The sequence below is a fragment of the Hypanus sabinus genome, chromosome 6 (assembly GCF_030144855.1).
Source record: "Hypanus sabinus isolate sHypSab1 chromosome 6, sHypSab1.hap1, whole genome shotgun sequence".
Taxonomy (NCBI): domain Eukaryota; kingdom Metazoa; phylum Chordata; class Chondrichthyes; order Myliobatiformes; family Dasyatidae; genus Hypanus; species Hypanus sabinus.
In genome coordinates, this window is record NC_082711.1 from 156368545 (window position 1) to 156440633 (window position 72089).

General features: G+C 40.9%; 1 protein-coding gene and 1 long non-coding RNA gene across 6 annotated transcripts; both read left to right on the forward strand.

The window, feature by feature from the left end:
- The first annotated feature begins 2192 nt into the window (after window positions 1-2192).
- LOC132395101 (uncharacterized) lies at window positions 2193-22557 on the forward strand. Its single transcript, XR_009512532.1, has 4 exons — window positions 2193-2252; window positions 12911-13068; window positions 17768-17932; window positions 19834-22557. It is a non-coding gene; the product is annotated as an uncharacterized LOC132395101 (long non-coding RNA).
- A 3075-nt stretch (window positions 22558-25632) lies between these two features.
- aipl1 (aryl hydrocarbon receptor interacting protein-like 1) lies at window positions 25633-43131 on the forward strand. Of its 5 annotated transcripts, none has more exons than XM_059971409.1 (6): window positions 25633-25732; window positions 26429-26571; window positions 30103-30291; window positions 33492-33668; window positions 37541-37682; window positions 42195-43131. In XM_059971409.1, the coding sequence occupies exons 1-6, from the start codon at window positions 25633-25635 to the stop codon at window positions 42398-42400; spliced, it is 957 nt and encodes a 318-aa protein (XP_059827392.1). In that variant the 3' UTR covers window positions 42401-43131. The 5 variants fall into 5 exon arrangements, with proteins under 5 accessions (XP_059827392.1, XP_059827393.1, XP_059827391.1 ...); XM_059971410.1 differs by having other exon boundaries at window positions 26459-26571; XM_059971408.1 differs by having other exon boundaries at window positions 25633-25728; window positions 26392-26571.
- The last annotated feature ends 28958 nt before the right edge of the window (window positions 43132-72089 follow it).

The following is a 72089-nucleotide window of genomic DNA, read 5'->3' on the forward strand; positions in this document are numbered from 1 at the left end:
ATCAGCCATAATGAAATGGCGGAGCAGATTAGATGGGCCAAAATGGCCTAATTCTGCTCCTGTATCTTATGGTCTTATGGAAATGTTTAGGTGAAGTGATTTGAGACAGTGTGTCCATTTCAGGAATGTGAATTGCATCTTCCTGGTGCTTAGGCAAAGACCCTGGACTTTAAGACTTCCTTTCCGCTACATTTGCCCTATTATGTAAATACCAGGTGAAATTGGTGCATTTTTCTAGCACTAAAATACCATTTCAGATTTTCAAATTCCTGACCTTGCATTTTATTTATATAATGAAATCCATGAATTTAATGGAATTTTAAAATATTATGGATTATAATTTGTCCAGCTGATTAAGATGCATGGAGTTCATAGTGACTTGGCCACTTGGATTCAGAACTGGCTTGCCCATAGAAGATAAAGGACAGTAGTTAATGTGACTTATTCTAGTTGAAGGTCCACGACTAGAGGTGTTCTGCAGGGATTCCTACTATGACCTCTGCTGTGTGTGACATACATAATTGCCTTGGATGAAAGTGTTGGTGGGTGGGTACAGTTAGATTGTTCACAGGCAACAAAAATATATATTTATTTATTGAGATACAGTGTGGAATAGGCCCTTTTCATCCTTTGAGCATGTAATCCAGCAACCTCCTAGCCTAATCATGGGCCAATTTACAATGACCACTTGACTGACGAACCAGTACATCTTTGGACTGTGGGAGGAAACCAGAGCACCCAGAGGAATCTCACATGGTCATGGGGAGAGTGTACAAACTCCTTACAGACAGTGGCAGGAACGTTGTGTAGAAGATCGCCTAAGGATACAGCCTCAGGATACAGTTCAGTTACAGTTGTGAGCAGAGAAATGGCAGATAGTTTAATCCAGGCAAGTATGAGGTGTTACACTTTGGAAGACGAAACGTAAAGGGACAGTAAACAGTTAATGGTAGGACACTTAACAGTATTGATGAACAGATAGATTTTGGGGTCCAAGTCCATAGCTTGCTGAAGGCCATTACATAGGTTGATCAGTTGACAAAGAAAGAGAATCAAAATCAGGTTCATTATCTGATAAAATGTGTCATTAAATTTGTTAACATAGCAGCAGCAATATATGATAATATAGAATGAAAAAAGAATAAGTAAATCAATTGCAGCAAGTGTGTGTGTATGTATATATGTATGTATATTTAATATATTAAAATAGTGCAAAAACAGAAATAATAAATACTTTTTAAAAAGGGAGGTAGTGTTCATGGATTCAAGGTCCATTTAGGAATTGGATGGCAGAGGGGAAGAAATTGTTCCTGAATCACTGAGAGTGTGCCTTCAGGCTTCTGTACCTCCTTCCTGACGGTAACAATGAGAAGAGAGAATGCCCTGGGTGACGAGGGCCCTTTAATAATGCATGTTGCCTTTCTGAACCACTGCTTCTTGAAGATGTCGTGGGTGCAACATTACCCAAGATGAAGTTGACTAACTTTACACAAGCGGTCAACGTTTCGGGCCGAGACCCTTCGTCAGGACTGTTCGTTTCAACGGATGCTGCCAGACCTGCTGAGTTCATCCAGCTTGTTTGTACGTGTTAATTTGACCACAGCATCTGCAGTGTACTTTGTGTTGACTAAATTTACAACTTTCTGAAGCTCTCGGTCCTGTGTTTTAGCACCCCCCCCCCCCATACAGTGATGCAGCCAGTCAGAGTGCTCTCCACAGTACATCTATAGATGTTTTTGAGTGTTTTAGTTGACAAACCAAATCTATTCAATCTCCTAATGAAATATAGCTTCTTTATTGCTGTATCGGTTTGAAGGCATAGGGCATTCTTACCTTTATCAATCAAGGTACTGAAATCGAGAGTCAGGAAGGAATGTTGCAGCTTTATAAAATTCTCTTTGAATATGGAGTATTGCATTTGCTTCTGGTCATTCCATTAGAGGAAGGATGTGAAGGCTTTGGAGAGGATGCCAAAGAGGTTTAACAGGATGCTGTCTGGATTGGCGACCATGTGCTATAACGTGAGACAAACTTGAGTTGTTTTCTTTTGAGCGACAGAGGAGAGATCGAATAGAAGTTTAGAGGATTTTGAAGACCTGGAGAGAGTAGACAGCCAGTATCTATGTACCAGCGTCAAAATATCTAACGCTAGAGGGCATGATGAGTGTGAGAGACGCGAGTTCAAAGGGCAAGTTTATCTTACACAGAGAGAGGTGGATGCCTGCAATGTGCTGTTTGTACTGGTAATGGAGGTAAATATGATAGAAACATTTTGGAGAAGACCATGAATGTGCAGGGAATGCACGTTGTATAGACTGAAGAGATTACCGGTAGATTAGTTAGGTATTTAACTACTAGTTTGAAATGTTTGTGGGCTGAAGGGCCTGTTCCTGTGGTGTACTGTATTATGTTCTATAATTATTTCTTGCCCCTTTTTCCCTTTAGATTTCCCAATGTTCTATGCTAATTTATGAGCTGCCAACTTGCTCTGCTTATCAGAAATGCTACATGTAAATGATCCTTTCTGCTACTTCTGCAACAACAACATCAATTTACTTGCTCACGGACTATCAAACTGCCAAGATTTTCTCCACAGAATCTGCCGACGTGCATCCAGCAAAGGATTTCTAACAATCCCTGGCCACAAAACATAAGCCTAGAGCTCACAATTTCTCATTTATTACACAGAGAAAAAGAGGTTTGCAAATAACACATTACTTCAGAGGCGAGCATATAAAGAACAGATTGCCGGTAAGGGAGTTCTGGCTGTTTTTGTATGTAGGTTCAGTTAATCATTCATGCAGAATACACAGATCTCTGTGGAAAATTGAACTGTATAACCATCACCATTGGGGCAGAACCTTTGTGTGATTTAGCTGATAAACAGATTTTGGAACAGGTTCAAAGGTGAGACAGTCTTATATTATGCCCTTTGGATACTCTGGAGCTATAGCAGTGCCTTGAATGCAAGGCAGTTCTGCTAGTGATGAGGACATACAAGTATAATATTAATAACACTCAACACAAGGCTCAATCAATACTAGGTTTATGAGCTTTTCAATAAGCTCCTTATCAATCATTACTTGCACTAAAGGTAATGTTGCCTATGAGGAAACTTTAAATTCTGTGTGAATATTTAGCCTTTGGCTAAAGATCTTCACGGATCACAGACCGATGAGACTATCTGATGAAATTACTTGCCTGTCTCACAGGCTTTTTGAATGTCAGAGGTACCATGGTTTAACCTGCAGGTGACAAATCCTATTGTTCCTCTTTACAGCACGGTCCCTATGAGTCACATTGTTTAAAACCTCTCACTGTCGTAGTACAATAGAGGGAGTCTGGCTTCTTTGCATGGGTCCTCCCAGGGTCCTAATGCCTGACTTGTGCAAATGTGTACATATGAGCAAGCGTTTAGAAGACTGGCCGGGTGGATTTTCTGGCTGTTAAGGGGTTGCATGCATCTCTTGCTCTTTGTGGAAACGTGGTTTGTGGCCACATTTCCAACCTGCAAAAGCTGTTCAGGTTAGATGTGGAGGAACTGTATCTGGGGTAGTGGAAATAGAACTATGAGAATCTGACTTGGTGCCAACTGAGAGGGAGCTGTTAGTGTTCTGGGATCCCTGTGAATCCTTGACCATTGTCAACAGGCATGCTCTGAGACAGCCCAAAATAGCATAGCTGAATTGACACAGCCTCTGCTAATATTAATTAACCTAAAGCAAAATACAGCCGATACTGGAAAGCGGAAATTAAAAATAGCAATTACTGGAAATATTCCACTGGTCAGATATCGAATTTGAGGAGACAATGAAAGTTTATGACCTTTCATTAGACTTAATGAATAGTCATAAACATGAATTATTAGCTCTTGTTTTCTTTCCTGATCATGGCTATTTAAACAGGCTCATGACCAAACTCTCATCAGTGTGCATTAATGAGTCTTGCTTGACTTGATATGGATTCCGAGGAATTTTTGTACCTTCCTCCTGTAGGCAAGATTTACAGATTTACCTGAACTGCGCCCTGGAATACAGTTCCAAAACTGGAATGTGGAAGCACAAGTCCCACTGCAATTTGTATCAATTTTTTTGGACTGAGATTATTGTTTTGAAAACACATCCTCGATTTCAGGGGTGGCAAACCTATAGCGCAAAAAATTTAATTGGCGTGTGGCATGCAGTGCTGCCCCTTCATTCATTAAAATTTATCCATAATAGAAATATTTACCGCTTATGTTTATGTTTACCGCTAAATGAAGCAGAGAATGATTTTTAATTTTACAGCCAGAGAGCAGTGAAGTGTTTTCACAGGAAAAATCTCACCTTGGCTTGGCATCAGCTGGAATCATTGGTTTCCTGAGACCTTTTGAAATCCTTGCTGAACTGGTGTACACTTCAGTATTTACATAGTGATGCACCATCAATAACTCCCTGAGACGTGAGGCGAGATATTGGCTTTTATTGACTGGAAGAAAGAACAAGCAGTAGTTGACCACCATCCTACATCCTGTTGACTGAGGTCAGGGCTCAGGCCTCAATCGCCTTTATACCGGGGTCTGTGGGAGGAGCCACGGTCAGTGGGGGGGGCCACAGGAGCAGTCAGCAGGGGGAATGTCCAGACAGGTATAAGCAGTTCACCACATTCACCCCCCCTCCTTTGTTTTAAAAGAGAGTCCCCATGGGGCGAAGTTTCTTACAAGTATATTTACAGGTTAAGTCTATCAGGTGGTCAAATCTGTCGCTGCAATCTACGTAGCACCGGCTGTGATTGCACAGGTGCCGGTGGTGATTGCACCGGAGACGGTGGTTGTGCTGGTTCCGGCCTAACTGGAGGTGTCAGCCCACTAGGCGTCATTGATCCCCCCATGCATGTGTGAGGCGCCTGGTATATGCGTGTACGAGATGCCCGGTATAGGAGTGTCATGAGGAGTCTGTGTAGGGCTCGGTGTGCGCGGTGTCACCTTGGATACAGGGTTCATAGTTACCGTGGAGTGTTCGGGGTAGTGGTCTGCTACTCCTGCGGGTGCCAGGTCGTGGACGGAGACCATGTCCTCCCGCCCATCAGGTAAGACCACGTAAGCATACTGGGGGTTCTCATGTAGAAGGTGAACTCTCTCGACCAGCGGGGAGTATTTATTGCTCCTCACATGTTTCCGGAGCAGCACTGGCCCTGGGGATGTCAGCCAAGCTGGTAGGGTGGTCCCAGTGGCAGACTTCCTGGGAAAAGAGAATAGGCGCTCGTGAGGGGTGGCATTGGTGGACGTACATAACAGAGAGCGGATAGAGTGGAGTGCCTCAGGGAGGACCTCCTGCCATCGAGAGACCGGCAACCCTTTTAACTTAAGGGCTAAAAGTGTGGCCTTCCACACTGTGGCATTCTCCCTCTCCACCTGTCCATTACCCCGGGGATTATAGCTCGTGGTCCAACTAGCAGCAATGCCCCTAGCCAGCAGGTACTGGCGCAGCTCGTCACTCATAAAGGAGGACCCTCTATCACTGTGGATATAGCAGGGATATCCGAACAGAATGAAGAGCTGGCGCAGGGCATTTATGACGGACGTGGTAGTGGTGTCGGGGCAGGAGATGGCGAAGGGGAACCGCGAGCACTTGTTGATAATGTTGAGAAAGTAGACATTGTGGTCGGTGGAGGGAAGGGGGCCCTTAAAGTCAACACTCAGTCGCTCAAAGGGGTGGGTGGCCTTGATAAGTTGTGCCTTTTCAGGATGGAGAAGTGCGCTTTGCACTCAGCACAGACTTGGCAGTCCCTGGTCATCATCCTGATGTCCTCAAGGGAGTACAACAGGTTCCGGGCTTTCACGAAATGCTAAAATCGGGTGACCCCCGGGTGGCAAAGATGTGCATGGAGGGCGTATAGCTGGTCGAGCTGTGCACTGGCACACGCTCCGCGGGATAGGGCATCAGGGGGCTCATTGACCCTTCCAGGCCGATACAGGATATCATAATTGGAGGTGGAGAGTTCTATTCTCCACCGCAAAATTTTATCATCTTTGATTTTGCCCTGCTGTTGGTTGCTGAACATGAATGCAACTGAGCGCTGGTTGGTCAGCAAGGTGAACTTTTTGCCGGTGAGATAGTGCCTCCAGTGCCTAATAGCTTCCACTATGGCCTGGGCTTCTTTCTGTACCGCAGAGTGCCTAATTTCAGAGTCTTGAAAGGTACGAGAGAAGAATGCTACTGGCCTGCCTGCCTGATTGAGGGTAGCAGCCAGCGCGAAATCGGAGGCGTCACTCTCTACTTGGAAGGGAATGGTCTCATCCACCACATGCATGGTTGCTTTGGCAACGTCCCCTTTAATGCAGCTGAAGGCCGCGCAGGCCTCAGCAGAGAGGGGAAATGTGGTAGACTTGACCAGGGGATGGGCCTTGTCTGTATAGTGAGGGACCCATTGGGCGTAATAGGAAAAGAAGCCCAGGCACCGTCTGAGGGCTTTGAGGGTGGTGGGAAGAGGGAATTCTAACAGGAGGCGCATACGGTCGGGATCAAGGCCAATGACCCCGTTTTCCATGACATACCCAAGGATAGCGAGTCGGGTGCTTCCGAACACACACTTGTCCCTGTTATAAGTAAGGTTCAGGGCTTCGGCCACTTGGAAAAATCATTGGAGGTTGGCGTTGTGATCCGGCCAGTCGGGACCACAGATGGTGATGTTATCCAGATAGGGAAATGTGGCCTTCAGTTGGCACTGGTCCACCATCCGGTCCATTTCCCTCTGGAAGACTGAGACACCATTTGTGACACCGAATGGGACGCGCAGGAAGTGATAGAGACTGCTGCCCGCCTCGAAGGCGGTGTAGGGGCGGTCCTCTGGGCAGATGGGGAGCTGGTGATAAGCGGATTTCAGATCTATTGTCGAGTACACCTTGTACTGAGCTATCTGGTTGACCATATCCGCGATGCGGGGTAGGGGGTACGCGTCAAGCTGCGTGAACCTATTGATGGTTTGACTATAGTCCACGACCATCCTATTTTTCTGCCCGGTCCGAACAACAACCACCTGGGCCCTCCAAGGACTTGTGCTTGGCTCAATGATCCCCTCCCTGAGCAGCCGCTGCACCTCTGACTGAATGAAGGCCCTGTCCCCCGCGCTGTACATCCTGCTTTTAGTTGCCGCAGGTTTACAGTCGGGGGTCAGGTTGGCGAACAGTGGTGGGGGAGGGATCTTGAGGGTGGAGAGGCTGCAAGTGGTGTCAGTAGCGCAGCTGTCGGCCTGGTGCTGGGCAGGATGTGTGGTTCGGTGTGTGTGTGTGCCGTAACGGGGTATAAGGCGAAGTCCCACAAAAATGAGGATTCCTGACAGTGAGTGGTGGGAGGGGCCCGTCACATGCCATAGTCACACTTTCGAGGTGGCTCTGCAAGTCCAGCCCCAATAGCACAGGCGCGCACAGTTTAGGCATGACCAGTAGCGCAAAGTTCCGATATTCTGTGCCCTGCACCACCAATGTCGCTACACAACCCACCCGGATGTCTGTGGAATACGACCCAGAAGCCAAGGTGACCTTCTGGCTTACCGGCCGTGTCACGAGTCCGCAGTGTTGCACTGTGTCCGGGTCAATAAAACTCTCAGTGCTGCCCGTGTCAAACAGGCAGCTAGTCCTGTGCCCCTCCACCAGGATGTCCATCATTGACCTTGCAAGCTGGTGTTGGGCGCTTTGGTCGAGGGTTACGGAGGCCAGAGTTGAACTGCTGTCTTGGTGCCCGGTAAGCACCGGTGGTAGGGGGCGGGGCATGTTGGCACCGACAAAGATGGCTGCCCCTATCCGGGCATGCAAGATGGCGGCCCCCATGCCTTGCACGAGGCGGGCAGGCAAGATGGCGGCAACCAAGATGGTGGCCTCCATGCCTCACATGCAGCGCTGCCCGACCCCGCTTGTGGTAACAGTAGAATCACGACTGGCAGCGGCGTTGGCGAATTCGCTCGCGGGAACCGGTGGCGGCGGGGTCTGAGGTGTCCACAGATCCGGCGGGGGATTACGCAGCTGGACAGCGTCAGCGTTGTGCAGAGCAGCCTCCAGCGTGTCAGCTGTCTCGATCGCCGAGCATAAGGTAAGATCGGCATTTTCCAGCGGCCGCTGGCGCATGTACACTGTCCTGATACCTGTAACAAAGGCATCTTGTACGAGGAGCTCCGCATGCTGTTCCACTGTGAGAGTTTTGCAGTCGCAAGTTCGCATGAGTGTCTGTAGGGCTCGGAGAAACTCGGCGCTTGACTCTCCAACCCGCTGTCGTTGCGTAGCTAAGCGATGTCTTGCATAGACTGTGTTCACCAGCCGCAGGTACTGTTTTTTGAGTGCATCCAGTGCCCCTTGGTAGGTCGGCAGGTCCCTGATAAGTGAGTAAACTTCCGGGGTGACCCTCGAGAGTAGAATTCTGTGCATAACAGTGGTTTCAGTTGCACTAACCTCCTCCAAGTATGATTGGAAGCATGCAAGCCAGAGTTCAAAGGCAAGAGCTGCTTCAGGGGCTTGGGGGTCCAAATCCAATTTTTCCAGACGTAAAATACTTTCCATGTTTTAAAACTTCCAGTCAATAAAATTGATGCACCATCAATAACTCTCTGAGACGTGAGGCGAGATATTGGCTTTTATTGACTGGAAGAAAGAACAAGCAGTAATTGACCACCATACTACATCCTGGAGACTGAGGGCCGGGCTCAGGCCTCAATCGCCTTTATACCGGGGTCTGTGGGAGGAATCACAGTCAGTGGGAGGGGCCACAGGAGCAGTCAGCAGGGGGTGTGTGCAGACAGGTATATGTAGTTCACCACACATAGCAAAGAGATATAATAACAATACTCTTTAGAAATGATTACCATTGCGGTCTGCGAAACAGATCATTACCACTCTCCCCTCACTCTCTGCTTTCCACATGTGTTGCCCATTCTGTGATTCTCTTATCCATCCGTCCCTCCCCACTGATCTCCCTCCTGGCACTTATCCTTATCCTTGCAAATAGGAGTTTTACACCTGCCCATTCTCCTCCTTCCTTACCAGCATTCATGGCCCCAAACAGTCCTTCCAGGTGTGGCAACAGTTCACCTGCGAGTCTGTCGGGGTCACCTATCGTATGTGGTGCTCCTGGTGCAGTATCCTTTACATCGATGAGACCCAACATTGCCTGGGGGCTTTGCTTTGTCGAGCAACTTCATCCTGCCCACGGCAAGCAGGATTTCCCAGTGGCCTGATAAGAGTGAATTATTTCCTTTAAATGCACAAACTTTATTGACTGATAGGACACCATTTAAAGTTGTTACTGATAACTTCACTTATCTAGGTATAAAAATTACCAAGAAATATAAAGATTTATTTAGAATGAATTTTTTACCTATGCTCCATCAAATTCATCAACTTACTACAAGATGGTCTCCCTTGTTTTTATCATTAATTGGTCGGATTAATGCTGTCAAAATGATGATTTTACCGAAATTTTTATATTTATTTCAAGCCCTACCAGTTTTTATTCCTAAGTCTTTTTTTGATAGCATTGATTCAAAAATTTCTTCATTTGTGTGGCAAAATAAAAACCCTAGGTTAAGTAAAAAGCAATTACAAAAATCAAAAAAAGATGGTGGTTTAGCTTTACCTAATTTTAGATTTTATTATTGGGCAAATAATATTCGTAATTTATTGTATTGGAAATTGGATTTGGATTCACCACTGTGCCCACAGTGGGTAAATTTGGAATGTAATGAGGTAAAGGGATATTCTCTATTCTCTGTTCTTGGTTCTTGTCTTCCTACGGATTTAGTTAAATTTAATAAACAAATATTTAATCCTGTTATTAAACATACATTACGAATTTGGTTTCAATTTCGTAAGTTCTTTATTTTGAAAAACTTTGTTCTTGATAGCCCTATCTTATTTAATTTCTTTTTCAAACCTTCCTGGACAGATCAAGCTTTTAACATATGGAAAAGGAAAGGTATAAAATGTTTTCGTGATCTCTTTTTTGAAGATACTTTGATGTCATTTGATCAACTTTCTAATAAATTTGAATTACCTAAATCTAATTTTTTCAGATATTTACAAATTAGAAATTTTTTACATAAAGTTTTACCATCTTTTCCTAATTCAACTTTGATGGATACTACAGATTTGATCTTTATCTTAAATCCTTGTCAGAAGGGATTAGTAGCTTTTATTTATAATATGATTATGAAGATACAACCAGAAATATCAGTTAGAATTAAACAAGAATGGGAAAAAGAACTTCAATATAACATATCAACAGATAAATGGGAAAAAATTTTGCAAATGGTTAATTCTTCTTCTATATGTGCTAAACATGCTTTAATACAATTTAAAATTGTACATAGAGCTCATATGTCTAAAGATAAACTTGCTCGATTCTATTCTCATATTAACCCTCTATGTGACAGATGTCATTTAGCAGTGGCCTCATTGACCCATATGTTTTGGTCATGTCCCACTTTACATAATTATTGGAAGGATATATTTACTACTATTTCCTCAATTTGGAATATAGATTTACAACCTCATTTTATTACTGCAATTTTTGGCATACCAAATGAAGATGGCAATCAGTTTTCCCCTTCAATCAGACGAATGATTGCTTTTGTAACATTAATGGCCAGAAGGTCTATACTACAAAATTGGAAAGAAGTAAATCCTCCTACTACATTTCAGTGGCTTTCTCAAACTATTTCTTATCTGAGTTTGGAAAAAATTAGAAGCACTATTTTTGACTCATCAATTAAATTTGAAGAAACTTGGAGACCGTTTATTCGACATTTTCATATGAATTAATTTGGCCTTTTCCGGACCTTTCTGCTTATTCATGTTCAGGTATGGAGTTCCGGAGTTCTTTGACACTATCTTATACTTGTAAACTGTTGTTATTGCCTATGTTAGTTTAGTTTAGTGTTTTATTTTTTTTAACATATATTTTTTCTCACATATTTTTTAATATTTTTTTTTCTTTTTTAATGGTTATTTGTTTTTTTTTCATATAATCATGTGGACTTGATTAAGGTACTATCTTTTGCTGATGTTTAGTAGGATATTATTATCTTATTATCAATGTGATTTCAAGTCTATTGTATTTATAATTTACCTATTATTATGTTATTTTTTTTGTGTATATGTGAAAATCAATAAAAAGATTGAAAAAGAAAGGATTTCCCAGTGGCCAACCATTTTGATTCCAATTTCCGTTCCCATTGTGACATGTTGGTCCATAGCCTTCCCTGCTGGCATGGTGAGACTATCCTCAGGTTAGATGAGCAACACCCCTTATTCCATCTGGGTAGCCTCCAACTTGACAGCACAAACATCGATTTCTCTAACCTCCAGTAATTTCTCCCCCTCCCCTTCTCTCTTTGTCCATTCCCCATTCTGGTTGTCCTCTTACCTCTACTCTTCTCCCCACGTGCCTATCATAACTGTCTGCTGCCCCTCCTTCTTCCCTTTCTCCCATGGTCACTCTGCTTTCCTATCAGATTCCTCCTTCTTTAGTCCTGTACTGTACCTTTTCCACCTATCACCTTCCAGCTTCTCACTTCTTACCCCCTCCTCCATCCACCCACCTTCCCCCTCATCCAGCTGCATCTATCACCCTTCAGCTTGTACTCCTTCCGCTACCCCCACCTTCTTATTCTGACCATTAGGACTGGGAAGGAAGAGAGAAGAAGGGTTCTGGCCCAAAACATTGACTATTTATTCCTTTTCATAGATACTGCCTGAACTGCTGAGTCCATCCAGTATTTTGTGTGTGTTATTTTTCAATTGTTTTATTAATACTAATGTTTTTTAAGTGTTTCATTTATTTCAATCCATCCTTGTTATAATTTTGTTAATAGTAAAGCAATGAATGGACTTAAATAAGCAATAGGACCCATCCTTTTTCTTTAAGCAAGTCCTAACTATTGTTACTAATCCACTAATCAATGGCATGCAAGGGAATTTTCTAGAATATTATCACCAATTTGGGCACATGCTCTCAACAAGTGTTGCTACCCCTGGCCTAATGCATTAAGACCAGATCCCAATCAAATTAATTCTCCAATTCAGATATTCTGTAGTCACACACATGATGATCCTTAATCAGACTTTTGGAGGAAGTTGTTCTGTTCTGAACTCAAAGCAAATTCCAGAATGGCTTTGTAATGCCTTAGAAATCAATCAAGTTGGCTTGTCTAGTGGCGTGCATCAATGAACTGTGTAGGGTAGTTCTGAAACGCGTAGTGAGGCCTTGGACTCGGTCACAATCGAGTTAGAGGGAGAGGAAGGTGCAGCTCATGACGTCATTAACCCTGAACTGGGAAGACGGGAATCTTTACCAATGAGGTAAACCATGTATATCTGTCTGGACACGCTCCTCTGCTGACTGCTCCTGTGGCTCCTCCCACAGACCCCTGGATAAAGGTGATTGTGTCACTGCTCCTCCCACAGTCTTGGGCGGTATTCCAGCATAGACATGGTCCATTTTACTGCTAATAAAAGGCTTTCAGTACTTACTCTACTTCCAGTCTTTTGGAGTTATTAATAGTGCATCAACCAATCAGGCCCATTGTTCATAAGGAAACAGGGAGAGGGTGAATCCCTCTTCCACCTCCATCTCAGGCACTATTTTGGGATTGAGGATAATGTTTCTACTCTGTTCTTGTGAGTTCTGAGGTGAAGAATGCACACAGTGGAACCACAGATGTCTGTGCCCTCAATAGGCAGGAGAATTCTGATGGGGTTAGTGGGTGGCTGGTTTGTGATGCTGCATGCTTCTTCTGCTAATAATAAGGGGTTTCTGTGTGCTCCTGAGGTGTGGCATTGTGGTTCTCAGTACCATTATAAATGTGCCTTCTCGGAATAATGATACAAATTCTTTGAGAATAGCAGCAATTTAATGATGTAGTTTCTACGGGATTCCCTTCTCAGGAAATGGAACATGCATTATTGCTTGTCTACAAGCTGAATAACCGGCATATTGAGAGACTCTACACCTTGACAAAAGTCAATGAAGATTTCAAAGTGGATCTGAAATTATTCGTCGCTCTTGGCTGTTTGATGTCTAGAATTCTGGATAAAGAGCCAATGTAAGTACAGTGCCCTATTTGAATGAGTTGCTACTCAATGCTTCTTAAGCTAGTTCAGCATTAATTGGTTTTATATGTTCAAGAGCTGTCTAACTTGACCAGAAGGACAGAAGTCTAGACTTTCCATCTACTGTGGCCGTAGATGAAGTTTTCAGTAGAAGTACTTACTGAATTAAACATTATAAGCACAGTGTTACAAAGAAACAAAGGTTCATTTTATAATCAAAGTAACTCTTGTTACGAATGTGACGCAACTCTGAGGGGCTGAAGGGTACAAAGTCGCCCCCTCCTTTTTGAGAACGGCAAGATCGCTATTAATTCGGGTCTGAGGCAGAGATCCCGCCGGGAGCTAGTGGTAAAATTAAGGAGGAGGAAAGGCAAGACGGCAGGAGAGGTCCTGGCTTGACCTGTTTTAATTGTGGAAAGGTGGGTCATATTGCATCTAAGTGCCTTGCTCCAAGGAAGGAGGTAGGAAAAGGGAGAGCAGCAGACCCTACAGGATGTGTTGTGGTGATCAGTAAATCGATGAGAAAGCCCCAGGTAGACAGAAAACGAGAGGGAAATGTATTTGAGAAATGTATTTCAGAAGGAACTGTGTCTGTGAAAGAGGGAGACACACCAGTTCCAGTGCAGATCTGGAGAGACACGGGAGCTGAGGTGTCATTGATTCGCAGTACGGTACTAGATTTTGGTTGCGAGACTGGAGAGGTAGCTTTGAGAGGCATAGGAAAAAGGGACAGAAGTGGTGCCCTTGCATAGGATCATTATAAATTGTGAGCTGGTATCTGGACCAATTGAAATAGGGGTGCTATCAGAATTCCCAAGAACTGATGTAGACCTCCTTCTGGGTAACGATTTAGCTGGTGGTGACGTTTGGTCGGCCATGGAGCTGACAAGCCAGTGTTGAGGACCCGCCCCTAGATTCCAAGATCTATCCCACATGTGCGACCACTCGCAGCATGTCGGAAAAGACAGCTGAGAAAGAGACCAGTTTAAATCAGGCCAGTGTCGATTTGGCCGAGACGTTTTTATCGACCCTGTACCAAGAGGAGTTAGAGGGTGGTAAAATGGAGAATAGGAAAGTAAAAGAGAGTAAGGGAGAGGAGGTAGACCTGCCCTTAGCCAGGAGGAAATTTATAGAGGCACAGAGTAACAATGAGAAACAGATAAGGCTGTTAGAAGGTCCAGGGTTGGACATGAATGATCTGTCTGGTTTGACAGAACTGTTTGAAGAAGTTGAAAATCTTAAATGTGTTCCCGATAATGAAATGAGGGCAGTCCTAGATGAAAAGAATGCCATTATCTTGAAGAAGTCTGCTGGGTTGGCAGATGAGGTTGTTTCAGCCCGCAGGGTTGAGTTTACTCCAGAAGGGAGTTGCCCAGAGAGTAACTGGGAGGATCAGGGGAACTTAGAATTTGAAAAGGGTACGGGTATTGAAAGCCTGGAAGAGGCAGATGTCCCGTTTGAGTGTGTTCAAGATGTGGATGCACGTGGTACTGAACCTAGTAAGGGAACTCAGTAAAAGTCTGAGGTATTTGATTCAGTTGAAAAGGAATGCAGTCCTTGTGGATCAGATGGACTTGGTTCAGTGAAGAAAGGGTTAACCTTGGTACTAGTGGGAAGTGAGAATTCCCAGTTGTTTGTGTTCAAAGGTATGTTAAAAGTTAGTGAGGAGATAAAAGGTGGTGAGGTGAATACTATTATTGAAGGGAAAGGGAAAAGTGTAGTTCCTAAATTGAATGAAGAAAATTTAAAGTCTGGATTGATGTCAGAAGCAGCAACCAGGCTACAGACAATGGCTTGGTAACACGGTGCCTGCGATTCAATTACAGGTTGATTTGGAATGTAAAGGTGCCCCACACGCTATTGTTATTCAAGAGTGTGCTGTGAAGAGGCAGAATTTGAAATGCTGTTTGGACAAAGAGGGATTGCTTGCAGATTTTAAACTTAAAACTAATAGCATGAAGGGTCCTGAAGATAAAACTAACAACTTGTTTAAAATTAAAGAAGTGTGTGGAAATTTGGAAAATGGTCTAAGTTTGGAACACATTGTTGATAAAATAACTCCTATGAAAGGAGCATGCAAAAGCCTATTCCACACTGGTGCACAAGCTAACCACGTAGGAGTTAACTGGAAACGGGACGAGGGTTGATGGGATGCCACTTTAAATAACAGGATTCAGTTTTAAGGGATTTCGACAAAGCATGTGAACAATAAAGACAACCCCATGGAAGATTGACTGTTAAGTTTGAAAGTAAAATAAAGATTAGTATTTGCATGAACTTTTGTAATATACACGTAAGCTAAGATCACAACTCTTTAGTTTTTGTTTGCTGAAGAAAAGGAATAAAGATAGGTGGTTATTAAATTGGAGTCTGATGCTACAAGAATTTATTAAGGTACAAGATGTTAAGATATTAAAGGAAGTGACAATGTAATCATTAACTGTTTAGATGCTGAATTGAATGTATAACTGTATTACTCTGTAGTGAAAAAAAAACTTTTGTATTGTGTTAGATTCTGAAATCCTGTCAGACTCTGTATTAATTAATTTTTACCTGCTGGTAAAAATCTTAGAAGGAAGGGGGTGTTATGAATGTGACGCAACTCTGAGGGGCCGAAGGGTACAAAGTCGCCCCCTCCTTTTTGAGAATCGCAAGATCACTATTAATTCGGGTCTGGGACCCAGGAATTGAGAGCGAGACACGCAGAATCCACAAGGTTTGGAATGTGTCCTGGCCTCAGCAAAACAAAACCACTGATAATGGCTATTGTCTCTTGGAGACGGGATTGGGTATTGAGTACTGTACTATTCATTGAAGCCCCTCAGGAGATGACCAGAGTGGGCTGGTTGAGGGATTGCATCATCCCAACCTGATTGACATCTGAGACTCCGTGAGTAAGGATAAAAGAGGGTCTGGGGAACAACCCCTTTAGATGCACCAGGAGAAATGCTAGAAATCCTGTGACAGCGTTTAATAGCGACAGCCGGTGGGGGGGCTCGTGTGCGTCTTCCCTTGCCTGGGTTGGCGGGCTCACCACGGAAGAACGGCTTAGCTAAAGGAGAGGCCACAAGTGAACGGCCACACCAACGGGACTCCTGACGGATCGAAATCATAAAAGGAAAGCCGGCAAGCTTTTCTCCCAAAACTCTCTCTCACTCCAACCATTGCAACCCAGCAGTCCCCAAAGGCGGCAGCCTGCATGAACTGAGTGAACTTTATATTTCCATTGGACAATACATTATCCCCTAGACAACGATAGAGCTTATTTCTTATTGATTATTATTATCCCCGCACTTTTAGATTTAGTATTGATGACGTATTTTGTCTGTATATTTGCGTTGATATTATTTTTGTGTATTTTTACTAATAAATACTGTTAAAAGTAGTATCATCAGATTTCAACGGACCTCTCCATCTTTGCTGGTAAGTGACCCAGTTACGGGGTTCATAACACTCTGAAATTCTTCAGTTCTCCAGGAAGCCATAAAACAAAGAAAGGCAGCACAATCATCAACCCCAAAATCCCACCTCCCCATAAAAAACACAAACAAAAATGGATTAGGCACATTGAACCCCAAATCCCTCTTCCCACACAAAAACTGAGCAAAACAGCAATTGGCTCCAGTGAGCTGGGTTCAATCCTGACCTCTGGCTTTGTCTACACGGAGTTTGCATGTTGTTCTTGAGATTCAGTGTGTCTCCCTGAGTGCTCTAGTTTCAGATACTGAACATCACTGAAGTAAGGATGGGTGATAGGAATATAAAGGGGAAATTAATGAGCATGTCTGACAGAACAGGTTGTGAGGAAATAAATAAGCTAATGGGGAAGATGGGGTTGCTCTGAATGTAACCACGGATGTGATGGACCAAATGGCCTCCTCCTAGGCTGGGAGCAAACTGGAAACATGAATGCTCTGTTAATTGAAAGCTTTTGCTATGCTTTTATAACAAATACACTTTTTACTTACTTTAGGGGTGTGGTCAGTGCTAGTAAGACCCATACTTATTGGCCTGAGGAAGTGTTATTGGCTAACATGTTAGCTGCTTCAATTCCTGCACCTCAGTTGTTCTTTGAAACCTTCAGAACTTTTGGAGCAGGGAGACCCATGTCCTTATAATCTTCTTTGATTTTAGTCACCTCATGATGTTGATGATCAATGGAGAGACATTTTCTTTAAACCACCATCAGACCAGTTAACTAAATCTTCAAATTATTAGTGTCCTTTTGGGTTCTGGTCCTGAAGATCTGGAGGAGCAGAGCATCTCAACTTTTAAGTGCTTGGGTCTTCTGCTGATCGCAGTGGACAATCTGTGTTGGGTGGGTACATCTGCTTGTACAGCAATGACAGATGCTGGTTTGAGAAAGGAATATGGTGTGTTTGAATGTTACCACACATGACTTCCCAGTAACTATAGGGGCCTGTGTCTGGGATCAGCTGTGTCAGTAAATGGAAATCAATAAACCAGAGATGTCTGTAATCTGAAATAAAAACAGGAAGTGCTGCATACTCTCAACAGACCAGGTTGCAGCTTTGTATGGAGAAAATGAGTTAATGTTTTTATACAATTTCTGTCAGCTTGACTTGTGAACAGTGTGACACTTACACTTTCTCATTGGATTCTATTGTTGGAAACACTGCTGTTATTTTATTGGGTGTCAGAAGTTCATCAGTTTGTTATCTTTTACCTCAGTGATGATGCAGTCAAACCAAACATAATCATTACGAAGGATCTCCTAGAGAAAGCTGATTTCTATGCCCTAAAATGGAGAGTTTCTGATGTTGGGATTGGCAGTGATCTTTGGATTTTGCTGTCATATTTGTTCTAAGTGAAATTTTCCAACCAAGTTTCACACATGTAAGTTAAAAGAAAATTGCACATTTTACGTTTATTTATGCATTATCTGTAGACTTAATTGTTACATCGTCTTCACTCTGCTTCCAGCCTCTATACATTTGAGCTAATGGAAGGCCCCACTGTCCTATATGATGGGTGAAGTCCTATTCACCCATCACCTTCATCCTGTTGATCTTCTCTATTTGCTTCCAGTCGAACAGCACCTACATTTAAACGTAGCCGAGACTACCTGACAGCCAGCCATTTCATGGATGTGCCTGTCCACATCCTCTTCTACTAGCCAAGTGAAAGATAGCGAGACAACACTTTATGTTTACATGGGCAGTCTCTAACCTACTGGCATGAACGTCGAATTCGCAGGTTTCCACTAACTGCTCTTCCTGTCCCTTCCCCTGTTTTTCCTTTTGTTTTGCTTTCTTTTTCTCTCCCTTCTCCTGATCCAACTGCCCCCTTCCCCTTGTGTCTTTCCCCTTCCCCACCCTCGCCATTTGCCTATCGGCCACACATTCCTGACTATGTCTCTCCCCTCCCCACCTCCCTCTATACATTTCAGGCTCCACCATCCTTTCCTATCAGATTCCATCATCTTCAGTCCTTTGTGACTTCACACATCATTCCCACCCTCTAACAAGGGAGAATCTGCCGATGCTAGAAATCCAAGTGACACACACAAAATGCTGGAGGAACATGGCAGGCCAGGCAGCATCTGTGGTAAAGAGTATAGTCAATATTTCCGGCCACGATCCCACCCTCATCTGCTTATCACTTGCTAAGTCTTGCTTCACCCTTTCTCCCCCATCTGCTTTATCTTGGCCATCTCCTTTTATCTTTCTAGGCCAGATGAAGGTTACTGACATGAAACATTGACTGTTTCCCTCCATTGATGTTGACTGACCTGCTGAGTTCCTCCAGTGCTTTTTGAATTCATCTATATTTTAAGATTGTCACGTTTCTTTGAAAATTTCTCTAAGACTTTAGAACTTAGAAACTTACAGCACATTACAGGCCCTTTGGCCCACAATGTTGTGCTGACCATGTAACCTACTCTAGAGACTGCCTTGAATGCCCCTCTATTTTTCTAAGCTCCATGCACCTAAGAGTCTCTTAAAAGACCCTATTGTATTTGCTTTCACCACCACCGCCAGCAGTGCGTTCCACGCACCCACCACTCTCTGTGTGAAAAACTTACCCCTGACATACCCTCAGTACCTATTTCCAAGCACCTTAAAACAATGCCCCCTCATGATAGCCATTTCAGCCCTGAGAGAAAGCCTCTGGCTATCCACACAGTCAATGCCCCTCATCTTATATACCTTTATCAGGTCACCTTTCATCCTCTGTTGCACCAAGAAGAAAAGACCAAGTTCACTCAACCTGTTCTCATGACGTATGGTCTCCAATCCAGGCAACATCCTTGTAAGTCTCCTCTGCACTCTCTCTATAGTATCCACATCCTTCCTGTAGTGAGGTGACCAGAAATGAGCACAGTACTCCAAGTGGGGTCTGACCAAGGTCTGATATAGCTGTAACATTACCTTACGGCTCTTGAACTCAGTTCCATGGTTGATGAATGCCAATACACTATATGCCTTCTTAACAACTGCTGTCAATTTGTGCAGCAGTTTCGAGTGTCCTATGGACACGGATACCAAGACCTCTCAGATCCTCCGCACTGCCAAGATCCCGAGCATTAATATTATATTCTGTCTTCAAATTCGACCTAACAAATGAACTACTTCACACTTACCTGGGTTGAAGTCCATCTGCCACTTCTCAGCCCAGTTCTGCATCCTATTGATGTCCCACTGTAATCTCTGACAACCTTCCAGACTGTCCACAACACCCCCAACCTTTGTGACATCAGCAAACTTACTAACCCACCCTTCTACTTCTTCATCCAGGTCATTTATAAAAATCACGAAGAGGAGAGGGTCACAGAATAGATCCCTGTGGACCACCACTGGTCACCAACATCCATGTAGAATACGAACCATCTACAACCACCCTTTGCCTTCTGTGGACAAGCCAATTCTGGATCTACAAAGCAAGGTCTCCTTGGGTCCCATGCCTCCTTACTTTCTGAAGGTGCCTTGGATGCCTTGTATGGGGAACCATATCAAATGCCTTACTGAAATCCATATACACTCCATCCACTGCTCTACCTTCATTAATGTGTTTTGTTACATCCTCAAAGAATTCAATCAGGCTTGTAATGCATGACCTGCCCTTGACAAAGCCATGCTGACTATCCCTGATCAGATTATGTCTCTCCAAATGCTCATAAATCCTGTCTCTCAGGATCTTCTCCAACAACATGCCCACTACTGACGTCAGACTCAGTGGTCTACAATTTCCCGAGTTATCTCTACTCCCTTTCTTGAACAAGGAAACAACCTTTGCAAATGCCCAATCCTCCAGTACTTCTCCCAACTCTATTGAAAATCGCTGCAAGAGGCTCAGCAATCTCCTCCCTCACTTCCCACTGTAGCCTGGGATATATCTCATCCAGTCCCGGTGAGTTATCTAAGTTAATGCTTTTCAAAAGCTCCAGCACATCCTCTTTCTTAATGTCTACATGCTCAAGCATTTCAGTCCACTATAAGACATCCCCACAATTGCCAAGGTCTTTTTCCCTGGTGACGACTGATGCAAAGTATTCATTAAGTACCTCCGCTACCTCCTCCGATTCCATGCACCCACTTCCACTGCCGCACCTGATTAGTCCTATTCTCACATGGCTCATCCAGTTGCTCTTTACATACTTGTAGAATGCCTTGGAATTTTCCTTAATCCTGCTCACCAACACCTTCTCATGGCCCCTTCTGGCTCTCCTAATTCCGTTCTAAATCTCCTTTCTAGCAACCTTATAACTTTCTCTCTACCTTTCTCTGTAACCTCTTCCAATCCTATAATCTTCCTGTAACCAGTTGTTATTTTGGTTCTTTTTCAGTTCTGGGAGTGATTTTTAACCACTCCACTATATGTTGTAGCAAAAACAACCTGCTGGAGGAACTCAGAAAGTCAACCAACATTTGTGGGGGAAAGGAATTGTCAAATTTTCAGGTCAAAACCATGCATCCTACATTAGGGCGCAGGATATCCACCTGAAACATTAGCAATTCATTTCCCTTGGATGATACTGATTAGCCCATTGTGTTTTTCCAGCAGATTGTATGTTGCTCTGTACTCCACTCTCTGCAGTCTCCAGTGTCACCAGTATTACTTCATAGGATGTAAAATTCCATCCTGAGATCCTTTCACCCTCCTTTAAATCTTTAACCCGTTCCCTTTGACTAAGTGTTTGGTCATCAATCTTAACATCACTTTCCAATGGCTGTGTGTTAAATTTTGTTTGGTGATGCTCCTGTGAAACACCCTGTGACAATTTACAGTATGTAGTTGCTTTATATAAAATGTATGATGTTGATGTACTTTATTTGAGCTTTAATAGGTATTTCTAAAATTGTAGCCTGTTTGAAAGCAGATGTTACAATAAACTTTGTTTATATAAATGATGTATTGCAATTACTACAAAACGATGAACCACACAACCCAATTATACTTGAAGCTTTGGAAAGGATTGTCCTCAGTTAGCTATACTGTGTTTTCTAATAGTAAGTGAACACATTTACTGCATTTCTAAATATATTGATTTCACCATCATTTTTCTTTATTCCCAGCAATGTCCAAAATGTCCAAAGAAATATAAAAATTTGAAAAGAAAATTAGAGTCTTGATAATGAGAACTACCAAAGAAAAATCCAGAGTGGCATGGGGAGGATGGAATGTGTTGTTCATGGATATATGTACACTCAAAAGAAAATAAATGAGACATAAAATTGAAGATAAACATGATTGAACATAATTAAAGACAAATACATTTGTGCTTTTTTGTAAGATGACGATGAAAGAGTGGAAAATATGATACATATAGATAAATTAGCTCCTATGATAATATATGGCTGAGAAAGTCAGTGGCAATTTCAAAACCAGTGATAGTGGGATGTGGATATATTTAGTTGCTTTTTGGGTCTGTCATTTTTGATCGTGTTTTTACAATCTTTCACAAGTCTGTGTTCTTTCAGGCTTTACAATTCCATTTTGTTCAGCAAGTTCCCACTGTTTCTATCTGCGGAATGCTTCATTCAACAAGTGTGCAAGAATTCCATCCTGTGATAAAAGCTACTCAGCCATTAAGAAATAACTGGTTATGTCAAATCATTTTTGGGTCCTTCAGAGGAGTGGATCAGCTCCAGTGATTACCGATTGGAGTTCAATTCTCGCTGCCATCTGTAAGGTGTTTCTACATTTTCCTCTTGACCATGCCGGTTTGCTCCAGGAGCTCTGTTTTTCTCCCACGTTCCAAAGGAGTATGATTAAGGTTAACGAGTTGTTGGCTTGCTACACTTGTGATAGAAGTGTGGTGACACTTGCAGTCTGCCCATAGTACAATCCTCGGATTATTTTAATCATTGATACAGAACGATGCATTTTACTGCATGTTTCAAGGAACATGTGATAAATAAAGCTAATTTTTAATTTTCAGATAAATTAAATTCTGAAGTTTGAAAATATACAGAATGAGGAGGTTGTGTGTATTAATACTAGGCATAAAACAACTATGTAGCACGTAGATTGTAATAATTGTTATCATTATTTCTAATGTAAGTAAATGTATGGTGTATACTGCTGTTCTATTGTCATTGAATAAATTTGATTTTTAATACAATTCCAAGATGTTATCAATATTATGATGTTCTATTTCTTGCCAAGGATGGAAGAAAAAAATCCAGTGCAGATACAGGATAAATAAAAAAATAATAATTTTAAAGAAATACATAAATGCACTGGATTTTTGGCTCTGGGCCATACCTTTCAGCCCCATCTCTGCCTGTATTTTTTTGTTTGTTCCCCTGCCATCGGGCAGTAGATACAAAAGCTTGAGGGTATGTGCCACCAGGCTCAAGGGCAGCTTCTGTCTTGCCATTATCAGACCCTGAATGGACCTCCTGTACCTAAAAACTGAACGTCTGTTCTCCCGGTCTACTTCATCCTGGTCATGCCTATCTCTGTAACAGTAATAGTTCAGCATCCTGCTTTCCATTTTATTTCCACAATGTACTTACCTATGGAATGACCTGTCTGGAAAGTGCGCAAACAAAAGTTTTCCCCTGTATAAGTTAATACCAATAAGTCTCTCCGACCTCTTCAGGCCAATGGGTTTCTTTATTCCTTCTCTTACATTTGCACTTTTCAAAATATCTATCCAAAATCTAAGTCAAGTTTATTGTAATTTGCACAAGTAGATACATGCACAGAGGCAGTAAAAATTTTAACTGCACAGGATCACAGGCATATAACAATAAATACAGAGCCTTTACAATAAAATCATAAATTAACGGCACTAATTATACAAGGTTATTATGCATAGTTTTGGTGGACAGGACATGTCACACACATGAAGGATTCCTGAATCCCCAAGCTATACTATGTGGTGAGTTTTCGCTGGGCAAGAGGAATCTGGACAGGCCCCATAGAGGTTCAAAGACTGCATGAAAGCTAACATTGCACATGCTGGGCTTGTACCAAAATGGCTGGAACAGATTATGCATGACCAGAGTGGCTGGTGAGCCTTGGTGAGAACCACTCACCACAACTGGAGGAGAGATGCCGAGCAGTGCTAGTCACTGCCAGACGAAGATGGAAAACAGTACAATGGCTCCACTTCCAGATCCAGCACAGTTTCCAAGTCCTTATCGTGGATGTCTATGTTGCCCACAGCACGCACTCAGGAGCCACCTCTGGACACACAATAGAACTGCACAAATCTAATGGATAACCAGCATACAAGAAAGCACACATAATTCAATTTGATGAAAGTGGTCAGAGTGTTGCTTTTTTGAGGTCGTTGTTAGCATCATTCACATAGGTTTAAGAGCCAAATTGCCGAAGAGAAGTAGTTGTTCTTGAACTTGGTGCTTTGGGACTTCAGGTTTCTGTATTTACTACCTAATGGTAGCATCTATTTGACTCTACTCTCATAAAGAATTCCACATTTTTCTGACATTTTGTGTAAATATGTTTATTCTAAATTTCTTGTTTCATGTTTTAATGATTTTTGCAAGTCAATAGTTGTAGTTTTGCACTTGCTCATAAATTTGATCAATGAAAACCAAAGGCCTTTTCTTCATAGTCTTGGACTTCTTGTCAAGACGTTCCTGAATATCAGCAAGTTCCTCCCACACCCCACTGCTGCATTGAGTGGCAAACTTGCTGTTTCTTTAGCTTTTGTGTGTTCTACAAGGCCAGGTTGCTAGTTCAATGCTCAACCCAGCACGGATGTAAAGCGTGCAAGGAGCCGGTTGGATTCGAACCCGGGACCACTCACCCCAAAGTCTTTTGTGGATGCCACTACACCACCATCAACTAGTCCTGGATATCAGGGTCTTTGAAATTATGAGAACATCACATTGAATAAGAAAAGACCTGAAAATGTACCAGGGCATTGCACAGAACTATCCACAGCTACAGCTGGTAAAATATTATCCACACATTCTGTCACTTTATAAATTGGACTTTATGTCAAGAATGGTCCCAATAATCAATGCATGCTTGATAATTGGGAATGATTGTAGAACCAATTTTATCTATAGGCAATTTTGTGCAGATAGGGAGCAAGGTAATAAAATTTTTCACCATTTTGAGTTATGGGATCCTTCCCAAATATTCCCTCTCCTATCTCTAAGGTAAAATGGGCCGTACCTTCCAAATATCTGGACCTAACTTGCACTACCTTACTTCCCCTTTTCTATTTTCTAATTATGATTTATAATTTAAATTTTTATTATATTTACTTTGATTTGTATTTCAGGGAGCACGAAGTGCAGAATCAAATATTGCTGTGATGATTGTACGCTCTAGTATCAATTGTTTGGTGACAATAAAGTGAAATGTGGTTTAAAAGAGGGCACGAAATAGAATGGGAAGAAGAAATGAAGCAAGTAGGGGAAATCGGATGATGGAGGAAGCATTGACTGCCAGCAGCGTGATGACAATGAAGTCATTGGGTTGGATCTATGAAATATAAAATCTTTGGCAGAATGCTGTCCCTTTAATTCACACAAGATTCATTTATTTTACTTTGATGCACTGCTTGTGAACTGTGAGCTAATAATCAAGGTCTTAAGTTGGTAATTAAACAACACCAGGTGATACACACATCACTGACTTCAGGTGTGTGAGATTTTACAGGAAGTGCCTAGTCCAATTTCCATGGACAGGAACTCAACAAAAAATGTGTCCAACAAACTTCTGAGGCATAATTTACACATAAATGCGGGTTCACTTTCTAAGCAATTGTTCTTAACATGACTTGAATGTTTCCTTTGAGTTCATGTGTTCCCCGGATGTCTGTTCTTTTGAAGCAAATGCCGTAAGTAGAATCAGGATGAAAAGGAATTCTAAATATTGCCAAGAAATACAAAATCTCAGGAATTATATAATCAAATATTATTAACAATGCAGAGTACCTGATTAGCTTGGTTCTCCTTGCTTCTTTCCCCACCCCCACTCCCACTCCCAAATCCTCCCTCTGCTTAATCTAGTTTTAAAGAGAGGGATTATTAGGATCATTACCAAATGCATCAGTGATGCATTAAGTGCACACTGTAGTGTTACATTGCAGTCCTTAATAACAAGTCATGGAGGAAACATATCTTACAAATGTTGAAGGCATTAAAAAGACTATTCTTCATGGAGGAACTGGTGAGCTGCCAAAATTTCTCACAGGATCCAAAGTAGGTTCAACTATATTTAAATACTTTATGAGTAATCTGAAAATATCAATTTTCAGCATTTCCAATGTATCAAAACAAAGTAGGTAGAATGATTGGGTCGAGTGTGTCGTGAATATTTATCCTGATAATGTATTATCATTTTAAGTTATATATGCTGATTAAATTCAATTTACTTTATTTTCAGTAGATCTATTATGTTCAATCAATTTAACTTTAAATTCACTTATACATTTTAATATCCAGCCATATTTTCACTCATGTTACAAAGACAGTCAATCTTTAGCAATCAATAGACTGGAAATTACTTGCTTCTTGAGTTGAAGTGTTCTATAAATAACATAATCTTGCCTTCATTTAGAATTAATTTTATAGATTTCAAGTAAATTTTACTGATTAATTTAGCAGGAAATAAACAGAAACCTTATGGGTTTTATATCTTCCTGTGTTGCGCTAAAAACTGTGCACTTATAAATTTTTTTGCCAACTATTTTGTGTACTAATATTTTGTCATTAATTTAAGCTAAATTAAGAGCTAATATACAGTGTAATAACTAGTGCATATGCAGAGAAATTAAATAATTCATCTAGTTAAACCATTAGAATTAAAAAGCAGTATGGTTGATATGGAATTAAAAATAATATTCTTTATTTGTTATTGTCCAGGTCACATTTCATTTTCGAACTTTAAAATGTGATGGAGATCGAACAGTCATTGACGACAGTAAACAAGTTGGCAGGCCAATGGAAATAGTTATAGGCAACATGTTTAAGCTGGAAGTCTGGGAAATCCTCATTTCATCAATGAGGATTGGAGAGGTTGCTGAGTTCTGGTGTGACGTCATTGTAAGTGTTACTGGTGGAAGCAAGTTTTCAGTGGGAAATGGTGAATTATTGAGACAAAGTGTAAAGTAACTGAATCTGCCAGTGTTTTCATTAACATTAGATGCCTAATTCTGCCTATTGCAATGCTCCATAATCTGTTTTTCTCTTCAGTTAGTAATACTTATCCTTAGGGAGGATTAAGCAGGTTAAATGAAGCTGCTACCATATGGACTGCCAATAACCATAAAACGATGCCTTACAGTTACTAAATACATTTTAAAGTCCATGAGATTTTTTTAAATGGTTAAACAACTGTATCTATGTTACTTTCTCCAGTAAAAAAATGGTATTAAGTTAGCAACCTAAATCAATGTTCTTCCTTTCTGCTTAAAATAAATAAGAACTTAGTAAATGAGAATGGTGGACAATCAGTCCTTGAATTTGCTCCATCATTCAATAAGATCATAGACAATCCAGTCATGACTTCAACATCACTTCCCTACTTTTGCCCTGTACTCACTGACACAATTGTAGTTTAAAGGTCTCCTGGTCTCTGCCTTCACAGTTCTGTAACTCCAAAGCATCACTACAATAGACAATAGGTGCAGAAGTAGACCATTCGGCCCCTTGAGTCTGCACCACCATTCTGAGATCATGGCTGATCATTCACTATCAATACCCAGTCCCTGCCTTGTCCCCATATCCCTTGATTCCCCTATCCATCAGATATCTATCTAGCTCCTTCTTGAAAGCATCCAGAGAATTGGCCTCCACCGTCTTCTGAGGCAGTGCATTCCACACCTTCACAACTCTCTGGGAGAAGAAGATTTTCCTCAACTCTAAATTTTTCCTCAACTCTGTAGTTTTTCCTCAACTCTGTCACTCTGAGGAAAGATTTTTCTTCTCAACTCTGCCTTAAATAGACTACCCCTTAATTCTGAAAATATGTCACCCGGTTCATGATTATCCTACTGGGGAAAACATCCTTTCAGCATCTATCCTGCCATTTCCTCTTGGAATCTTGTAAACTTCGATCATATCACTTTTCATTCTTCTATACTCCAAAGAGAATGGGCCTAATCTGCTCAACATACATCATTTTTCATCCCAGGAATGGGGAACATTGTCCAAATATTCAATACAACAGGATCTGTGAACATAGAGGAACTGAGTACAGCTTCCAATGGCTGACTAATTGTTTGAATTAGACTCCCAGCAGCCATGCCTGATACTATGCAATTTGAACTTCATGTGGACCTTACTTGGACAAGATAATACAATAGCAGCCAATATTGAAATGTTGGGGAATGGTAACCTTACTAAGGAAGGTTCATGTTTTATCTCAGTCAAGAGTCAATACCCTAGGCTTGGAAAGAAGAAAACTGATGAAGAAAAGAGGAAAGATTTTTTTTTTACAAATTACAGAATATTCACCAAAAAAGAGGACATAAATTGAAGAAACGCACTCAAAATGCTGGAGGAACTCAGCAGGTCAGGCAGCATCCGTGAAAAGGAATAAACAATCAATGTTTTGGGCTGAAACCCTTCTTCAGGACTGAGAAGGAAGGGGCAAGATGCCAGAATAAAAAGCTAGGGGGAGGGGAAGGAGGTTAGCTGGAAAGTGATAGGTGAATTCAGCTGGGTATGAAAGGTCAAGGGCTGGAGAAGACGTAATTTGATAAGAGAGGAGGATGGACAAAAGGAGAAAGGGAAGGAGGAGGGGTCCAAGGGAAGTAACAGGCAGTAGTGAAGAAGTAAAAGATCAGAGAAAGGAATAGAGGCAGGGGCAGGGGGGAGAAATTTGTTTACTGGAAGGAAAAATTGATATTCATGCCACTAGGTTAGAGGCTACCTGGAGGGAATATAATGTGTTGTTTCTTCACCCTGACCAGTGGCCGGTACAAGAGGAGGTCGCAGATCGACATTTTGTAACAGGGATAGGAATTGGAATTAAAATGTTTGGTCACCTGATAATCCTGCTTGTGGCAGATGATGTGGAAGTGCTCGATGATGTGCACCTCCCCCGCCCAATTTATGAAGAACCTCACCAGTATAAAGGAAGTCGTATCAGGAGCACTGGACACAATAGACAACTCCAGCAGATTCGCAGGTGAACTGTTGCCTCACCTGAAAGGGTGCCCTGTTCCCTTGAATGGAGGTGAGGGAAGAGGTGCATGGGCAGGGGTAGCACTTAAGCCACTTGCAGGGGTAAGTGCCGTGAGGAAGGTTAGTGGGGAGGGATGAATGGACAAGGGAATCACAGAAGGAGCGATCCCTGTGGAAAGCAGAAGTAGGGGAAAGTAAAGGTATGTTTGGTGGTAGGATCCTCTGGAGATGGTGGAGGCTGCTGAGGATGTTGAATATGGAGGCTGATCGGGTGGTAGGTAGGGTCAAGAAGAACTCAATCGCTGTTTGGGCAGTGGGAAGATGGGGTGATTGAAGATGTATGGGAAAAGGAGGAGATGTGGGTGAGGGCAGCATTAATAGTAGAGGGAGAAAAACCCACTTTAAAGAAGAAGGACTTCTCTGATGTCCTGGAATGGAAAGGAGCTGACATCATCTTGGGACGACACCTTGTATTCTGTCTGGGTAACCTCCAACCTGACGGCATGATTATCGATTTCTCCTTCTGGTAAACAAACTCTCCCTCTTTCCCCTTCCTATATTCCCTACTTTGACCTTTTGCCTCTTCTCACTTGCCTGTTCCCTGGGTCCCTTCCTCCTTCCTATGGTCCAAGCTCCTCTCCTAACAGATTCCTTCTTCCCCTGCTCTTGATCTTTTCCACTCATCTGGCTTCACCGATTACCTTCCAGCTATCCTTCTTCCCGTCCCCCACATTTTTATTCTGGCATCTTTCCCCTTCCTTCTCAGTCCTGAAGTAGGTCTCGGCCTGAAACGTCGACTGCTTATTTATTTCCGTTGATGCTGCCTGACCTGCTGAGTTCCTTCAGCATTTCGTGTGTGTTGCTTTGGATTTCCAGCATCTATAGACTTTTTCTTGTCCATAATTTGAAGTTTTCAAAGTGAACTACAAGGTTCTATCTGACCACTACTCTTGGAGAAGAAATTTGACCCCAGTCACATATGCTAAATGGTGGCGGCTATCTACTGGTAGTCTCAGAAATTTCATTCCTTTCACATCAACCACTGCTGTAATGTGCTTTGTTATAAATGGATGAAGACAGTTGCGCAGCCCGATTCTAGACCCTTACTATTGCCTTTTTCAGTATATATAATTAATAAAATTATTATCAAAATATTTAAATTAAAATAAAATATGTTAAAAAACAAATCTATTTTACTATCTTTCCTTTCGGTTAGTCCTGACGAAGGGTCTCGGCCCGAAACGTCGGCAGCACTTCTCCCTGTAGATGCTGACGGGCCTGCTGTGTTCCACCAGCATTTTGTGTGTGTTACAATTTATATAACTTTCTGTTCCCTCCAAGATATGATGGAATGTTGACTGTTTGTATTTTGCCAGCTGTGAAAATACATTACTTGATCTTCCTTAAAAAGATTAATCCTGAGAAAATTGTTTTCTCCTCCCACAGCATACAGGCCTGTATCCAAATGTAGCCAAGAGCTTGCGCCGCATTGTCGAAGGAAAAGATCCAACAGACTGGCACATTCATACCTGTGGCCTTGCCAATATGTTTGCATACCATAGCCTGGGATACGATGACCTGGATGAGCTGCAGAAAGAACCTCAGCCGCTTATCTTTGTTATTGAACTATTAAAGGTTAAATGTGTTCTACTTCTTAAATGTAAATTGAGCTCACAGTTAGTCTTTTCAGATGGATTATTATATCTCTGAGCTGTTAGAGTTTTTACCTCATAGCTCCAGTGATGCTGGCTCATTTCTAGTCTCCAGAGCTGTCTGGGTGGAGCTTCCAGGTTTCCTCTGGTAGTCTGGGGTACACCCAAATCGCAAGGATGCCAAGATGGCACGTTGGCCACTGTAAGTTGCCCCCATTGTGTAGCAGAGTGGTAGGATCTGTGGGAGAGTCGATGGGAATGTGTAGGGAATGAAACTGGTTAAATGGGTCTTTAATAGTCAGTGCAGATTCGAGGCATCTTTGTGCCCATTGGTGTGTTATGTAACTCTACGGGTCTTCCTTTCCTTCCTTCTTTTTTTTTTCTCAGTGCTTTATTTATTCTTTCTGGGTAAAACATGGCATTTCTGTGTAATTTCAGCTCTTCCTAAAACATCACCCAGAAAAGTTAGAAAGATTGAGAGAGAACCAATCTCATCTGCTCTCTAAACCTCGGGTCTTGAAGATTAAAATATTTAATCTTCAATTCATTTCATCTGTGATCTTAATAAGACTAAAGGAATAGGTTATGAGGGGAAAAATGTGCCAAAATATGTCATTCTGAATTCTTAGTTATAATCCTCTTCATTAAATAGATAAGTTACTAAGATAGGTAAATCTTTCATAATTACCATGAAAGATTCCGTTTCAAATTCAAATTCAAACAAGAAGTTTTTTTTTCCCAGTAGCATCCGCCTGGCAGTAAGAACTAATGCAATGGTTCGGATTACTTTTAAGTTCAGGACGTAACAAGAAGTGATACCAATATAGCAACAGCTAGTGACTTCAGCCTTGAGAACAACACCCAGGCTTAGATAGTGTTAAGGAACTGCCAAAGTACTGGACGCTCTCCCTGTCAGATGGAACTTTTAATCCTTGGCCCTATCAGCACTTTGTACTTCATGTAAGAGGGTGTTTCAAGGAAGTTCAGACTGCTTATTCTGGCGATTGGCCGATACCTGCTCTTCAATTAGCATTTTCAATTGGAAAAACTGTTGGCAAATAGCAGCAAATTATTCAGGACAAATTGGCGCTTCTATTTATTACAGTAGAGCAATAACTAAATTTCCAAAATATGCCATTGATGGCAGTTTAAGACATTATGAAAGGGATGTGAATAGTCTAACTTACTTGACTGGAGCAATGTCCTCACAGCATCACTGGCCTTAGCCTATCATAGATTTTCCTATTACACATCCCTCTCTAAAACTTCTCTGCAACTTAAAACTAGCTTGATTTCCTATATTTTTGTTCCTGGTGAAGGATTTTCAATCAGAAATTTTAATTGTTTCACTTTGCATAGAGGTTGCCCGACCTACATTACGTTTTCAGCATTTCCTGTTTTTACTTCAGCTTTCGAGCATCTGCAGATTTTTTTTAGATCTCCTTGCAAATGTATCTCTATCTTCCACTTACTGGACAATCACCAGGCACTTACAATCTTTCAACATCATTTCTGTCTCTTAACCTGATACACAATACAGGATCAAACAGACCTCTCTATATAAACATGATCTGTACATATTGGTTCTGACAGGTCCTATGTCATAATTATAAAAGCCTTCAATATACTGGTTTAATAATTTAATCATTATATTAAAATAGCAACTGCCAGGATCATGTATTCCACCACAGGACTGCTGTGATTATTCAAGAAGGCAAAATCAGATGAATCTCTCACTACTGGGCCTGCAGATTCTGAACTCTCTCCACCAAACTCCATCATTAGCCAAAGTGCACTTTTTAACCATTTAATTGTCAAGATTTAGATCAATGCACACAGCCAGGAGTAAAACATTCTTCACTATATTGACCCACGTCAAATAAAAAACTGAAAAACCTATCTTTAATACCATGGATCCCAAACATTGGAGGGACAGCTACAAAATGGCAATAGACACCAAAAATTGTGGTAAAATGGTGCTAATGCATTGAGTACAGTGAGAGTCACCTCACATATTTGCAGGAGGGGTAGTCTGTCTCTCTATTAAAGTGACAAAACCCTTCCCCTCCCTCACAGCTCTTGGCTGCTCCGCTTACCTGCCTGTCCAGTCCAGACAATTCCCAGGCTTCAGTTTGATTGTGTTCTCTCCTTGCTTGTCACTGCCCAGAATCCCTTACTTCCTGGGCACCGCAGTCTCATCACGACTCAACAGTGAAGCCAAAGTGTGCATGGTTTTGATTGGCTGGCTGGGCATGATCTGACCTGATGCCTGATAGCTTTGCTTCTTCTGCCCTTGGTGCCATTTTAAGCAAAATGGTGGAATTATAGGTTTCCTGAATATATCCTGTTGTATTTGGAGGTTGTGGGGTAAAGGAAAGAGGTTGAAGAATTCTGTAGTGTCTCAGAGTTGGTTTCCAGACAGAACGTAGAACAGTACAGCACTGGAACAGGCCCTTTGGCTAGTGCCAAATACAAAGTCAAATTAAACCAAATCCCTTCTGCATGCATATGTGCCACCTTTCCATTCCCTGTGTATTCATGTATCTACTTTAAAGCACCTTGAACACTACTATCATCTCTGTTTCCTCTCCTACCCCTATTAAGCCATTCCAGCCACCTCCTACCTTTCGTGTTAAAAATAACTTGCCTTGTCTATCTCCTTTAAACTTTCTCCCTCTCACCTTAAGTGCATGTCCTCTGGGATTTGTCATTTAGATGTTAGGTTCAAGCTTGCAAATGCACATTACACTTTACCTGGCCCTAGGCCCTTAGTCTGACCATTTAAAGCCTGTTGCAGCATAATCTAGAAGCAAAGAACACTTTGAAGGCATTGCAATTGCCTAAGAGTGGGGTCGATCTTGAGCCAAGATAATTAAACTCTTAATTATCCGTCAGCAAAAGAAGAAATTATGATTGAGATAACTTTTGAAAATGCAGTTGGTTGATAACTAAAATATAGACAAGATTAATTGGAAAACTAAGGGAGAAGTAAATAGAAAGTGAAGTTTATAATGGGCATAAGGTGTGACAACAAGAAAATTATGTATAATTGTAACTGTGATGTCCAACTTCCTTTCTTACTGTTTAAATCTTTGTCAGATCTACATCTGAGTTTGTTCTCTTTGTAAATAATGAATGGTATTCTAACCTTCAAAGTAAAAAAGAATTTTTTTAAAAACCTAGGTTGAGTCACCAAGTGCTTACAAACGAGAAACCTGGGCCATGAATGATGACGAGAAGCTTAAGGCTGTTCCTCTGCTCCACGGAACGGGAAACAAACTGTTCAAACTCGGCAGGTATCCAGAGGCACTGGCAAAATATCGTGAAGGGGTTATCTGCCTGAAGAACCTACAAGTAAAGGTATATTAACACTTATAAACTAAAATCATCGTAAAGGTTTTTATCATAGGTAAGATTGCACTAAATTGAAAAAGTCTGAAATTATTCCAATTGACATATGGGCTCTGCTTTGTTCTTGAATCCTGGATATTGATACTTAAATCTTGACTTCTATGACAATGCTCTGATTAAGCTTGCAGTCATTGAGAAAAGTGAAAGAAAAATTTGTTGTCTAAACAGATGATCACTAAGTTAAGAAGGGGTATGTTTGAACTGGAGGTTGCTGAGAACTACACTCAAAAAAGTCAGTGCACTATTCCCATGAATTATATCATGAACCTTTTATCCATGGCAACAGTCCGCCCATATGCAAGTACTGGGCATAGGGTCATAGAGCAGTACAGCATAGACACAGGCCCTTCTGCCCATCTAGTCCATATTGAACTATTATTCTGCCTCGTCCCATCAACCTGCAACTGGACCATATACTTCCCATCCAAACACTTAAATGTTGAAATTGAACGCACATCCACCGCTTTTTTTGTTCAATCACATTCCTCAGTGTCCTAGTATTCAGTGTGTAAATCCAACCCTGATTTATCCTCCCAAAGTGTAATATATCACACTTAACTGCGTTCAATTCCTTCTGCCAACTTACAGCCCATTTTCCCACCTGGTCCTGTCCAGATTCCCTTGCAAGCTTTGGTAGTCTTCCTCGCTGTTCACTGCACTCTCAATATTGGTGTCATCCGCAAATTTGCTGATCCATTTTGCCACATTATCATCCAGTTCATTGATGCTGTTTTGACATGCATGAAGCAGGTGGAAGTGGAATTGATACAGCATTGTATTTAAGTGTGTGTTGTCTTTGTGAAGTTAATTTGCATTTTGAAAAAAATATGCTTGACAATGTCAGGCATCTGAAAATGTTGGTTGTATGTTCAACCATAAAGTAACCCTCTGATTTTTCTTAACTGCTAGTTCTCACAGAGAGGGCAGTACTGGCAAGGCTATCATGATCTGATTTGTTCCTTGTCTTTGACACTATGTCATTTGACCTGGTTCTTGAACATTTGTGGTCCTTGTAATAACGGCCAATGCACAATGCTGTGACAACACAGTTACAATGGAATAAGTTCAAGTTGGTGTCCCCTAGCAATTGGTGCTGGTTCTGTTCCCATGAACTTGCTGAGCTCACTTTTCAGTTTTTGGCAGTTGCTGATTTTGAAAGAATTCTTGGTCATATAGCCTTAATCTTTGTATTTTTGCTAGCTAAGTCCAGTAATAGAAAGACATTGGGGGCACCAGAAAATACCAGCAGTGAAGAGCTAATCTTAAACATTCTAAAGGAAATCTGTCATCATGAAAAATGGGTATGATAAAGTATTAAGAAAGGGAAAGCCAAAAGAAATGGTAAAATAAAAGATCTGATCATGTGGCACACACAAAAGGCTGGAGAAAATCAGTAAGTCAGGCAGCATCTATGGAGAGGAATGAACAGATGACATTTCAGCCCTTTCATCAGTTCTGATGAAGTCTTCGTGAAGTTCTGACGAAGGGTCTCAGCCCAAAACATCGAAACAAAAGTGGAGAACACTGAAAATACACTGAAAAAACTTCTGTGCAGAAAGAAGCAACATAATTGCTTCGGATCAATGACTTTTCAGGTGACAGACCACATTTTTTTTCTCTATTGTGTTTTGTTATCCAATCTAAAAAAGAATTTTCTATATTTGTTTTGGATATGATTATGCACTGGTCATGAGTGGTTATGGGGAGAATGGGAATGCAAGAGTGCTCTTGGTGTTCTCAGTATATTAATATACTGAATATGGTAATATAGTTGTTGTGATAATGTAATGGGTATGGTATTGAAGAAGAAACCTATTGATTTTTAAATAAATACCATCATAGTAAATGATTTTTTAAATTAATCTGGTGAGTTGTGCACTAACATTACAAAAAGACTACAGATATTGCTGCCTGACCTGGTATATATTTGACCAGAATCTATAATAAAAGGTTACTTCTTTATAAAGTGATAGTAAAAGATTAACTTTCCACAAGACAGTAAAGAAAACCACTCACTTGGAACTGCATATGTTCACCACCATCTCATCAGAGCATTTCGTAGAGCTGCTCCCTCATAACTCACACAATTTTCCTTCAATCCTGACTTTCGGAACTATTCTCACTGTCACCATCAGGTAGGAGGTACAGCAGCCTGAAGACACACACTCAGCGACTCAGAAACAGCTTCTTCCCCTCTGTCATCCAATTCCTAAATGGACATTGAACCCGTGAACACTGCCTCATTTTTTTAATATATATAATTTCTGTTTTTCTGCAAGATTTTTAATCTATTCAATATACGTATACTGTAATTGATTTACTTATTTATTAATTATTATTTTTCCCCTCTTCTATATCATGTATTGCATTGAACTGCTGCTGCTAAGTTAACAAATTTCATGACACATGCCGGTGATAATAAACCTGATTCTGACGTCTGTGTGGAGTTTGCACAATTTCCCTGGTGCCACATGGGTTTCTCCCAGCTCCCATATTCCAAAGACATTCAGCTTGGTCATTCCAATGGTCAGTATGACTTGCCCCTCATGTGTAAATGAGTGGTAGAATCTGGGAGCAGTTGATGGGGATTTGGGAGAATAAAGTAGGATTATTACGAAAGGTCACTGTATAGATTGGCATGGGCTGTAGGCCCTGCTGTTGTGCTGTACAGCAATTTAGCAAGGGAGAAACAATCTACCATCACTTTTAAATATAAAAGTATTTTCATTCATTTTTCATTGCCATTTTTGACGGTCATGGCTTTGGAGATGATTGGGATGGAACTAAAATTACACTTCTGTTATTTGAGCTATTTTAATCACATTTAAGAAGCAGAGGAATCAGCTTCCTTTATGGATTTATCCATGATCACCATGCAGATAGTAACTTTCAACACACACAAAATGCTGGAGGAACTCAGCAGGTCAGGCTCCATCCATCCTGCTGAAGGGTTTCAGCCTGAAGTGTCGACTGCGCTCCAGCATTTTGTGTGTATTGCCTGGATTTCTAGCATCTGCAGATTTTCTGTTGTTTGAGATAGTTCCTTTAGTGCATTTTAGTAAAATAGTATGCAATAGTCAGCTGCCACGTTACTTTGTGTGAGATGCCTCAATCTGCTTGATGACATGATACTGACCCAAACCAGGCTACTGTCTCTCACAAATCTCTCTCTGCCACACTCTTTCTTTAGAACTTTCTCCAGATCTCACCATCTTGATTGGCTGACACAGCATTCATAATTGAAAGCAGGGCCTCTTTAGCCGAAAGCAAAACACTCTACCAGCAGGACATTCTGCTTTTGCAGAAAACTGCTAAAATGAAATACCTATTGCATAGCAATAAAAATCCTAACAAGGGCATTGATGTTTCCATACCAGGCTGTGATGCAACCAGTCAGGATACTCTCCGCTGTACATTTATAGAAGCACTACTTTCCTCCCCCCCCCCCCCCCAACTTACACAAATTATTCTTTTTTTTATTGATCTCATGCGCTTTTGATACCATTCAGACTTCATAACCATCCATACAGGGTGAGTATTGTGTATTCTCTGACTTATGGAACCTGTTCATTATCCAGTGTCTATTTCCTAGGATAAAACTATCCCCTGCACAACAACCTCTTGTCTTATTAGTTTAAACCTCTATTCCTTAATAATAAAGAGACCTGATGAAATCACAATATAAATACACAGCACATTATTGAAGTATACTGATAGAAAACATTAAGGAATAACTTAATATTTGCACTTTGCTCTCAGATAATAAACAGACGCATTGCTCAAAACAAAGTTTGGTTAATAATTTTTATATTTTATGTTAGTTAAAGCCCTGGGAGATTCAATGGCTGAAATTGGAGAAGATGGTTGTCACTTTAGTTTTGAACTACTGCCAATGTCTTTTGAAAATGGAAGAGTACTATGAAGTGCTGGAGCAAACAACAGACATCCTCAACAGGCATCCAGGTATGGGCAAATCTGCCAAGTCACAACCAGAAACTTAGGATTCAACTTTGCAAAACAAAAACAATATAATTTTAGATATTTACAGAGTCTGTAAAAGTTTATATTTAATTAAATGGTACATATTTAATTAAATGACTAAGAGTGGTCCACTGGTCTTCCAGGTTTAAGGGTGCCCCTCAGGACTAACAACCCTGACTGGTAAACAACATGCTTACTCTGCTCCAATTAAATTTTAGGGTTTTCACAAAAAAGATCTTGGCTCTGCTCCTTCAAGCAATTAGATTCCAGTTTGATATTGTTTTAATGGCATACAGCTCCTAACAAATTTCCTTATCGGTCATGAAACTGCATCCCTAAAAGGAAATAATCAGGAGTGCGCTACCCCATCTAAGTACTCCACCAGGCTAAACACTATGTTGATTGAACGTGAAAGCTGATGATAGATAGAAAGAATTCTAGAAGAGAGAGAAGATACAATGAAAGGGAGAATGACTGAATGGAGAAGACAAACGTGTGAAAATGAATTAGAATTTTAGAGTTATAGAGTAATACAGCATGGAAGCAAACCCTTCAGCCCTGCTGGTCCATACTGACCACAGCTTTCACCCTGCCAGTCCCAGGTGTCTGTATTCAGCCCAGAATCTTCTAACCTTTTCCCATCTAAGTACCTAACCAAATACCTCTTAAATGTTGCAATTGTACCCGCTTCCACCACTTTGTCTAGCAGCTCATGCCAGATATTCTTTATCCTTTGTGTAAATAAGTTACCTCTCAGTTCTCGATTAAATCTTGGCCCTCTTGTATCTGTTACCACCAGTTTTGGATTCCCCAGCCCTGGGAAAAGAACTCTGACCATCCACCTTACACATACTCATCTATCAACCTGAGAAGGTGTATGTTTTTAGCTAAGGTTAAGAAGATAATCATAATTGAAGAGTTATAAGAAAGACTTAGTGAATATAGAAAAGCAAGTTGTACACCATTGTAGTTTTATTAACTCTGGAAACTGTAGTAATGATCCACTAGATCAGGGGTCGGCAACCCGCGACTCTTTCATCTCTGTGCTGTGGCTTCCTGTGGCTTTGGAAAATAAATGATGAGTATTTAATTAAAATGTATTTTATGTTAGTTTGTTAGTTTTTGAAATGTAATTCTAAATTTGAAGATTATGGTGATCTTGTACAATCTAAATAAAGCGTGTTTTTTGTCGCTATTAATATACGTCACCACTGCCAATGCCTGACACCCGCCAGTGCACGATTTCTTTAATTTTTCGATCCAAGGTAGGCTAACTATGGAGAATTCTAAAAAGAGAAAAGTGACTGAAGAAAACAGAACGTTTAATGATACGTGGGCAGATTCATTTGCTTTCACTGCTGATGGGACTGGTTTACCAGTATGCTTAATATGCAATGAGAAACTAGCAAACAACAAAAAGTCAAAAGTCGCAAGACATTTCAGGAATAAACATGCAGCCTTTGCTCAAAAATATCCGGATGGAGATGAGAGAAAAAAAGCTGTTTCGGAACTGATGCGGAAGTTTGATTTGAGCAAAAATCATTTCAAGAAGTGGATGAAGTCTGGAAAATCAATGACATATGCTAGTTTTGTTGCCGCTCAGGAAATAGTCAGGCACAGGAAGCAGTTTACAGATGGTGAATATATAAAAGAATCTTTCATTAAGATTTCAGAACATCTATTCATGGACTTTAAATAGAAGAGTGAAATTGTGCAGAAAATCAGGGATATGCCCCTCTCTGCAAAGTCTGTCAAAGACAGAACCATAAAAATGGCAGAAGACATCACAAGACAGCAAATTAAAAACATCAATTCAGCTGTGGCCTACTCGATTGCCTGTGCCGAGTCTAAAGACAAAGGTGATATTGAACAAATAGCGCTGTTCTGCCAGCCAGTATGTAAACTCTGCCGGCCCACAGGAAGAAATGATTGAGTTGATAGCTCTAAAAGGCCAGACACGGGGGGAGGACATCTGTGAGGCTGTCTTGAATTGTTTAAGAGCCAAAGGAATAAAGACCACCCACCTGGTGTCAGTAGTTACTGATGGGGCACCAAGTATGACAAGATCGCACAAGGGATTTGTGGCTTTACTGCAGAAGTCGCTGGACAGAAAGCTGCTGACTTTTTACTGCATCTTGCACCAAGAGGCACTGTGCACTCAAACATTTCCTCCGGAATGCACAGAAGTAACGGATGTTGTCATTCAGATTGTCAGTAAAATAATGGCAAAAAGTTTAAATCACCGTCAATTCCGTTTGTTACTGGACGAGCTGGAAAGCACATATTCTGATCTCCTGCTGCACAACAAAGTCCGGTGGCTGTCAAGAGGGGAGGTGCTGAAACGCTTTATCGCGTGTCTGGAAGAAGTGAAAACTTTCCTGGGCAGCAAAGGGCTCACCTTTCCTGAGCTGGAACAGCTTGAGTGGCTGTAAAAGCTACACTTCATGGTAGACATGACAGCGCACGCAGCTCTTCAGCGGAAAGAAGGCACAGCCCAGCACATGTTGGAGGATGATTTGGCATTCGAGCGCAAGTTGACAGTGCTTGCCAGAGATTGACAGAAAGGCACTTTGTCTCATTTCCCCAATTTGAGAGAGTTCAAACAAGCTCACGACATGATAAATTAGGAGTATTTACATTCTGCAATCATCGCAATGCAAACATCGTTTGGAAAACGCTTCTGTGAGTTCAGAGAGGAAAAAAACACATTATCCTTCCCGGTCACTCGCCTACACATTATCCTTCCCGATCCATCCCTACTGAATACGACTGCATTGGCAGGTGTGAGTCAACCTGATCTTGAGATGGAACTGGCCGACATAGCCGACAAAGATATATGGGTGTCCAAGTTTAGACGCTTGACAGCAGACCTTGAAGATGTTGCCCATCAGAAGGCCGTCCTTGCTCAGAATCACAAATGGAGAGATATTGAAAACCTCCTCAAACCGGACAAACTTGTGTTCAAAACATGGAATGCTATCCCCGACATTTATGTAAACATTAAAAAGTATGCACTTTATGGAGTCCTGTCGATCTTTGGATCCACATATGTATGTGAGCAGGTGTTCTCCAACATGAACTTTATTAAAAACAAACATTGCGCACGCCTCACAGATGACAGCTTGCGATCCTGTGTAAAGATGAAGGTGACATCATACAGCCCTGATGTGCAGACGCTGTGCACTGAGGTCCAGGAGAAGAAATCCCATTAACTAAGTATGATAAATATTTTAATTGCCTATTATTTTACGTATATCCAAATTTTTTCATTGTTCAGTGAAATAGTACTTTTATTTTTCAGGTTGACAGCTGGCTGACGTTATTTTTGGTTTGCTGCTGGCGGACAATTTAAGTTCGGCGTTTTTCATAAATACAAGAAGGACTCAAATAGACATTGAGTATTTTACTTATAAGTATCCTTCAACCCAACATCTTTTTTTCGGAGTTCAAAATGTTTTTGCTCCATGCAGATATGTAATTTCATTTTCTCTGCAGGAATTCATCGATTTCATAAATGCAACACATTATAGTTTGTTTATACATAGCATAAAGGCAAAAAATAAACGTTGTATGCAGTGTTATTTCATTTTAAATGTCAAACGGGTTTTGCGGCTCCCAGTGTTTTCTTTTCTGTGGGAAACGGGTCCAAATGGCTCTTTCAGTGGTAAAGGTTGCCGACCCCTGCACTAGACGTTTTATGATGCTTTACAAAAGCAAAATATAGCAGATGCTGGAAATCTGAAATGAAAAGAGGATATATTTTACTCAGCAGCATCTAATGAAAGAAATGATGTTCCATCAGTTCTTTTGAAAGGTTATTGCCCTGAAACATTAACACTTTTTCTTTCCCAAGCAATAAGGAATCTGCTGGAGGACTTGGTGGGTCAAGCAGTGTCTGCGAGGGGGAGGGGGGGGAAAGGTAAAAGGAATTCTTTATCTTCACAGATGATGGCTTCCTCCAATATGACCACAACCTTGTTGTAGGGTTTGGAGGCTTGCGTGCCTCAGTGACCAGGAGAGCTATGTTGGCTGGAGTCAGGGCCTTGCGCTTTGGCTCTTGGTAGGGTCACCCATGTCAAATAGGTCAAAGGGTAGAGGCCAGAATAAGAGTGATCCACCAGTCCTCCAGGTTTGGGGTATCAGCTTAGGGCTAACAACCCTAACTGGTCAAGAAAAAGTTATTACAGAAACAGCAATGGAGTCTCCTTTTATGTGGACAGAGATGGAGGACCTAGGTGCCAGTGGTGTAATGGACAATTAATAATAGTAAAATACAGATGTTGCTCAACTTGCAGAGTTCCTCCAGCAGATTGCTTGTTGCTCAGGTTCCAGCATATGCAGTCTTGTGTCTCTCTTTCCCCACGGATTCTGTGTGACATTGATGTTTTACCTCGGGTAATGAACAAAATCCACACAGACCTCCCCACATTTTTTTCCCAAGGCTTCATTTCATCTTTGCTCTAACTTTCACGATTTGTTGACTTCCTTTGGCAGGTACTGTAAAAGCCTATTTTCTCAGGGCCAGAGCACACGCTGAGGTGTGGAATGAAGCAGAAGCCAAAGCAGATTTTGAGAAGGTTTTGGAGTATGACAGTGGAATGATCAAGTCGGTGAGGAAAGAGCTACGGATTCTAGAGTGCAGAATGAGAGATAAAGAAGAGGAGGAAAAACTACAGTTCAAGAGAATGTTTCATAAATGAACTCACCACCAAAACATTATAATACCTTACTGTAGTCAATGAGTCCTTACACAAAATACAGTTTACATTTGGAAAGTTTCTTTTTCTTAAATTTATTTTCTTTTTCATTAAAGTTATACTTTCATGTAAAGAACCCTATTAGACAGGATAAATTTAAACATAGGCAGAGATGTGATGGGATAGTTTACATTCTTAAAGCAATTTTATACCAAGATTGTGGACCAAACAAAATGTGGACTACAAGGGATCACAATTCTGATTCTCACAACAGAAGTCATCAGAAAAAACTGGTCCGGTTTGAAGACAGTACAGCAATGAATGCAATGAATTGAAGGTGTTTTCAAAAGAACAACTGATAATTGTATGATCAGTAACAACAGACATCAACTTAGTTTCATGTTACTTGTGTCTTTTGCCTCTTGACATGCATGGAGTTTGGACTGATCTTAATAGGATGTTAGGGGAGAAAATGAATGAACAGCTGCTATAAGGTGTGATCTTATGGAGGGAAGCGTAAGTCAGAGCATCGTTATTAGCTGTTAGACAAGTATCTCCTTCTAATTATAGACAATGGGTGCAGGAGTAGGCCATTCAGCCCTTTGAGCCAGCACCGCCATTCACTGTGATCATGGCTGATCATCCCAATCAGTATCCCGTTCCTGCCTTCTCCCCATATCTCTTGACTCCGCTATCTTTAAGAGCTCTATCTCTTTCTTGAAATCATCCAGAGAATTGGCCTCCACTGCCTTCTGAGGCAGAGCATAGCTTCATAATTGCTTAATTGCTTGATGTTTGATCAGATGTGATTTAATTACTCATAAGACACAGAGTACAAAGTGTACCTTAATTGTGTGTCAAATTCTAAACAACTGAAAACACGTGATATAAAGTATAATGGTGAATCTCCTATATAGAGTCGAATGGTATATTTTGATGGTTTAAGGAAACAGATTTCACATAAATTTGTGCAGCAGCATACAAGGGCAACACTGCCAGGGGACTTATAGGCTTCGAGGAAGTTTCTACTTTTAAAACATTTTACAAAAATATGAAGAAGGACAACATAGCTACTTTGATTGGCTTTATTGTATGTGTGGATGGTGAAGGGAGATGCCACATGACCACTTTTGTGATGTAAATTCAATCCTGATATCTAGTGCTGCATGGAATTTGCATGTTCTCCTTTTGACCACATGCCAGCTGCTCCACTTTTCTCCCATATCCCAAGGAAATGTGCAGGCTGGTAAGTAATTGGTATTTGTAAAATTGCCCTTAGTATGTAGGTGAATAGAATCTAGGGCAGGGATTCCAAACGTGGGGTCCTCGGACCCGTTAGTTAATGACCCATGGCATAAAAAAGATTGGGAATACCTGATCTAGGGGGAGCTGATGGGAAATTTGGAAGAGCAAGTTAGAAGGAAAATTAGTTAAGAATAGGATTGTTCTATGAACTGGTTCAGACTAGGTGGCTGAAGTGGTCTCCTGCAATGTCATAAGGAATATATAGCAGTAAGTAGTGGAAATATGACAGCATCATAATAGTGACCACACTTTGTAAGCAACATATAACTCCTGTAAACTCTGAGATTCTGAAAGGCCCAATGTAAATGTCATATCATTATCTTTTTATCAGTCAAGTGTTTAGGGTTAGAGTAAACCTGTTCTGCTGTGGAACAGATATGAAAGGACAAATAGTTGTTTCTGTGGTCTATAATTCTATGATTCTATAGCAATAATCAACTGTTTGGATGTCTCTCCCTGTAATTTGAATAAAGTAGAATCATTGCGCCTGGTTCAGTTACCTGAGGCAAAACTGGAACTCAGCTTGTCAATAATCCCTTTTTGGACAACTTGCTCGGGGGTTTCAGCAATTGTTCCAATTGCTAGCTGACAATTGGTAAGGACACAGTGCTCTGATTGAACTGTATAATCTCGACTATTCTATATAAATGAATCCTCCTGTAAGTTACAATTTCCTTTAGGAGGTTTACCCACTGTGTTGATTTTATTCAATATGTAATAGTAAGGTTACTTTGGCTCTAAAATTAAATATGGAGATGTTTGTTAGTCCAGTCAAAAGTATGTTTTTGTCCTTTCATTTATCTTGCTATGGTTTACGGTGATTGCAAGGGAGGAGATGAATCAAGTACTTCTATTTTAACAGTTCAACTAGCAAATGCTGCACACGGTTGGGATTTTGCACCCATCCCCCTTTCCCTGAGTTGCTGCTAATGCTAACTTCACAGTTACTTTCAGTTGCTGTGGCAATCTGTTTTTCACTGTGGTCCAACCGTACAGCTGGAGTGTTTTGAAGAAGTTGCTGGGATAATTGCAAGTAATGGGTTACATACAGTAAAGTCTTGAGAGTCATTGATGGTTAATCTCGCTCTGCAAAACATATGAAGAATGGAGGGAATTTGACAAGTGGTAAGAGAGGAGATTTAAAAGTGTCTTCCACATTATTCAAATAATGAAGAAGATCTTATTAGCATATTCAAATATAAAATTATAATTCACATCTCTCATTAATTTTCTTTATTAAATTATTAGTAGTCACTTAACTTAGCATACAGAATAATATTTTTGACCCAGTTGAACAAATTCTAGATTTATAGTATAAAGAAATTTAAAATGTTTGATGGGGAACACATTTGATGCAAATATGATCCTGTGCACAGATTCCAGCATCACAAGGGATATTCTTAATTACAGCATGTTATAGATGTCTTGTATGCTTTATGTCAACTTGTACATCTACAGAATATTTCTTTTCTCTCTCTGATAACGCTATTTTGTTTAGTTGTATCCATGTGGCAAGACTGGGGTGGCATCGTAGCATAGTGGTTAGCACAATGCTCTACAGTACCAGCGACATGGCTTCAATTCTCGTCAGTATAAGGAATTAGTATGTACTACGTGTGATTGCATGGGCTTTCACCAGATGCTCCAGTTTCCTCCCACAGTCCAATGATACACCAGTTGGTAGGTTAATTGGTCCTTGTAAACTGTCCCATGATTAGGCTAGGGTTAAATGAAGGGTTGCTGAGAAGCACAGCTCGAAGAGCCAGAAGGGCCTGTTTCATACTGTAGCTCAATAAATAAATAATAAATAAATAAGTGCAGATGAATGACAATAAACCTGAACTCATACACAGTGTAATGAAATTATGGATTTACTATGCAACAGCTGTCTTGTGTTTGTTGATTACTTACATAAGATTCTAAATCACGGCAAAAGAGGCTTAAACAAGGTTCTGTCACTAAGTGCTTGCGTCAGTAGCTTTTCAAGGATAACTTAAGCTAAAGGAGCTCATTACATAAACCTTTTTTCTGATATGTGGGACTGCTTTCTAAGTGCCAACTCCGTGCAGCTTATGGACGTTGGGACGTCTAATTATGGCTATTTCTTCACTTCTGGGAATTGGTCTTGGAGGCTGTGTCTTGTTTGACTCAGGCTTTTGCTTAAGAATTCAGCAAAATAGAAATGTTACCGCTTGGTTACTAGGCTGCTGACTTAATAACGGGAATGTGAAACAGAACAAGTTAATGGTGAAGAATGTATTTTATTTTGTTTCCAAGTTGCTTAAAACAAAGGTGCAGAGGAGATTCACCAGGATGTTCCTGGACTAAAGAACACGAATCGTGGGGAGAGCTTGGATAGAATGGATCAACACACACACAAAGTTTTGAAGGAAGTCAGCAGGTCAGGCAGTATCTATGGAGAGGACAGAAGTCGATGTTTCAGGTTGAGATTCTTCAATGGGATAAAGGGTCCTGATGAAGGGCCTCAGCCAGAATCGTTGATTCTTTATTCCTCTACATAGATGCTGCCTGACCTGCTGTGTTCCTCCAACATTTTGTGTGTGTTGCTCTCGATTTCCAGCATCTCTTGTGTTCTGAGTAGGCTGGTTTTGTTTTCTCTGGAGTCAAAGAGACTGAGGGATGACCAGATAGAGCTACGTAATATACAAGGCATAGATAGGGTAGATAGAAGATTTTCTTTCCCATAGTATGTTTAAGATGAGAAAGAGGAGTTTTACAGAGGATCTGGGGTATAGTTTTTTTTAAACAGAGCGTGGTTAATATTTGAATCTAATGCTAGATGGGGTGATGGAGACGGATGCAATCATTGCTCTTGGGCAAGCACTTACAGACATTTAGCCAGACACTTTAATAGGCAAACATAGAAGGACAGGGACCAAATATGGGCAAATGAGATTAGTGCTGAAGGGCAAAGTGGTCAGTATGGAGAACGTGGACAAAGATCCACTTTCTGAGCTGCGTAACTCTGACGCCAGTTTGATGTGAAGTCATACATTTTTAGATAGTATTGTAGAAAATTTTCCCTTCAACATTCATAACAATATTATGCCTTTTATTTGTATAGCATTTTTGGATGTTTAGGTAATTTCCTTCCTCAGATCTCTTGAGAACTTATTTCTGAATTGACTGCATGCACCTGCAACAAAGAACACTTAAGGATTCTCCGTGACTTATTTCAGTCCTTCAGTTAACCTATTTCTATGAGAATATCGTCATAACAAAAAATATGACTTTGACCCATTGGTGATAAGCTCTCAGCTGATATTTTAAATGTATAAGTAGTGTTTAAAAATGTGGTTTTCCCAAGACTCCTGTTTGCAAGGAATGTTGCCCTGAGTTAGTTGTCTTGTGGAATTTGAGGCAATTGATAAAGGGGAACAGCTTAGCTTTTTAAACGACTAAGGTTTTTAAGAGGTGTTAGAATTACTTCCTTGCATTTTTGAGTCAATGTACGCCAGTCATTTTTTAGATTGTTAAATAAATTTCCCTTTTTTATTTAATTTCTTGGAGAAATTTTTTCGAGTGCCTCTGCAATATTTTGAAACTCGAACATCTGCTCAGAAACGGAGTTCATATGAAGTGTAACCAATGCATATATCTCACCGCATGAAATACCGTATGCTCCATTAATCTTTTTCACCCCGATGTGTCTTCTTGCTAACAACGAACAACTTCTTAAATGTATTTCTCCGTCACTTCCTGGATTAACTCTTTGCTTTCCGGTACATCTTGTATGCACTAGAAAGCAGAGAGCTACATAAATCTAATATGGCATTTGTTTGAAAAGAAATGCATGTTAGTCTCTGCCTTGAAACTCAGAAAGTGAACTTATGCTGCTCACGTTCTTGATATAAAACATCAACACAACTCAGAAATAATCCAGCACAAATCAATTGTGAACCTAAATTCAATGAAAAACAATGAACAATATCGTCAGGGTAAGAACACTCTCTGACTACACCTCCTGGACTGATCGTGAAGGTCGATTGGAGGTCCAGCTTGAATCCTGAAGACTGACCTTGAGGTCCAGATCAAGGTCTGAAGGTTGATTGGAAGCCTAGCTGAGGCCTGATGGCTGGAGCCCAAAGTCTGCAAAAAGTTGGGGTTCAGTGTCTGCAAATCCATCCAGTGGAGGCCAAAGATGGCCTGTCCTGGGGTTAGAGAACTGTGTATGTGCATGGTCGGGTGCATGGGTGGGGTGAAGGGAAGAATGAGGCGTGTTACACTTGTGGGCTGCCCCAGCACATCCTTGGTTACGTCAATTGTTAACACAAACGGCAGACTTCACTGTACGTTTCGATGTATGCACATATGATAAATAAATCTGAATTTGAATCTGTGTGACGTGCATGATATATGCTCCCATTGCTGTGTGTATTGTCCTGGCTTTGTGTTCTGTTTGTCCTCCAGTGCTGTGTGAGACTGACCCATCTTCTATGGAGAAATGTTTGATGTGATTAGGTAGTGGGCAAGAGCAATATTCTTTGCATGGATATTGTAAAGAAGAAATGTTGTGCACCCTAACCTTTCTTTGTCAGAGGGTTGCAATGTGAAATTTGACTGCCACATTTCCTATATTGCAGTAAGAACCACATTTCAAAGATACTTCATTGTCTATTAAGCTCTTCAGATGTACTGAAGGAATGAGGTAAGCTATGCATAAATGTAAGGCTTCCTTTGTGAATTATTTTTATTGTTGCTTTTCACTTCAATTTCCGTCTGCATCTTTTGCAACCAACTTGCCCATGTGTGTTTTTCTGTAGTTATATGATTAGTCTGTATATTTCTTTAAAGGAGATTGAATGTAATAACAGAAATCAATATAATAGTAGGGCCTCAGGCAGAGATTCTGGACTCAAGATTAGCCATTTCAGTCCAGAAATTCCAAAGTACTGTTACTTCATTATTAAAGTGTTGTTTCTTACCTCCCCAAAGATGTTTGAAAAATCTTTAAAATCATTGTGATATTCCAGAGTACTGGTTACGAGAAATAGTCTTCCTTCTGCAATGCTTCAGTCTTTTATAGACAACAGACATTGCTGAAAAAATTGACTTTCTCATAGCTTCTGGCATTTAATAATAAAAAAGAGCTGGTATCCTACCAGCCAGTCCTTAAAATTACATGTGTATAAGACTTCCAGCACTCTCCCAGTCAATGTTGCAGGCGGCTTCACTACTGATTCCTGATGCCAAGGAGCGTGTTCTTAGGCTCAGTGCGAGGTAGAGTACCTGCAGAAGAAGATAAGATATGTAACGTTCCTCATTACGTCCACAACTCTTGACTTCACCTTCATTCACATCCTGCTAACGTCCTTCCTTACAGCATGCATGCTGCCTCCTTCACACAAGCTGCTTCACTTTCTCCTTTCCCTCCTCCCTCCTTTTTCCCTTGCCTTGCTTCCTTGTCACATCCTTGCTGTCCTCCACATCTCTCTCACTCTCTCCCCTTCCCCTCACTCCATCTTGACAGGTGTTGACAGTACGTGTGTGATCGCATGATATGCAGTATGAAATATGTCATCTGGAGCTGCACCATTATGAAATAAAAACAGCAAGTGCTGGAAACATTGCATGTCCGGAAGCAAGCTGATTGATAATATTCATATTTTCAGATTTCCTTAGGACAGAGAGGGATTCCATGTGGTTCATGAAATCTCTACTGATAGTAGAACAATCCCATTCTCTCACCTTTAAATCAATAACCCATTCTCAAATATGCTTAATGTTGCAAGTAACACCCTGAGTCTTCAATCACCCACCTACAAGAGAGTTAATTTATAGTTTCCCATTACCATCTGAGCAGCGAATACAAGAAGCTGCAGATGCTGGAACCTGGAGCAACCAACAATCTGCTGGAGAAAGTCACCGGGTCGATCAGCATCAATGGAGAGAAAGTAACTGCCGATTTTTCAGGTCAAAACCCTGCATCAGGACGTTTTAGCTGTTTGCCAATGCTGCTGTAGAATATGAGGGGATAAAAGGAGTATGTGGGGGAAACCCAGTTGGTTACAGTGCAAACCTTCACAGGCAGCACTGGATCAGGAACAACCCTCAGATGCTTGAGATGTCAGGCAGGAAACCCTGCAACGATAATTCTCGGCCATCAACTGTACGCGGTCGGTGAGTGTGACCTCGTGGACTGACGAGGAAGTAGATAGGGTTTTGTCTTGTGGAGCAGAGAACAAAGTTTAAAGTTCAGAACACATTTATTATCAAAGTATGTATATATTATGCAGCCTTCAGATTAGTCTTTTTATAGGCAGCCACAAAACAAAGAAATTTAAAAAGCCTATTTAAAAAGGAAAACTTAAACACATAATGTGCAGAGAGAGAGAGAGAATAAAACAATTCATGCAAACAATAAAAGTAAGCAAATGGCATTCGGAGCAAAAGTGAGGCTGCAGACTCGAAGCCAGGCATCACTGCAGTCTCAGCTCAGCACAGAGCTGAGTAAACATGGCGAAGCAGCAAGCAGAACTGGCCTACCCTTCTCCCCTGGTCCCACCACCATGCCGTTCAATCTGTCCAAACTTCAGGTTGTCCCTCACTCTAAGACCTGGGCCCTGTCGATTCTAGAGCTCGTCACCAAGTTTGGGCCCATACCGACCTTTTCCAAATCAGCCTGGTGCTCAGATCAATCAAACCTTCCCTCGCTCTTGGTTTTGGTGGTTGGGCCTCATCTCTGTTTGCCTTGACTTTGCTTTTTCTCTGCCTCAAATATGCCTCGACCTCACCACAACTCTGCTTTGAAATCACCCGCTTGCCACTGCCACGACTCTGCCTTTCCTCCATTGTTTGTGGTGATCATTTACCAGAAATGGAACCATAAGAATTTTATTAATAAAGTGTTTCATTGTATTCTTTGTTTCATTTGTCACCAATAATTAGTCACTGGGCTTCACCAGCACCACCTTAAACCGGACTGAGAATCCACAATAAACAATTCTGGACTCTATTCTGGCTCCCTGCTTGCTCTTTTCCATCTCATAACCTGCCTACCAGCTCCCTCAGGCGCCCCTCCTCCTTCCCTTTCTCCCATGGTTCACTCTGCTCTCCTATCAGATTCCTTCCTTTCAGCCTTTTACCTTTCCCACCTATCACCTTCCAGCTTCTCACTTCATTGACCCTCCCTCACCCACTCACCATCCCTGACACTTGGCTTCACCTATCACCTGCCAGCTTGTAGTCCTTCACCTTCCCCTATTATTATTCTGGCTTCTCCCCCTTTCTTTCCAGTCCTGATTAAGGGTCTTGGTGATGGAATATCACCTGTTTGTTCTTCTCCATAGATGCTGTCTTACTTGCTGAGCTCCTCCAGCATTTTGTGTTCATTGCTTTGGAATTCCAGCGACTGCAAAATGTCTTGTGTTTAAACAATTGCACATTTATTTTATGCTATCTTGCTTATGTGTTAACCTCAGATTTGTCTTAGGGCAATTCAATAGATCACAGACCTAGAATCGGAAAACATTTCATGCGGTAACCTCATCTCTTGCTTAAAACAAACTTTTCTTTTCCTACCCCCTCCACCAATTTGGATGTAGCAGCTTTATCCCAGCTTGTTATAAATACATGAAATAGTTGATTTCATGGACCAGCTTATTGCCTGTAAAGAAACATCATTGTGCCTGCGGTTTGACCATTATCATGCAAAGGTTTGATCAGAAAAGTTCTGAGTTTATCTGTATTTTGAAGGACCAATGGATATATTTTAATCCAGCAATGGTCTGAATAATAACATTACCAATGATTTTGCATTGTTTTTTTTTTACATTTTAAGTTAAATCTTTAGATTCCTTAAATCTATTTAAAGGATCTAAACATATTTAGGTGGCAGGGTGGAGATACATCTCAATCAAAGGAGGTGTAAGGTGCTTCCTCCTTTTGCTACCTTGCAGGTCACCTTGGGCAAAGTGTGGCATCTGCTTAGTCCCCAGATCAGGGTCACATGAAGCCATGGGAGCAGGTGGTGGGTGGTCTTATGTGCAGCTGGTGTGTATCACAAGTCCTGGTTATGCAACCACTGACACCAGGCAGACAGACTCCGAAGAGTATTGATAATAGCTGGGGTCACCTGTCTTGTAAAGACACTGCTCAGAAGAGGGCAATGGCAAGCTACTTATGTAGAAAAGTTTGCCAAGGACAACCATGATCGCCCATGTTACACGACAGAGCACATGATGATGTTGAAACCTACTTAAAACTCCTGATGCAGGATCTTGACCTGAAACATTGACTTGCACCTCATGCCTCCGGAGATGTTGCTTGACCCAATGAGTTCTTCCAGTGTCCTGGTCTAGTTTCAGAATCCAGCATCTGTAATGTCTTTTGACTTCCTTTAAAAGATCATTCAAAAATTACTTTAGATCCTGATGTTGGGAAGTGAAGCTGGGTCAGTTTTAAGTAGGAAGGCCTAGAATAAATTGGTCTAAGTCCCTTTATGTTGCATGTTTGGCTACGTAGAGAGCAATATATTATTGAATGGATATTCCAATGTGCAATGTGAGGAGCCATTCTGCTGTTAGAATCACGGGGTCTTGTTTCCACTTAACACGATAATGCTGAACTCCATATTATAAAGGCTGAGAGACACATATCAGGTGGTGAGACCAAACAATAAAGAGAAATAGAACCTAAACACAATTTTGTTGGAAAAGTAACTTCATACAAAATCATGCTTCAGTTTATTAAAAATGCAATTACTCACTAGAGGGCAGTACAAACCCAGGAAAGAGACATGAGATTTCATTTAATTTGTTACCCTGAATGTTTTTATTGACTGTAAGTGTGCAGAAAAGATAAAATCTCTAACAGAAGTCAATTTATATAATTTCTTAAGGAATTAGATGCTCTCGAATAACAGATGGTGGCAGTTTAATTTTGTCAGTGGAAATGTTATGGAAAGAATACATAAGCATGTAACAGAAGCAACTCCCCCGACCATACCATTAAGTTTTTTTCCTTTTAAATTATTCACATTGCCGTGAAATAAAGTCAAGTCTGGTATTAAGAAGAAGCCTAACACAGCTAAAAAGGAAATGGTTTTCTTGTAGCACCTTTCCCAGTGACAGGACGTCCTAAAATGCTGCCCTCACGGAGAATTACTTCCGGATGTAACTTTGCTGTTGGAGAATCCTAAATTGCTATAAGTGGATTTGGTCCAGTGCATAGACAACTTCTCTTTGAATCTTTGCAACCACTCAAATTTAGCCATAAGAAAAGCCAAACCTTGTGGACTACGCTTAACGATGATCTAAAGAAATTACACGTAACTTCAGAGGGGCCTGCTCTGACTGGAGAATTTTTTTCTGTAATTCAGAGCAATTAAATTGTTTATCTTTGTGTTATGGGATTCAATATTGGCCAAGATACCAGAACAATGTTGCTTTTTGCCAAATATACTCACCTGAACAGGGTCTCAGCTTAACCTCTTATTTGTGTTACTGTACATTTGGCAGTTTTATCCTGAAGCAGAAAGGCAGGTGTTCACTCAAGCTTCAGAACTGATATCCTGAGTTAGAACCAGCAGTGGACCAATGGACTTGAGGGAACAACTCTTCTGTTGCCTATAAGGACTTTGCTGCTCTTGGCTAAATGAGTTATGTTGTGAGGATAGGCTATATGATTATCAAGGGAATTTGAAAAGATAGACTTGGAAAATGCACAAAGATATTGTTGCAATATTTGCTGGTTGGAAAAGAAGCTGTGAAGAAGATAGAATCGAGGTTACTGTTATGTTTGTGGTACTGGGAAGCCAAGTGGCCGTAAATAACACACGCGAGAGGTGGAGAGGTGAAGAATAAATATGCAGCTGGTTACTTTACTGGTACTTCATCCACCTAGAATGCCCTATCACGTTACATTCAGTACACGACACACAAGAAAGCTTGGCAGCAACCCGCAAGGATCAAACTATACATGAATACATAACACATCCCTTCCCCCTTATTTAAAAAGTTCCTTCCCCTTCCGATACACAGACCAGCTGCTGAACCATTAATATTCAATGGAGCAATCATCAAATTCAACCGACAACAGAATCTTTTTTCTCTAAACTAAAGAAAGAGGGTAGACTACCTCCATTCCCAGACATAACCCTGGGGATTATTCTGCCCATGTGCTGAGGGCCATGTGCTAAACTAGAGATGCAGTCTGTCTGGAGGCCTCCTGTTCCTGTGAGGATGACGACAATCTGAGGATGACACCGGTTATTTTATCTCTTGGTGGTATCTGTATAGATCTTGGCTTGGATACTGCATTGTCAGTAGGGGGCACCTCAAAAAGAACAGGCGTTGTGGAGCACTGACTCAGTCATTGAGGTTCTACAGTCGTTGTCTCAGAATCCTGTCCCATTTCTACAACCGGATCTGGACTGGTCACTTTGTGTTGGTTTCTCATAGCCTCAGAAGTGGGTATTGGCTAATTGACATGCCTCCTCCAGAGGTTGTGGTGACTAGTTTCCACCGTGTATGACACAGGACCAGTTTGTGCCACCACTGTTACGGGCATCCACTTTGACCCAGAGATGCAGATCCTGGCAAGCACTCTCCCCCCCCCCCCCCCCCCCCGGCTGTGAAACTTCTATACTTCGCCTTGGCATTTCTATAATCTGCTTGGGTTCTCTGCTCGCTTAGCGCGATCTATTTGTGTTTGAGGATCTAAGAGGGTCAAACTGGGAGAAAAGCTGTCTTTTTATCAGTGCAGTGGCTGGAGCCATTTTGGTGGTGGTGTGAGGTGAGTTCTGTATGTCAGAAAGAAAGTGCTAAGATGCTGGTTGATGGATCCACTTCACACTGACGTCTTGAGGGCTTGTTTCTTTATTTGTGTGAATCGCTCAACAAGCCCATTAGTGGCTGGATAATATGGTGCTAACTTGATGTGTTGAATACTGTTGGCTTCCATAAGTGCTTTGAGCCTTTTAGACAGACATTGTGGGCCATTGCCACTTACAAGCTGTTGAGAAAGCCCAAACTAGCTAAAGATGGAAAGTAGCTCCTCAATGTATTTTTCAGATATAGTGCTCTTCATGATGACAGTCTTCGGCCATTTCCTTCGTGGGTCCTACTATAACCAAGAACATCTGGCTTTCTACAGGTCCTGAAAATATATGTGAATCTTCTGTCATGGTCCTTCAGGCCATTCCCATGGATTCAAGGGAGCAAGTTGAGGAGCATTTCTCACTCACTGAAAATGTAGGCAAATTTTGACCTTGTCCTCACTGGTTTCATGCAGACCTGACCACCAGAAGTAGCTGTGTGCGATTTTTTTCATGAGCACTATGCCACAGTGTCCTGGATGTAGCTCATCAAGCACTTGATTTCTTAATGGTGGAAGAATGACAACACGGTAGCCCCATAGTAAACGTCCTGCTTGGACTGTGAGTTCCTTCCACTAGGCCTGGTAAGGTTTCAATTCTATGGTTGGTTCTTCTCTCCATTCGTGAGTTAAAAATGTCCACCACTTTGGATAGAACAAGGTTAATATGCGTGAGCTTCCAGACTTGTGCCACAGTTACTGGAGCTGTGGGTACTTCCATGAAGTAAGAGATCTTTTTTGGAGATGGCTCTGGAAGTTTGGATGGTTTTGAATGGTGTTCGAACCTCCTGTATGCAGATAGTAATAGAGCCCAACATTGTATTCGACTGGCACCCAGAGAAGGAATGCCCACTTGTGGACAAAAAAATGATGTCAAGGGATAATGATCTATCAGTCATGTAAGATAGTTGACCAAAGAAAAATTGATGGAATTTCTTAACTCCAAAGACAATTGCAAGTGGTTTCTTCTCATTCTAGGCATGGAAGCTTTCTGTCTTGTTTAATGTCCTCGATGTGAAAGTAATTGAATGCTCTTGACCCAGCGGCATGCTGTGTGAGATAACCACCCCAGACCCATAGGGTGTTGTGCCGCAGGCCAAAAGTATGGGCAGTGATGTGTTGAAGTGCGTGCAGTGCTTCAGATTGGGGCAAAGCTGTTTTGGCTTTTTTAAAAGAACTCTTCACAGCGATCTGTCCACTGCCAATGTGTTGATTTATTTAAAACCTCATGAAGAGGTTTTAGCATGCCAGCTTGGTTACGAACAAACTTTGCATAGTGCTAAGAAATATATTCATTGACTTACATTCTATAGTGATGGAGCCTCCACGATTGTCTTCACCTTTGACGGTGCTCTGTGAAGCCCTGAGTTGTTGATGACATGACCCAGATATTTAACAGAAGGTTGAAAGAACTGACATCCTTCTGAACCCTTATCCCATATTCCTTGAGCATCCAAGTTTTGTAAGTGCTCACACTCATTTTTCTAAGTAATGGGTAAGTCATCCAATTAGCACTGGATGTCAATTCACTCAGGATCTGGTCCATTGCTCACTGAAAAGGTGCGGGAGCAGAAGTGATGCCAAGTGGAAGCTTTAATACCCAAACACTCCTTTATAAGTATTTATGGTCAATAGTTCCTGTGACTCTGGCTCCGCGTGCACCTGCAAGTATGCTTGACACAAGTCAATCCTTCTAAATGTCTGTCATCCAACCACTCCTGCAAATAGGTCATCAATGAGGCGAAGAGGGTATTGTACAGCCATAAGAACTGGGTTAAGGTTACCTTGAAGTCTCCACAAAACCTTAAAGACCCATTCCTGTTTAGGACAGGGACACCTGGAGTTGCCCATTTTCTTACTGACACTGGTTCCAATACCTTACTCTGGATCAGTCTCTACCTTCGGTCTGAGGGCATATGGAACAGGTCTTGCCTTTGGGTATTTGGGTGTTGTGTTGGGCTTAACAGTGATTCCTTTCATACTGCCCAGTTCTCCATTGAATGCTTCTGTGTTGTAGACCAGCGCTCCTACTAATCAAGCGCACTTACTGCCTGTTGAGCTTGAGCTGCTCCAACCATAAGCAGCCCAGAAGCACTGGATAACTACCTTTAACAAAGTACAGTGGAAGTTTCTTTCTCTGTTCGTTAATCCCACTGTAGCATGTAATACTCCCCTCCCTGGAACAACCTCACCAGTAGAAGTCTTTAAAGTCAACCTTGTCCTTTTCTGGTGTGAGATGCTTCAATGTCTCCTTGTGAGCTGTCTCTGGCGCCAGTGATACTACAGCGCCCATGTCCACCTGCATCCTCACTGTGGCCCCATCCAACCCTGGGGTCACCCAATAGCCGACATTGTGTCCTGAAGTAGATAAAACATACAATGCTTCTTCATTGCCATGCTGCTAGCGTGTGGCGGGAGGGGGGGTGCCATAGGGGGGCTTTGGGGTTCTAATGTCTTTACTGTCACTCATTCTTTGAGGAACTCTTCTGTTTTTGTGGGTGTCTCCAAAGAACAAGAATGTCTGTTTTTTATTTTGTATACATTCTCTGATATTAAATGGAATTTTGAACCACAGAATGAGAGCCATTCAGTCCATCCTCAGTATGATTCATCTTGTTCACGTTTCTTTTTGTTTTTCCAGAAGTCATTTTTCTTTATTACACTGCTGTTGGTGACAGTGTCTTTTTACTTTTACAGGTGCGTTCAATATTTCCCTTTCTACCACAGCTTCGACAATCTAAGCCCTTAGACCAACGTTCTTTCACTGAATGACCAGCTTTGCCACAGTGGCAACATTGATTGCCAATACATGTCTTATTCTTAAAGTCAGTAGAAATTTTATGAACTTGGGAAGATGCACTTAATAGCTGTGCTTTTTTAGCTGCCACTTCCATAGATGTACTGATCTCAATTACCTTCTATAATGTTAGTCTGTCTTCTGTAAGCAAGCGTCTCTAAATTGCCTCAATACTCAGACCATATATGAGTTTATCACCTAACATGTCATTCAGAGACTGCACAATATCAGTGTTCAAACAATTGCTTCAGCACCATCACAAACTGCGAAATAGATTCATCTTCTTCTTGGTTCCTTTCATGAAATCCAAACCTCTCAGGAATAATCAAAAGTTTAGGTGAATAGTGATCCTTTAAGACTTTAACTTGCCCCCATGAGGCTTATTGCCAGTCTTCGCAGGTTGCACTATATTGCGTAGTAAGTTAAACATTTTTGTACACATCACAGTCAGAACAGTTGGAACATGAATATCATCTGAAATTTGATTTGTCAGTGCAAAATATTCAAATCTTTCAGTACATGAACTGCATTGCTCTGCCATTTCATCACACGGCCCCATACACCCAAACATCGTTGTCATTTTCAAACACAACCACCTTCCAGAAAAGTTAACTGGTCTTATCTCTCTCCCTCTCTTATTTGTTTTATTTAACCATCCCATTCTCATTCTCTCCCCTCAGATTCTTCACTCACTGCACTTCCTGCGGCTACTTTCTCATAGTGTACAGCCAATTCTTTTCACTCACTCACATTGCACAGTGATACACACTGCCAATGCTACATTTTTTTGCTGAAACAAAAAAAAAGTATCGCATAGGGACTTGTCAGCTCGTTGCCAGTTGCTATGTTTGCAATATTGGGAAGCCGAGTGGCCATGAATAACACGCATAAGATGGAGAGGTGAGGAACCAACATGCTGCCGCTTATTTTGTTGTAAATCATCTACCCAGAATACCCTCTCACATTATGTTCAGTACACAACACACAGGGAAGCCTGACAGGAACCCATAAGGGTTAAAATATACATGAATACATTGTAGTTACAAATGGATAGAGATAGATTAACTGAGTGAGCGTATATATTGCAAATGGAATATACTGTAACATGGGAAATATATGATTTTCCATTTTGCGAGGAAACAATGAAGCATGTTATCTAAATGGTAAAAGATTGTAAAGTACAGAGATGTGGAGCAGGTCTTAATGCAAGATTTGCAAAAGGCTAGTATGCAGGCACAATAAGTAACTAAGAAAGCAAACCAGATGTTATTCTTTTTGCTAGTGGAATTAAGTACTGAAGCAGAGAGGCAATGGTTCAGTTATGAAGAACATTGATGAGACCACATCTACTGTTTTATTCTGCAATTGCAAAGAAGGGATCCTAGAGGCTTTGCTTCATTAAGAGTTTGAGGAGATTTGATATGTCAATAAAGAGTTTTAACATTTTCTATAGATGTTCAGAGGAGAGAATTCTGTCTGGTTGATCAGAGCTTGGTACAGAACCTCCAATGCACAGGATCACAAGAGACTGCATAGTGTTATAGTCTCAGCCATTTCCATCATGGGAACAACATGAAGGACATCTTCAAGAGATGGTGCCTCAAGAGGATCACATCCATCCAAACCAGACCCTCTTCTCATTACTACCATCAGGGATGAGATGCTGGAGCCTGAAGACTCACATTCAATGATTTAGGAATCACTTTTTCCACTGCACTGTCAGATTTCAGAACAATCCATGAACCAATGGACACCACCTCATTATTTCTTTTTTTAAAATTTATTTTTGTAATTAAAGGATTTTTAGGTTCTTGCTCTGTACTGCTGCCATAAAACATCGACTTTCATGTCATATCTCAGTGATAATATGTCTGATTCAGAGAAAAGAGTGCTAAGGCATGGGCAGTATGGTGGATTCTAGTTAATCAGGGCAGCTGCTTATTTGGGACAACTCTTAAAGAACAAAAACACATCAAGAAAATAGCTGGGATTCCCTTTGTTTATTTGGGATACTAACCCACTCAATAGGGGCAGGAGACTTTTGCTAAGAGTTTCTAAGTAGCATCAGTCGTGTGCAAATCATGTAGCTGGCAGACACTACACTGTGCTTTGAGTGAACAGGTCTTAAATAGCATCACTTGCCTGCTTGTGTTCAAAAAGCAGTGATTTTTTTCACTGATAGTTGGTGAGTAACAAACAGTAAGACAACTCGAAACTGTTTTGCTCACTGCAGTTTCAAGCATTCAGGCTTGGAGATGTCAGAAACGGGTGGGGGTGAAAATGAAACGATTACACTATTTCAACAAGTCAGGAACTATGAAGAACTTGAAGGTATTAACAATCATCTTGAATGTTACGATGAAATTTAAGATTCAACTGTTGAAAGCATTGTATGAAGGCAGTCCACAATCTGCACTAGGTTGCTGTACTGATCTTGTTCATTTACAGTAAAGCAGAAGGACATGCCAGCATGAAATGAAGGAATTTGCTCTGTCATTAACTACTAGGAACTAATACACAGTTCTATAGTAATGTAGTAGGTTTGGTAGTGTTGTAATTTATTCTGTATTTCATTTAATTACATAATTTGTTTCTCAGTTAAGTGGTAGTTTGTCTTTTTTCTACCTATTTAACTATGTCCATGAAACTTTGGCTAATGGGGGCAGCCGCTTAATTGGGCCAAAATGTACTGCTCCTGATGTGTCCCATTTAACCAGAGTCTGCTGTATTTCTGTGGAAGTTCACTGGACTGAAATCTGAAATGAGCAGGTTGTCTTACTTAGAAAGGTTGAACAAGCTGGTCTTACAGCATTGGAGCCTGGAAGAGTGAGAGGACACTTGAATAGAACAGGGAAGGCCTGCAGGATTTTGACACTGATTGTGAAGAGGATTGTTCATGTGAAAGAATCTCAAACTAAACTTCACCTGTTAAAAAATAAGGATTGACTGTTTGGCAAATGTTGTTCTCTTAGAGGAACTGAAGTACTTATTTCCTTAAACAATGTTGGAAGCAGAGTTCCTGAATTTTTAAAGTCAAAGATAGAAAAAATACTTGATAAACAGGGGGTTGAAAGATTAACAAAGGTAGCTAGGCATGCAGTGTTGAGGTTATAATAAGATCTGCCATGATCATATTAAATTGAGGAGCAGATTGGAGGGTTCAAGCATTCAAGCAGCCTGCCCCTGCTTGTAATTCATACACTGGTATGTTTGCGTTCTCATAGAGAGAAAGAAATTGTTTTTTTCTCATGGATGCCCAGAAGCTGAAGGTGTAGCCATAATATTACATCCAGGTGTTCATTGGTTTGGTTAAATTCCATTGGATATATGGCGAAAAGAGGCTTTTCGACCTAACAGTCGACCATGCAGTCTTTATGCACCATTTGAGCCTCCTGTCTTCTTTCCTTATCTTAAACTATTCTCTGGTACCCTGTGTCATCTTTCCCTCGTATTCTATTCTACCCCTCTCTTTAATGTATCCGTCCCACTCCACGTGGAGGCAAGTTCCAAATTGTGACTTGAATTTTCCATTGAACAATATCAGGGAAAACCCGTTCAGTTAAAATGGAACAGAAATCTGGGAAACACTCATTCAGAAAACTAGTGACTCTTAGAGCGGACAATTTAACAATTCTAAACTGAAATTAATAAACTTTCATGTGTAAACTTTTAAGGGTTACTCAAACAAATGCAGGCAGAGAGTTTAAGGTGTAGATCAAATGCTTATGGGGACTTATTTCTTAAAGTAATCACGTAACCATGTAATGTTGAGAGGAAAAGTGATAATCAGATTACTTTTGTCAATATTGAAAATTACCATCATATTTCTATTCATGGGCAGTATTAGTATTGAAGCGTTTTAAATGTAACTCAGTTGTGTGTGCAGAGGATCACAGAATACACAGCATGGAAACCAGCCTTTTGGCCCAACTCACCCTTGCCATCTAAGCTGTCTTTAAACAAATAATTAAATAAGTGCTCCCCCTTACAGACAAACACACATCATTGGGGCTTCACAACCCAGTTTGGTGAGGTATCCACATTCCAGAAATACCTGCATGTCCTCTCAGGAACTTTATAATCCATCCATTTCTACTTAAGTGATACCAGTAACATTAATGATAGGACTCCTGCAAAGCAAGCCCAGGACTAACATGCTCCATACAGCTCTCTAGTGCTGCTGTTGTCAAGGTGTCAAATTGCATGGATATTTTTACTTTATCTTTATATATGCTTATGTTTCGGGCAAAATTTAGTAATATTGGCCACTGTGACACCATTGTGTGATTCTCCTGCCTGCTTCAGGTTTAATTCAGAGAATGTGACTGGAGTCTCCTTCTCTTAGTTAAGTAGGCAGTTTTCCTTGGACCACCACACTGGGATTCAACATACATTCTCTGGTTCAGTCTAAGAGTCTGCATCACAGCAAGGCAACATTTCCTTTACTCTATTCCTTTCGCTGTCATGAATGTTACACCTGGTGATCGAAAGGCAAGCTTGACTAGTCGATTTGAGTAAATGTACAGGATCTCTATGAAGTACAGTACATCCAGTTAGCTTCTGTGGACTGTGAATCCTTGTATTCTGCTCACCTGATATATGAGAATAAAAATGAGCTGCAACAACTAGATTGATGCACCATCAATAACTCTCGGAGACGTGAGGTGAGATATAGGCTTCTATTGGCTGGAAGAAAGAACAAGCAGCAATTGATCACCATGCTACATCCTGGAGACTGAGGCTGGGGCTGTGTCTCCAATCGCCTTTATACTGGGGTCCATGGGACGAGCCACAGGAGCAGTCAGCAGGGGGGCGTGTCCAGACAGGTATATGTAGTTCACCACATAGATGTAGTTAACCTGTGCTCTTCAACATAGTAATACATCTTATTGAACTGTATGGAGAACTGCTCCAGTGAATTCTAAAACCATAAGACATAGGAGCAGAATAGCAGCCCATTGAGTCTGCTCTGCCATTCCATCATGGTTGACTTATTATCCCTCACTGCTCCATTCTCCTGCCTTCTTCCCGTAACCTTATTGATCAAGAACCTATCAACCTCCAGTTCCTTAAGATTATTATTGCCAAGGGTGGTAAGTTTCTACTAACTGTTAAATGCTCCCAATGGCGTGTCTCTAATAGTTTCTGACAACCAAGTCCAGCTCCTGGCCTTCACATGTGGCTTAGCTACAAAGCACAGTAGCACTGTTTCTACTGACAGGAAAAGGGGTAAAGGCAGGTTACTGGCCCCTGGCCCCTTAAAACCAGTCGCTTCAGGCAGATGGCACTCATCAGCCGTGGTTGGCAGCTCATCTAGGGGAAGGAAAACTCTGATTTCAAACTTCTGCTGCTTTGTGGCTATACCCACTCATGAAGAAGTCTTTGGGAGAATCCTGAGGAAAATTCGGGAACTGCAGTCCATAAAGCAGTCCTACGTTGAGTTCAATGTTGAGTGATAACTCTTGCAAACGTTGCTGGTGCCAAACTGTATTGGTCTCTGCTGCTCCTTTCGATTCATCAACTGCATGGAGAGAAGGAGCCTGCTATACAGGCACCAGCTTGCTCTCCATATCATACTGCCCTGGCTTGCATATCATGTAGGCAGCTGGGTCACAACATCCATGGCCAGTCCTGACCAATGGAGTTCCTCTATCAACCGCCACTTTAAATACACCCAATGACTTGGCCTCCACGGCTGTCTGTCACAATGAATTCCATAGTTTCACCACCCTAAAAAAAAACCCTAGTTCTTGGATCTTTCCAGTAGATGAAGGTGGCTGATTCAATCCTTTTCAAAATGCTGATGCAGAATTTCAAGCAATGCTCCGTGTCCCTGTTCAGCTATTCAGTCATTAAACTTTCACACGAGTTGTGGCTCTGCACTATGTAGCAAGTCAGCTTGGTCAATGGAGTTTAGTCTGGGACTATAAAATATTCATTGTGCTTATGCCTCCAACAGAGGTGGTATAACATCTGCTTTGGTATTTCCATTTTTATTAAGGTTGTAATCAATAATTCATTACCAACACTGAAATTGCATTGGTGCTTCCAGTGATAATGTACTCGGCAAAATAAATTATGTTAGCACTAGAGCTGATTCAACTGTCAGAAACTGGAAAACACGGTAGAAATGTATGGTGGGTTTCAGTGCAACGTGGTGATGGGACCATTCATCTGAAGGACAGCAGATTGTTAATTTAAATCTCAGCTGGCAATAGTTGGAGTTGCTTTCTCAATGATACAGACTGTAGCATCTCTGCCTCATCTGCTGGACATTTTCTGCCAGCTAATCATGTAAGAGGTACAAATTATTTCCCTTTGTTTGAATGCATTACAGAGTTATAACCAAGTGCAGTTGTTCGAAAGTGCTCGCTCAAGAAATGAAATACACCGACAATTTTAGCAAGTCCTGATTGTCAATGGATGACTTCATTCGCATATATGAGGTACAACACCAAACCTGTGGGCACTAGTTTTATTTTATCTAAGGCTCTCCACAGCACATTTTTAGCTTTAAAATTTCCGTCTTTATCTATAAATCTAATTATCACAGAAGTTGTTTGTATCTGGTACATAAATAGGATAGAGATACAAAATGTTTTCTGGAGCTCTAAAGTGCTAAGTTGTTCAAAACAGCCTGACAGTCACAATGGCAGTCTGATGCTGAGGCAGGTGCAATGAACCAGACTGGAGAGAGTTAGAGCAGAGAAATATATTGCATAGTTCCTTAGCAACAATAATATCCAGTTCTCTGGTACTCCTTGTCCTGATTAAAAAGAAAGAAAAAGCCTTGGCATTGTTTGAAGGCTTTTCCATTATGCACTCAGCTCCAGTGATTGGAATTCTGTCCTGACCTCTGATGTTGTCTTTGTGGACTTTGAACATTCATTCTATGGATTTCCTCCCGAATCACAAGGAAAGTATGTTAATTAACCATGTTAAATTGTCCCTGGTGTGTAGGGAAGTGCTAAAATTTTGGTGGGCGGGGGCAGAGTGTAGATGGGATGTTTACGAGAATACCAGGAAAACATAAAAGGTTAAAAGTAGGATTGGTGTAAAAGGATGCCTTGCTGGTCAGAGTGGACTTGATAGGTGAAAGGGCCTGTGCTTGGCATTATTCAGGGCACATATTCCATCCTACCACTCTTTTCCCTCTATCTAATACGCTGCAGTATGTAACATCTATAATATGGAATGCAGTTACTGGCAGGGCCTGCATGTCAGATTTACCCCAAGATGTCAACATTTCCTTTCCTCCCACAGATGCTGCTGGACCCGGTGAGTTCTTCCAGCAGATTGCTTGTTGCTCAAGATTCCACTATCATGAGTTTCCTGTGTTCTAATTGCACGGTCATTGTGGGTATGTGTTACTCGGATAAGGAAACACATTGCCACCTTAGAAAATGTTTAAAGATGGAAGCAAAATGCAAATGTAAAAGAAGGGATTTGCAATAATTTGACACAAGTACAGCTTTCTTTGGATTGCGGAGGGAGCGAGATCAAATTTGGCTTTGAGTATTGTTTTATTTTCTAAAAACTGCCTTGAGAATTTTAAAGTTTAAACAGCAGTGCCCAGTCTCACATTTTCTAAAATCAGGAATGACAAGAGCTTCAAGCTTCAGGCTGCCTGCAAGTCACACGGCAATCTAGCAGAGAAATATACTCTATCACTTATTGTTTGCTGGCTTTAAAGCACGGAACTCACTCGCCAGGAGCCCATGATGGTAGAATTGCGAAGTGTTGACTCATCTCACCATTCTCAAGGGCAATTCAGGATAGGCAGTAAATGTTCGCTTTCCCAGAGACATGTAGATTCCAATAAGCAAACAAGTGAATAAGCACAGTGGTTATGTTGATCTGCTGGGAAAATCACATGCCAGTAGAAATAATGCTAGAGGGTGGGATTTTAATCCCCAGTTGCAAGAAACAGCCAAACCCAAGCCATCTCTAAGCCACCATCTTTAACAGAGGCTGGAGAGCAACCTGATTCCAAATGGTGGGTTACCTGTTTGAACTATTCCAAAAAGATAGATTTATCAGATATTCTCTAAAGCAGGGTTCCCAACTTGGGGTCTCGGGACCCCTCGGTTAATATGTGAGGTCCATGGCATAAAAATGATTGGGAACCGCTGCTCTAAAGAGAAGAAAGTACACAATGTTAAAAGCCTTTCCAGCATGATTTGCGCTTCAGGAAGAACAGGAGCTTTTCAGGAATCTCAGGTTAATATACTTCCCATGCTATGACTGATTTTGTTTTCATCTTCAACTCTTCACCTGTTATATTCCTGTCCGTATCATTATATCGCATATAAATTCCCACACACTGTAGAGAACCCATTGCCCTTCAAATGACATCACAAACACCCCGGCAACCACATATTAGCGATATCAACTCCCTAACTCATCAATAACATTCTGACTGCTCTAAAACCGATAAGCTTCTTTCTGAAGTTGCAAATTATTCAATGAGGAGACATACAGCCCCAGATTCTTTTTCCTCACTGTGTAATTCTAATTAAAGCTGCAGTGACATCTCCTCCTGGAAGATGAGTATCACAAGCAAACCAACATGCAGCTTCAGAAGCGGATGGGTTTAATGGGATAATCCTAATTAATACCACAGAACATCATAATTAAATACTCATCTGGAGTAAACCTGATCCATTGAAGTCAGGAAAACAGCTGAAATCACCACTACATGAAAATGTAATAATAAAAATGCAACTTATGAAAGCTGAAGGAATAACACTTTAATACACCTGATTTGCATGTGTAGCTGGGGGCTGGCACAGTATTCAGTTCCGTTCCTATGAATTTTCATAAAGGTTTTATATAAAGCAGAAAGAAATTCCCTGTTGGGGAAATCCAAAGGAGGTGGGTTCTGTGGGTACTGTTACGTATTCAGGCAACAATAAATATATGAGTTAGGCAAGGGTTTATATAACAAATAACACGTTTATTAAACACTGAAAACAAACCCCCCAAAAGTAAACAAACACTAACGTAACCGGAAATCAGCTGCTGTGCGGCAGCTTAAACCGTTCTTAAAGCAATGAAGCTTGCAGTCCTTAAAGCGATGTTGCAAGAACAGTTCTTTAAAGTAGTATTGCCAAACGTTCAAAATGCTCACAGTCCATTTAAGGAAGAGACTTTTTAAGACGATTTAACTTCTCTTTCACGTCATTTTGCTTCAATCCCCGACGTCAAACTTCTCCCACGAAGAACTTACAAAACGAAACTAAACAAAACGGCTTAAAGGCACTGACCTTTCCTTTATCACACTGTCCTCAATCTTTTCTGCTATCCTGCAGAGATTAACATGAGAACAGTCAACAAATTCCTTCTGAATAAGGATCAAACAAGGTCGAACCCGTTTCACCGTCAAAAATCGATTCTCCTCGATCTTTAACTCTCAGACTCCGATCTTCACTCTCCACTGATTCTCAACTAGCAGTATTGTAAAGAAACTGCTGGCAATGACCTTTTAAACTTTAGGCATTAGATAAAAACTTTATTCTTCAACTAAACTGCGTCATCACATTAAATGACGCAGTGGCATGAAGTCAACATGGCAAATCCAGCCACGAACTGCCCCTCCTCACAGGGTGGGGTCTTCCTTTTATACCCTGTAAAAAAAACCTGTCACATGACCTCTACTGGCGGGAAAATGACATCACTCCGCCATCCTAAGACCATTACCTCAAGTCCAGTATAGCTTCAACCCCAGTCACATGACAAGGGTACCACTGTCATGTGTCACGAGAACGTAACACCTCCCTCCAAAAAAAAAGCATTTTTGGTCTGACAAGAACAAAAATGTTTAACAATTGCTTACAAGAAAAACAAATGTATAAATTTTATAACATACACAATGTACAATACCATCATATAACAGCTTATAACTCACAATACAGTAGGAGTGTTACAATTTAAAAAAAACACACCGTAAAAAAACTTGCATTGTACATTCAACATCGAGATAGACAATCAGCAACCACATTATCTTTGCCTTTAATATCAGTTATCACAATATTGTACTCTTGTAACATCAAACTCCAATTTAATAATCTTCTGTTTTTGTTTTTCATCTTACTCAGAAAAACTAATGGATTATGGTCAGTGTAAACAATAAGTGGTTTTTGAGTTGTACCAACATATACCTCAAAATATTCTAAAGCTAAAACAAGAGATAACAATTCTTTCTCTATTTTTGAATAGTTTCTTTGATGCTTATTAAATTTCTTAGAAAAGTAAGCTACTGGATGATCAACCTCATCACCCTCATTCCTTTGCATTAATACTGCTCCTGCAGCCTCATCACTAGCATCTACAGCTAATGAAAAAGGTTTTTCAAAGTCAGGTGGCTTAAGAACAGGTTGTTGACATATCATTGTTTTCAATTTTTCAAATGCTTCTTGACAAGGCACTGTCCACACAAACTTCACATTCGTCTGCAGAAGGTTAGTTAATGGAAGGGCAACATAAGCAAAATTCTTACAAAATTTTTGATAATTTCCTACCATTCCCAAGAATCTTCTGAGAGTTTTTTTCCCCGTTGAAGTGGGAATCTCTAAAATTGCCCGAACTTTGGCCTGAACAGGTGCTACCTTACCTTGACCCACAACATAACCAAGGTAAGTCACAGTGGCATGTCCAAATTCACTCTTAGCTAAATTAATAGTTAAATTAGCTTTTGAAAGCCTTTCAAACAATTTCTCCACCGCAATAATGTGTGCTTCCCAAGTATCATTTCCTGTCACTAAATCATCAATATAAGCATCAGTATCTTTCAATCCCTGAATCACAGAGTTAATCATCCTCTGGAAAGTAGCTGGGACATTCTTCATCCCAAATGGAAGAACATTATACTCATGTAACCCAGATGGAGTTACAAATGCAGAAATCTCTCTACCTCTGTCTGTTAATGAAACACACCAATACCCTTTCAATAAATCAATCTTTGTAAGGAACTTTGCTTTTCCAACTTTATCTACACAATCATCTACTCTAGGAATTGGATATGCATCTGTTTTCGTTACAGCATTCACCTTCCTATAGTCTGTACAAAACCTAATACTACCATCTGGTTTTGGCACCATAACACATGGTGAACTCCAATTCGAGTTAGAATGTCTAATAATATTATTCTCTAACATATATTCAATTTCTTTCTCAGCAAGTTCACATTTTTCTGTTCATCCTATATGGATGTTGTTTGATAGGTTTGGCATCTCCAATATCTACATCATGTGAAGCTATAGTAGTCCTTCTCGGAACATCTAGAAACAACTCCTTATATTTAAAAATTAATTCCTTCATCTGTTGTTTCTGCTCTAGCTGTAAATGTGCTAATTTCTAATCAATATTTTCCAGAATGGTTGAATTTGGTAACCTAACAGAAACAATGTTGGATTTAGAATGAAATTCCGATGAATCATCTATCATGTTCCTAGTTAAATCGAGCTCATTCTCACTAATCACAACAGTCACAGTATCAGACTGTTTCTCATAATATGGTTTTATCATATTTATACCTAGATATTTATTTGTACCTAGATTTTCAGAAGGCATTCGATAAGGTGCCACATAGGAGATTGGTGAGTAAAATCAGAGCTCATGGCATTGGGGGCAGGGTTTCAACATGGATAGAAAACTGGTTGGCAGATAGAAAGCAAAGGGTAGCAGTGAATGGTGTTTCTCGGACTGGCTGGAGGTGACTAGTGGGGTACCACAGGGCTCTGTATTGGGACCACAGCTCTTTACGATTTATGTCAATGATTTTGATGAGGGCATGGAAAACTATATCAGCAAGTTTGCTGATGATACTAAACTGGGTGGCAGTGTGACATGCGAAGAGGACGTTAGGAGAATACAGGGAGACTTGGATAGGCTGGGTGAGTGGGCAGATACTTGGCAGATGTCATTCAATGTGAATAAATGTGAAGTTATCCACTTTGGAAGCAAGAACAAGAGGGCAGAGTATTGTCTGAACGGTGTAGAGTTAGGTAAGGGAGAAATGCAAAGAGACCTAGGAGTCCTAGTTCACCAGTCAATGAAGGTGAATGAGCAAGTGCAACAGGCAGTGAAGAGGGCAAATGGAATGTTGGCCTTTGTTACAAGGGGAATTGAGTACAAGAGCAAGGATGTCCTTTTGCATTTGTACAGGGCCCTGGTGAGACCACACCTGGAATATTGTGTACAGTTTTGGTCTCCAGGTTTAAGGAAGGACATTCTGGCAATTGAGGAAGTGCAGCGTAGATTCACTAGGTTGATTCCTGGGATGGCAGGGCTGTCTTACACAGAGAGATTGGAGAGATTGGGCTTGTACACACTGGAATTGAGGAGATTGAGAGGGGATCTGATTGAAACGTTTAAGATAATTAAAGGATTTGATAGGATTGAGGCAGGAAATATGTTACAGATGTTGGGAGAATCCAGTACCAGAGGGCATGGATTGAGAATAAGAGGTCAGTTATTTAAAACAGAGTTGAGGAAGAGCTTCTTCTCCCAGAGATTTGTGGAGGTGTGGAATGCACTGCCTTGGAAGACAGTGGAGGCCAATTCTCTGGATGCTTTCAAGAAGGAGCTAGATAGATATCTGATGGATAGGGGAATCAAGGGATATGGGGACAAGGCAGGGACTGGGTATTGATAGTGAATGATCAGCCATGATCTCAGAATGGTGGTGCAGACTCAAGGGGCCGAATGGTCTACTTCTGCACCTATTGTCTATTATTGTCTATATGGCAAAGTTGTGTTAACCTTCTACAATCTGGAGTTTTTATCACGTAATCCACATCATTGATTTTAGACACAATTTCATAAGGACCATGAAATCTAGCTTGTAAAGGATTCATTTGCACTGGGAAAAGAACCAACACCTTATCTCCAGGCTTAAACATCCTTATCCCAGCTTCTTTATCATACCAAGTCTTCATTTTCTCCTGAGCCAACTTTAAATTTTCCTTGGCTAAGCTACAAGCTTTATGTAACCTGTCCTTAAATTTCAAAACATAGTCCAACAAATTAGTGTGTACTTCCTTACTAATTCACTGTTCTTTCAATAAAGCTAAAGGTCCTCTAACTCTATGTCCAAACACAAGTTCAAATGGACTAAAACCTAAAGATTCCTGTACCGATTCCCTTACTGCAAATAAAAGTAAGTTTATACCCTCATCCCAGTCACTTTCATTTTCCACACAATATGGCCTAATCATATTCTTGAAGCTAGAATGAAACCTCTCCAAGGCACCTTGCAACTCTGGATGGTATGCAGACGAAGTGATTTGCTTAGCTCCCAATTTATAAACTATCTGTGGAAACAATCCAGACATAAAACTACTGCCTTGATCAGTTTGTATTTCCTTATGTAATCCAAAACAAGTAAAGAATTTTATAAGAGTCTTTGTCACAGTTTTAGCTTTTATATTCCTAAGTGGTACTGCCTCTGGAAATATAGATGAAGTACACATGATAGTCAACAGATACAGATAACCAGTTTTTGTCTTTGGTAATGGACCAACACAATCTACAATAACTTTAGAAAACGGTTCACCAAATGCTGGAATAAGTTGTAATGGAGCTACTGGTGTAACTTGATTTGGTTTACCCACAATTTGGCAAGTATGGCATGTTTTACAAAACATCGCCACATCTTTTCTTAGACCAGGCCAGTAAAAATGTTTTAAAATCTTGTCCACCGTTTTCCTTACCCCTTGATGTCCACCTAAAGGCACACTATGAGCTAAAGTCAAAATCTCATTTCGATAAACTTTCGGGACAACTACCTGGTAAACAACATTCCAATCCTCACTTGCAGGAATTGTAGGCGATCTCCACTTCCTCATCAACACTCCTTTTTCCAAGTAATATCCTACTGACACTTTCTCAATTTCACTACCTAGTAAAGCTTGCTCTCTTAATTTTATAATCTCAGGGTCTCTATTCTGCTCTGCTATCATCTCCTTCCGAGACAGAGATAAATCTTCATAGTCAGACTTACACCAAGAATCTTGTTCAAACAACGAAGATAAGAAAGTCTCTGACACATCCTCAAAACTCGAATCCTGAGTTGAACAGTCCTGAATAACAACCTCATTCTGCACATCAATCCTTTTAGCCATAGCTCTAGTCACAACACAGGAAGAATCTGTGTTAGAATTCAACTCTGGTTCCTCTGACTCCATTGTTAAATGCACTTCAGGAAAAACTTGTCCACCTGCCAAGTCATTACCTAACAATAAAGAAATACCCTTCACAGGTAAGCTATGCTGTAATCCTACTTTAACAAATCCTGTAACTAACCCTGACTTTAAATTTACTTTATGTAAATATACAGGCATAAAATCACTCCCAACACCTCTTATGTAATTTACCTCACCAGTATCAGACTCTTCATTAAACTTCAACACACTCTAACATCAGTGATTGAGAAGTTCCAGTATCCCTAAGGATTTTTATTGGCACCAGAGTAGATCCTTCTTTCAAGGATACAAACCCTTCAGTTATAAAATGATTATATCCCTTCTTAACTCGGTCAGACTCTAACAAAGCCTCATTTGTGTTTATCAAACCCTCTGGATTTACAGGTGCTTCAGTATGTTGCACACAAGCATCTGGAACTGCTTCCTTCTCTTTCTTTTTCAATCTGAAACAGTTAGCTATTACATGGCCAGGTTTCTTACAATAGTTACAAATAAGACCAAACTGTCTTTCCTTCACAGGCTTTCCTTCCTGCTTACCTTTCTCATTAAC

Excerpts from the sequence above, each read along its gene's own strand:
- aipl1 (XM_059971408.1), top strand. The coding sequence starts at position 25,633 with ATGGAGGAAACATATCTTACAAATGTTGAAGGCATTAAAAAGACTATT. Across the intron at positions 25,729-26,391 it reads AATTTCTCACAGGATCCAAA|GTCACATTTCATTTTCGAAC; the intron begins GTAGGTTCAACT and ends GTTATTGTCCAG. Across the intron at positions 33,669-37,540 it reads TGAAGAACCTACAAGTAAAG|TTAAAGCCCTGGGAGATTCA; the intron begins GTATATTAACAC and ends ATTTTATGTTAG.